Raw genomic sequence first — 59,941 nt, 5'->3', positions numbered from 1 at the left:
TTGGCAGGTTGTTTCAATTGAATGTTTCCTTATGTACTTATATCATCAGCTCCTAGAGAATCCGTATTTTGGCCGATCTAAATTATTTATTCAGTCAGATCAGTCATAATTTCTCTTTTTCATTTTACTTTCATTCCCTTTACATGAAAATTCTACCAGGATTATACTTTTGTGCTTATTCTCGCTTATTTACTCAACTTTTTAAATAAAAGTCTCACTCTTTAACTGTTAACGGCAAAAGTGTATGGGACACTTTTCAGTTCACAATTTTCAGCCAGTTTTCCTATGTCATTGTCTTAGTTGATAAAGGAGTATAATGTTTACTTCTAAATTCAATGCCGTATACCGTTACTAATTCTTTCGCATCTTGGTTCGTTATATTTTTATCCTCAGCTCAACAATCTGTTAAATTTCGAATCCGCTTGATTGATCAAATTTGATCTCAACAATTATCTACAACACGCCACTAAGGTACTGGACAGTAAAGGCCGACAGCAGGACCGCCACCACCGGCTTAGGACCTATAACATAATGATCCAGAGGCTGGACAATGCCACCGAAAGAACCTTCGGAGAATTCCAGCATTACCTGGATCAAAGCATGAAGTTCATGTTCATGCAAACCCGAAGGAAAAGGTTCCATAACTGGACACAGACTTACGAACCTGATTTGGAGCTTGGTCTCCAAACACAAGACGAAGAAAGCCAGACTGATCTGGAAAGGAAGAACAGCTTGCCTCCTCTCATGGTGCGACCGGCTCTTTCTGGCGACGTTGTACTGCCCATCAGTAGTGGCTGAGTGGATCGTGGACTTTGGACAACCATCACAATTTACACCAAGGATGGGGATTTTAAACCACTTTCGACGATCTCCATTATATTAAGGAACGTCACTACCACATCCCTTCGATTTTACACCACTAAGGACGATTTTAGACGATCTCCCTTACATTATGATTAAGGGGGTCACAGTGGGAGGAGTAGTTGACTCCTTGTGCCAGCCCCATGACTCTAGTCATGTCCGGGGAAGCAGGTCGAGATTGGTAAAATAGTGAGCGACCTCTTTCTCTGGAACAGACACATATTTTCTCAAGTGGAGCTATGTGTCTGGGGGTCCCACTGCCGCGGATCTGATCTGGCTGATGGTCCTGGAGTGCGGTCAACTCTAAACTCTTGAGAGGAGTTACGATACAATTTTTGGGTACTACTCAAATATATAATATGCTCTCTTGGACTAAAATTCGACAGGTTTGACTGGCCAATAACCAATCAGTTAATTACACTGTAGTTGGCACAAGAAGCAATTGAGGTACTGGATTCTAAATTAACGAAGAAAAATTTGATAAACGGAAAATCATCAGAATTGAAGGGACATTTTGGAAGATTTTAAAATACTTAGTAGAACAAAAACGAATTAGACAAATTTCTAAATCGGAACATCTGAATTCTCAATATAATCTGCAATAAATATGTTACGATCACATTATGAAGGTAGCAAAGTGTTACTGTTTTGGTTGCACTACAACCATGAACCACACATTTCAAACACATACAATACTTATACAGCTGAATGGAAAATGAAGTAATGAACTTACTATTTATAGAAAACTCATCAATTCTTGGAACACACCAATTGTTGGTGAAAAAACACAGCCCCAGGTACTAAATACAGTGTACTCAACGTCCGGATTTAAAATATGTGTAAGAATCGCCGGAATATTGCGGTGAGAATTTCTGTTTGAATATATTAGCGACAAGAGAAACGCCATTGTCGGACGTTAGGACTCCTCAAACTACATTAAATACATTCCTTCTGTAACATCCTTAATAAATGTAATAGATTTTCAGTGTTGTAATTAGTTTAATACGGGATAGACGTATGTTGTGTGGGAACTGAATACTGAATAGTCGAATGGTTTTAAAATCGCATAAAAAACAGGCCCGTAAAATTGGGTTTTACTTCATTGTACCTTCATTACTTGACCGTTTAATAAATTTATTTATACGGCCCTGAATATTCTGATTGAGTGCTAGATTGAGGCAGTCCAATAGATTGCTGATATTCTGGTGCTGGTGACTCCTCTGCCTCCTCGATTGGTGTCTCCAGAGAGCCTTCTTTAAGAACTGATTTTCGAGGGACATGAGCTTTCGGTTTCCCGTTCATTATTTGGGATGAGTTGTAACTATTCAAGTAACCACTGATGGCCATTTCACGCAGCTTTCGGGTCATTTCCTTGTTGGCGATCAGTTTCTTGATGGTGAAGGAGTCTTGGAACTTGGAGATGATGATGGTCATGGGGAATGCGAGGACCACGATTCCAAACAGTACAACAAAACTTCCCGTCAACTTGCCTAATGAAGACCTGAAAGGGAGGATATCAAAATGGAAGTCTCTGAAAAGAATGGGACCCCAGAATTGATGAGGTCAGTAAACATATTTGTAACACATTGTAACACTGTAAAAGAATTGAAATCTCTGAAGAGATTGGGATATTTTCAGAGAATATGGGTCTGTGAAAAAACATCCAAGCTAATTGTGGTGATTCAATACGAATTGATCAGGTATTTCATTTACTTCGGAAAAAGGTCTCCATAACCGACTGTTGTTATGGTAACGATGGCCCACCAGCAACCGTGTAGAATAGATTTAAAATCAACGTTTTCGTCGCCTTCCTGAGGATAAATAATTCATGAACTATTTTTCTTAGCTTAGTTTGCTAAGGATAAGTGTTATGTTTTCCTTTAAATAATCGTGTAACAACGATTTTATTTTCAAAGAAAATTGACGGAACTGTACATGGCACATGTGCAATATTAACAGGCATAATCACTTCAAACAAGCGCTATTTCCAATTAGGAACAAAAGAAACAGATAAGAAGGAAGAAACACAGAAACTGCTGATAAACTGCTATAATATAGCATACATCAGGGATTTGGAACTCCACAAAGTACATAATGGTGCCCACAAGGAGGATAACAACCCCCACCACTCCGATCAGGACTATGAACTCTTGTTTTGCTGACGATACCACCTGAAGTAGCTGTGAAAGGGACATATAATAAGGCGATTTTTAAAATTTTTAAAATGTTTTATAATTTACAGAGTACACAATATATGTGCGATAAAATGCAGCTTTTATTAGTGTTTCTCAACCTGCTCAAATTGAGGAGAGTTCAATTAACCCATTAGGGACGATAGGGTCGTTTACGACTCACCTTTTCTAGAGGCTATAGAGGACAAACCAAAATACTAAACGCCACGAATCTTTCGCACATATGCTCAAAATTTATTGGGCTACATTATTGACTTTCCAGTCGAGACCCAATTAATCACTAACAATTAAATAATTAGACTAATTAGTCGTCATAATTGGAAAATATTTCACTTAACTTCTTGCCTTGATTGGGACATTTAAACTTTATGTAGGCTTATTTTTTGAGAACAAAATAGTTGCGGGCAACGATTTCCTTGAGACAAATGAAAAGCCCGTGATAATCAAATGTTCACAAACAGATCTAGACGCTGTTTACTAACTGCGGTCGCATACGACCCACTCGTCCGGGTCGCAAACGACCCATCACGGTTTTTCGGCTTTAACTTCTGAAACAAAGACGTTAGGATAAAATAAAAACTGTAGCATAAGTTAAAAACATATATGACCAATACTGTGTGACTCTAACTTTTTAGAAATAAAGAATTTGGGTCATTAACGACCCACTCGGCTCACTTGCTTATTACTGCATATGTCCATGTAACTTCTTGAATTCAGCCTAAAACATGACATCATAAGTGCAAACTCGCCTCTCAGCAAGTGATTATCATCATAAACTGCAAAAAATCGGTTAAATGGGTCATTAGCGACCCACTAGGACCACAAAATTGATAAATTAAATACAATGTTGTGAAACTTTTACGAATACTAGTTTAAAAACATGCTATATCTTGGTCATTACTCCTGTACGTTGATTTAACTTCTTAAATCGATCAACTGGGTCAATAACGACACACTCGGAAGTTGAACCACGTCATTAATTATCATGCTATTCCACCATCAAGAAAGACACTCGTAGGTCTTAATTCCACACAAACCACGGTGGCTGACAACTAGCCCTCCTGAGATCCATGGCCAACTGAAGGGCCGTCATCACTCATCAAAAAGCTGCGAGAATAACAAGACTGCATATGCCTGGAGTTGCGTCCTGACTATGGTGCGTGGGCCGTGGAAATCTGTACCGAAAGGACCGTGGCCGTGTCGCAAAAGAAAAGGAGATCGGCCCTCGTTCCTAACTTGCTAGGTAATAGCCATACTGTTGTTGTTGCTTTTTAAATTCTGTCACTTTTTTCGTCAATTTCGAATCTTGGTAAACGACCTGCTACAACCGCTTGAGACCCAGGGTCCCACGGTGATCAGATCATGTCACTCAAGAAAAATACCCTGAACGAAGTATACGAGATATCCTGTAACCTCGGGTAAATATTGAAAGAAGAGCGGTCAAATTACATATTATTCTAATCCAACATGCCAATCTGTTTGACATTCCTAGAAAGTACGAGAATAACTAAACAACTGCTGCATTCAGATGGCTACATCTACAGCTCTGTGAAGAAGGACAAGGAAAAAGCACCCCCCCCCCCCATCTGGCTGGCGGTGCTGCAACCTGCAATCTCTCAGACAACTACTCCGTTTTGGGTAACAACCCCGCAACAACGAGGCAGCTTTCAAAACGAAACCAAGTATTACGTAATCGGCCGAGAGGGAGAGGGATTTCCAAATGATTACGCTAGTGTAATTTTGACATAATAGCTATGTAGTGGGGTGGGCCGGGGGGTAAAAATTGTCCAATAAGTGATTACGTAATATGTGAACGGCCTCTAAGAAGTAAAGAAAGGAGGCTGCGAAATGAGTAGAAGCAGCCATCTGAAATCTGAATCCAGCAGTTGTATATAGTTCTTCTTGGACTTTTTAGGAATCGGGAAAAGATAGGCACGTTGTTTGTCGTCTCACGACATTACGGTCGTGTACTAACAGCTGATAAACTCACCTACCTATCAATCCAATTCTGCTCATTATTCGTCAGTGATTGGGTGACGTGATCTGCAGATCACCTTGAGACTCCAGATCTCATGAGGGCTAGTGGTCATCCACCCGTGGTTTGCGTGGAGTTAAGACCTACGAGTGTCTTTCTTGATGGTGGAACGGCATGATACTGATAATTAATGACGTGGTTCAACTTCCGAGTGTGTCGTTATTGACCCAGTTGATCGATTTAAGAAGTTAAATCAACGTACAGGAGTAATGACCAAGATATAACATGTTTTTATACTAATATTTATAAAAGTTTGACAACATTATATTTAATTAATCAATTTTGTGATCCTAGTGGGTCGCTAATGACCCATTTAACCGATTTTTCGCAGTTTATTATGATAATCACTTGCTGAGAGGCAAGTTTGCACTTATGATGTCATGTTTTAGGCTGAATTCAAGAAGTTACATGGACATATGTAGTGATAAGCAAGTGAGCCGAGTGGGTCGTTAATGACCCGAATTCTCTATTTTTTAAAAGTTAGAGTCACACAGTATTGACCTTATATTTTTAACTTATGCTACAGTTTTTATTCTATCCTAACGTCTTTGTTTCAGAAGTTAAAGCCGAAAAACAGTGATGAGTCGTTTGCGACCCGGACGAGTGGGTCGTATGCGACCATAGCTGTATCTTTTAAAGTAAACGAGATACAGATTAGCTTTTTTGGATATCTCATTTTTGCTGTAAAGTGACCTAGTGTGTTAAACGGCATCAAAATCGGCAAACTTTAAAACTCGTCGTCCCTAATGGGTTAAGCTAAAAATCAATTACCTTTATGCCGATAAATTGGTTAGATATCAATATGAAACCAGCTTTATTTAGGTCTAAACTACAAGATCTAAAAGTGACTTGATTCTAAACCTTATGGCTTTGCATTTTTCAGTGTCTTTGCATTTTTTCAGAATCAACGTAACAAAAAATTAGCGAACAAATTCTAAATTTTGCTATATACCTCAAGTACTTCCGTCAACTGTCTACTGTGTCTAACCAGCTTCAATACTCGGACGACTCTAACTATCCTACACACCTGACAAAAAGAGGGTTAGAATGAACACTTGGTATCTTAGTATCTTGTGTCTTGATGTTTACAAAGATCACATTGATTACATTTTACAATGATTACAATTATTACAATGATTACAATGATTACAATGATTACAATGATTACAATGATTACAATGATTACGTATAAAATATTAATAATCACCTTGAGCGCAAAAAAATGCGGAGAAGGTTCCCCTCCAGTAGCGATGAAGACGAGGAGCTCGAGGTAGAACGGGGATACTGCCAGGATATCCATTACATTGACTGTGTTCAAGAAGAACCTCTTCCTGTTCTTCGAGGATAAAAACCTTGGCGACGAGATTTTGTGGTTTATGACTTTATAGGGCAAAGGTATGATCAGAAATATCCTACAAAAGTAAATAATGTATGCAAGTGTGCGATAATGCAAACAAAACATTAAATAACTTGACTAAATATCCTACAAAAGTAAATAATGTATGCAAGTGTGCGATAATGCAAACTAAACATTAAATAACTTGACTAAATTGGGTCGACTGTGGAGAAGTAAACTCTAACTAACTTAATGATAAGATCAACCGTGAAGAACAAGTTGATAACCACATCCAACATGTAGGTGGCCATCTTGTACGGCTGGATCTGTCCCGTTATCTCATCTTTAGCAAAGGGTTTCTTAAAGTGATCATGGAACGCTGGGATTGTCTCTATAACCAACAAGGATATGGTCATTATGATGCACGCCAGATCCATGAAGCCCCATACCATTCCAGCTTTGTTATAGCTCGGATCTGTAATCTGCGGGATATAGTAATATAAGTGAAATTTCCTGCGTTTTGGATACATTCATCTAGGATATATTTATCATTTTGAATACATTAATCAGTTTGTCATTTCATAAGCCTGATTTATTGCTGAATTACAGATAGTCCGACGGAATCTGATTTTAGAGCTCAACACGGGATTTCTATCCAATCACATGAATTTAAATATAATTTAGATATTCTTCTTAAATTTACAGTAAAAAACTAAAAAGTAGATATTCATCTATTCATAGCTGAGTCCTACCGTTTTGTTTATAGTCTCTTTTAGAGTTGGAGGAAGTTCGGGGTGAAGTTCTAAATAAATTCTGTCGTATTCTTTTATCATGAGGTCCAGATCTATACCAAAGAAATCTAATTCTTCTTCAACAACTACAGGATCCATCATCTCTGGGGGACTATTGTATTTTTGTTATATACAACAAAATATATAACAAATTATATATATATAATTTGTTATATATAATTTTTGTTATATCTCAACTACAACCTCAAGTTGGCACTTGGAAGCATTCTAGAATAGTTGATTGTTGCCACTGTGGATTCTCAATATTCATCGTAACTTGAGAGACAATGACACAGGTTAATATGTGAAAGTAGTACAGGTTAATATGTAAAAAGAGTAAAAAAATAATGTTAGTTTACCGGAAGGTTCCGGGTGACTGATAAAAGTAGAGGATTGCATTAAACAGATCCTGATTTCTGTCAAAGTAGTACATGCTTGTCTTTGCATCATAAAAAGCAGCTCGTCTCTGAAATTTGAGATGTATAATAATATAATTAACTTGTCGTGAATTATTTGATAAAAAATAAAGATTAAAGAAAAAGTTAAGTAAGTTTTGGATATTCATTTTAGGATCTGGGTCAAAGCAACAGTTGAATCCAGGTTAGAAACTAGAGTCTTACGTCAGGGTCTCCTAACAAGGTATTGGGATATCGAGACAAAGATTGTTCAGTTGTGATAAACATCTCTCCTCCGCAGTCAATCTTGACTAGTTTAGCGTTCTTGCAGTCAAGTCGAACTTCTATTGGCACTCGCTCAGGTATATCCCTTCCTAAGAGTACCTGAAATATTGGAGCTGGGTAATTTTGGAGGGGATCAATATTTATTGCTCAAATTTAACGAAACCAGTTTGATTATTGATGTTTAGATATAACGCGGGTCGTTATAAGATTGAACAAATTACACTTTTTTATTTTATGAGGGGGATGTTCTAGAAAGGAATGCACGAAAAAGCAGTATTATATTATTATAACTCTATGATGATAGAGCTAGAAATGCAGCTAGAAAAATAATTCCGTTTAGGTAGGAAGTCTCAACATTTCAATGTGTCGTGCAGTATCATATTTATTTTCTCAAAGTATTTGTTATTTAGTTAAAACTTAAAAGTTGGCAAAGCTGGTAGTGCTAAGTGCCAGTGGTATAAATATGATACAAAATAATAAAATCTTATAAAGATTGATTATACAAAACCTCGTATACTAATTCCTTAAGCATGAATATGCAGGAATAAGCAGGAATAAGCAGAATAAGCAGGACTAAGTGCAGAAATTGCAAGAACTAAGCAGGGCTGAGTTCAATTCGTCGAGACGTAGGAAAGTATCAAGCGATTGAAAGCGCTACGATTAAATAAGGATTAAATAAGGAAAACATGTCTCAAAGTAAGTGCCGCAAGAGAGCAAAGGTAAGAAGTAAGAAGTAACGAAATTATAGGAGGTATTGCTCTCCCTTTATTCTTATTGCCTTTACATTCTTATTGGTTTAGAAATAAGCCTGAAAAGTGATCATTCAAATTGCAATTATTCCAGAAAGGTTTCAATGACAACTTAGCGAGGGGAAGAAACGGAAATGTTAACTTTTGGGGCGACACAAATTTAATCTTGAACGCAATTTCTGTGGATGATGATATCAACTTCGATTCTAATTTAAAGTCATACTCGGATAAATTACTAAATTAAGTTTAGCCTGAACGACCAAATGTAATCAAAATTTCATTAACACTTCATCAACTTGGACGAGTGACAGTGTTGGAGCACTAACTATTACTTTTCTCAAAAATGTCGAGTACTTGGCCCAGTCGTGTGTTAAATCTAAACCGTGACACGGGCTTGCTTTTATGTAAAATACATATAGTTCGAGGTACACCCTCGGATCTATCCAAACTCTAACCGAACTCTAACGAAGTTGAATGTGTTATAAGATTTGAAAATTTGAAGTTCACATAATATATGTATGTTTGTAGATATGTATGTTTGTAGTTTTGTTACGTGTTGAAAAACAGAGCTCCCTTATCTCTGTTTAATCGGAAATTTTAACTGCCACTGCACTGCTACTGCACGGTGTTTGTACTTTACCTTTGTACATCTATACAAGTACAAATACACAATTGCAATGGAAAAGTCTGCTCATAACTCTGCAAAGAATCTTCTCGTCAACGGTTTATGTAAAGCTTGTTCGAATGATGAGGTTGTCAAAAGTACCGACATTGTACAGTGTTTTTGGTGTAAGGACAGTTTTCATGCTATCAACTGTGATGAAACTTGCAATGTCAGTGCGCCCACGGTTTTTACTGCTCACCTGTCTCATGCTGTGAACAACACTTCATCTTATGCTAAACGATTTGGTCGCTTTCTATTTATCTGTAATGATTGTAGTACTGCTGAGGAGGAAAAGAGGGCTGCTACTACCGTAGATCGGGTAGGATTGTTAGATAATAAAATAGATGCCATAAATTTGGAGTTCAGGGAAGAGATGTCTGAACTTAAAACCTTGCTGAAGGAACAACTGTCCCAGAAACCTGAGAGAGCTCAAGAGCGATCCTCAGATCAGGTTGATTTTATGAAACAATTTGCTGAACAGTTTTCATCTTTAAAAGAAGACCTCACGAAAAATATCAATGATGTTATTGACAATAAAGTAAACACTGTTGTAACAAAATCTGGTACTGTTTCTCATACAAAGGACGTTCTCTATTCCAGCTTGTTTACCGACTCAAACAGTTCCACACCATCTGCTCAACCACCACATGTTCCAATCGCTCCAACACGTACACAACCTTCATCACCCGAGATTCTAATTCTGTCCCCGAAAGAAGAACAATCGGTAAATGCTGCAACAATGACAAATGTGAAAAAATTTGCTACTGATAAATTAAAGAGCAGTCAAGTAGTATTTCTCAGATGTAATGAAAACAATAAGAAAGTTTCAATTGGCTTCCCTAATGCTGAAATTCGTGATAAGGCTACTTCACTTCTCAATGATGGAAATACCTTAGATTCGTATGGATATCAGTCTAAGAATGGCAACAAAATGCTGCCAAAAGTTACTATTTATGGTGTTTCTTCTGAAGTTCTTGACGATATAGACACTACAGCTGTAGGGAATGATGCCGATAAACTTAGGGATCTTGAAAAGAACCACTTAGTCGCCCAAATTGTGAAGAAAAACTCGTCCATCAAAGATTTGTATGAAGCAGGGCACACTATCAGTATTGTCTATCTCAATAAGATAAAACGTTTCACCAACGATAAGCAGGAACGCATAGAGCTCACTATTGGAATCAAACTATCACCATCTGTCTATAGAGTCCTCTTTAACCAACAACAAGGATCTCTCTATTTAGGTAGTCGCAGATACAAAGTAACTGATCGCTTCTACATCAAACAGTGTTATCATTGTCAAATGATTGGACACACTTCTGTTGACTGTAATGAAGTCAAAACAAATAAACATCCTACCTGCATGTACTGTATGGGAAGTCACCGGTCTTCAGCATGCCAATTTAAGCAGAAGAAGGACAAACATGCCTGTGCTCGATGTTTGGCTTCAACACACACTAATGATGCCGAGAATTCAAGAACACATAATGCGGCAGCTTACGATTGTCCTGTGTTGGTAAGAGAAACTAAACGTATTGCTGCTAACACTGACTTTATGTGTCTGATCTCCCTGTATCTACTGCTACTGGTGAATCACGGATCAACACCCCTAAGCCCAGAGACAAATATCCAAACTTGGTCCCTGCCCCTGTCTACGATCCTATAACACCGGGGCCAATGAATATATCTGTAACTTGTTCCCCATCACCAGTGAAACCAGTTACCCTACTAGATGATGGTCCATTCTCTAAATTTTCACTTGATCTATTAATGGAAGAACTTGAGTTCAGTCACGGTTTTAAAAACAGGAAATCGGTTTATTTTGGTGACTTTCCCTATGAGTATTCAGGTGCAACACATGACCCAAAAAGTGTACACAATGATTCCTACCTTGCTAAACTCAGCTCCTACATTAATGTGATATTACCCAATTTCAGACACAATAGTATTCTCGTCAATCTATATGAAACTGGAGCAGAGTTCATGCCAGCTCATAGCGATTCTGAATCATGTATTGTAGAACACTCTGATATTGTAACCATTTCACTTGGTGCGACGAGAACACTGCAAATTAGATCAAACGGCAGCAATGAAGTTGTGGGCTCTGTGCAACTTCAGCATGGAGATGTCTTCATCATGTCCAAATTGTCTCAGGCTGACTTTCAACATGAGATACTGCCAGACGAAATGTGTGATGAACCCCGGATCAGCATCACCCTAAGACTGATGAAGCCCCCTAGGATCACTCAGTCAACTGAGTTTGGTCTGCGTTCACCGCCCCCATCCATCCCTCATTCAGGACACAAACTGACAGACTCTTCTTCACCTGCACTCTCAGTTTGCAAACAGCCAGCCAAAGCTTCACAAAAGTCTGTCCTATTCATAAGCAGCTCTATGTTCAGGTTTCTTGATGCGGACAAGTTATCATCGTCCACTGTTAGTGCTAGTAAACTGTTTTATCCTGGGGCTGATGCCAAAGTAATGTTAAATAAACTAAAAACTGACCTACACTCCGTTCCATCCCCATCTATTATTTATATTATGACAGGAACTAATAATGTGAACACAGTCTATTTTGGCTCAAAGTCACTGAAGGATGCAGCGGGTGACATTAGTAATCTCTTAAATTATCTCAAGTCAGTGTATCCGAATGCAACAATTAATGTTCTCAATATTCTTCCCAGGAGTACAAAAGGCCGCAATGATGTTGTGGCAGAGCTGAATAAGGTTATTAAGGATATGTGTAGCAAAGATTCTTGTTTTAATTACATTAGCACCCATAATTTATTTAACTATAATAGAAGTGGATTCAGGAAAGAATTTTATTTTGCCAGACCATCTGCAAAAATATCTGATAACTGTCACCTCAATACAAGCGGTGTTATTCGACTTGCTAAATTTCTGAAGTATTGGGCCCATAAGCAAGTTTGAATTTTCAGAAAGATTGTTAACATTTATTTCATCTAGATTCTAGATATGATAAGGGATAATTACACATTGTTCCTCATGTTTATTGAAGTTTTAGAAAGTTTTGTTATTATCTCATACAAATTTGCCAGTTCTGCAATTTATCTTATTCTGACAAGTTTATAGCAGCATAAATTATAAAAATTTTCATGCTCTCACAGCAGTTCTTGCATTAACCCGTGCATTAGTAAAATCACAGTTTCATACCATGCCAAAAAGCTTGCAGTGGGACATTGCAACATGCAGGGAGGACTAACAGGTATGCCAAAATGTCTTGAAATCCAAGATCTAATCTGGAAAGAGAAATTAGATGTTTTATGCCTGAATGAAACAAATCTTAAGTCGGATATTGACTCAGCCAGTCTAAACCTACCCAAGAATTTTACTTTTATCCGCAAAGACCGTCATAACGACAATGGTCATGGGGGATGTGGCATTCTCATCAGTGAGCACATAAAGTTTAAAATGATTCAACTAAACTTAGTTTTGCAATATGACCAAATCGAGGCTATTTGGATCCATCTTACAGATTGCAATATTTTCATCTGCTGTTTCTACAGATCTGAGTTGTTTAGTCCTCTTGACAAATTTTTAGATTATATGACAGACTGCATGATGAGTATAGGAAGTAAGAATGTTATTTGGCTGGGTGATGTAAATGTAGACCAAAACAACATCAGCAGTATGAACTATAAGAAATTAGACATTACAATGAAAATGTTTGGAATGGTACAGGTAGTTCAGGATATTACCCGCATTGCTAAACTAGGAAACAGAATCACAAAGACCACAATCGATGTTGTCATAACAAACACTTACTCCAAGTTTCTTGACTGCAAAGTCCTTGATGATTGTATAGGAGATCATCAGGTCGTAAAGTTCATTGTCGATTTCAATGTGCATAAGGCCTCAAAATTCAAGAAGTTACTAATAAGAGATCACAGCAAAATGAATGTTACTGCTCTTAAAGAATTTTTGGAAACCTGTGATTATAGACCAATAATAGATTCAACTAGTCTGAATGATGCAGTTGATGGTTTAAACGAACATATTGATCACTACTATGATCACTTCTGTCCAATTAAACAAATTAAGTGCCATAGTGATTACATCCATAAGCCATCTCCAGAATTTTTAGAAAGTAAGAAATTGAAAGGGAAACTTTACCGTAAATTTTTAACACACAACAAGAACAGACGTATACATCCAAATGGTCTTATACACTGTAATAAATGTGACTCATTATGGATGGCATATAAACGGCAGAGAAACTATTCAACCTATTTGTCTAGAATTAATAGGAAGACTAACTTAGCAACAGAACTGAAAGCCAAGTGTGCCATGAATGATCTAAAGGGTGTATGGAAAACGATAAAGACAGCATCAAATCTGCCTGTTAAAGCTAACAATATCAATAACAATCTTGATGCTGAAACCACCAATAAATATTTTGCTGAAATAGGTCCAAAGATCCAAGCAGAAGTGCAGCTGGAAAATGAAAATGAATTTCTATCTTATCTACAAAATGAGCAGATTGACAACGAGACCAGCTTGAATAGCTTTACTGAAATAACTGAGTCCAATATCTTAGACTATGTGGCAAGTATCCCTTGTAGCAAATCCACTAATGATCATATACCATTGAGAGTGTTTAGACAAATTTTACCTGCATTTATTGCTCCATTAACACATCTTGTAAATTTGAGTTTATCCAGTGGCATCATGCCAAACAGCTGCAAGGTTGCAAAAGTCACCCCAATCCATAAGGATGGTGATACTGAGAATCCTAGTAATTATCGACCAATCTCAATTTTACCGATTCTTGGAAAGTGCATCGAATTTTGTGTGAACTCCCAACTGACTCAATATCTTGATGAAAAGGGAATACTTTCAGAGCATCAATATGGTTTCCGTAAAGATCACTCTACAACTTATCTCATGTTAGATCTGTTTGATCGTATATTTACTGCTAAGAACAGTGCCAAGCATCCTGCAATTATCTTCCTGGACATCAGAAAGGCATTTGATACTGTTAACCATGATATTCTCATTCAAAAGCTGAAGCATTATGGAATAAAAGATACTGCATTGAGCTGGTTTAGGAGCTTCCTCACAGATAGATTACAGCAAACTAGAGTTGGGAGTAGGATAAGCAATTTACATTCATTGAACTCTGGAGTGCCTCAAGGAAGTATATTAGGACCAATTCTATTCAGCATTTTTATCAATGACCTGCCTAATGCATGCCTATTTTCTAAACCTTATCTATTTGCTGATGACGGTGCATTATATTTTGACAATATATCTAGAGGAAACTATGGTAACATCAAACAAGAGTTGAAATTAGTTATCAGATGGCTTCAGGCTAATAAACTATCCCTGAATAATGAAAAAACAAAACTAATGATCCTTGACTCTAAGCCTAACCTTGATGCTATCCTTGTTGAAATTTGTGATGACCTTACTTTGGTAATCTGTGAAACTAAATCCCATAAGTACCTTGGACTTATAGTTGACAGCAGATTGACATTTAATGAACATATTGATAACATTAAGAAAAAGATATCCAAAAGAATTGGTGCTATGTATAGATCAAAAAAACTTCTCCCTCTTAAGTTCAGGAAGATGTTTGCTAATGCACTTATGTTGCCACATTTTGACTACTTAGACACCATCTGGTCAAGAACATATAAAAAACGACTAGGAGAGTTAGATATCATGTACAAAAAGGTTGCTAAAATAGCCCTAGATGTAAACATCAGAGAGAGGTCGGTTAATGTATACAAAAATATGGGATGGCTTCCTCTCCATTTGAGACGACAGGTTCATCTTAGCTCATATATGTACCGTATAATCAATGAAACATGTCCAAAGCATTTTATCGGGAAATTCTCGTATATTTCTGGTGGATCACGTGAGGCAGAAAACTGCAATCTTTATACTCCTAAATCAAGATCTCACAAGGAGTTTAACTATCTAGGAACTAAGGCCTGGAACATATTACCAAAGTCCCTTAGAGAGTGTGACGACGTTAAGAAATTTTCTAAGTTATACAAAGAAACTCTTATGAATATGTTGCTAACTGATGAGAATTACCAAGGGGATAACTCTTACGATAAATTCATGATCCCACCCAACACTAGCCAATGTATCTAGGCAGTTATGTTATTTCGGATAAGTTATCTCAGTACATAAGTGAATCCAATCTATCCCCTGCAATCAAAGTATTTCCATGCCTATTAAGCTATTACAGGAAATTAGGAACATCAGTGGAAAGGTGCACTGTCAATCATTATTGCTCCATACCTCCAGTCCTCCTGTTATGTGCAATTCTCACTGTATGCTCCTCATTTGTATCAATTATATTGATGCTACATTGTTATTGAATATGAAATAATTTTCAACCGTATTAATTTATTAACTTATTGTAAATAGCAAGTTTGACAAAGGGATTACGTTTATTTTACCCGGAGTTCGTTTAAGTTTAGTATTGTAAATAGTTAATTTGACGAAGGGAATACGTCTATTTTACCCTGAGTTATGTTTTAGTTCAATCTTGACACAATTTTAAAATTATAATTTAATTATTTTATATATATGTATTGTCCATAACTAGGGTGGCCTGCTAACAGAACCATGATCTGCCTTGATTCATCCTTCAGCACAGAGAAAAGCTCCTTTTTTTATACATTATGATTACAGAGGATCTGATATTTAGATATATATTGCTGTGCTGTAAAAATTGACTTTATTTATTTATTTATTTTATTTATTTTTTATTTCAAAAAACGTAATGTGAAATTAGGTGCTAATCGACAGAAATCACAGCTTTCTATTGGTTGTTTCAACGCAAGGTCTCTATGCAACAAAACTTGTGGCGTACTAGAAATGCTTAAAGATAACTCGATTTCTATCTGTTGTATCACGGAAACTTGGCTAAAAACTAATGATCGGGCAAAGTTTGCCGAAATCCGTGATTTTGGGTTCGATATTATCAGTGCCCCTCGAAGAGGTAGGGGAGGTGGTGTTGGTTTTCTCTTCAACCCCAAAATGATATCGCCTGTACGCAATGATGTTACTGAATATTCATCTTTTGAAGTACTTGAATGTGTCATTAAAACTGCTGGTGAGATTATCAGGCTATGTGTAGTTTATCGCAGCACTCAGGCCAAAGCGAAATATGATGAAACAAAAATATCTAAGTTTATGGATGACTTTGATGGATACCTGGACAATCTTCTGCTTAAAACTGGATCTCCAATTATTTGTGGTGACTTTAATTTCCATGTTGAAGACCTGAACAATAATGTTGCCCAGAACTTTATTGCTCTTTGTGAGAGCAAAGGCTTCCTTCAGCATGTCGACTCTCCTACTCACATCTCCGGCGGGACACTGGACTTGTTATTTACTCTAGGCTGTGTAAGTGACTCATTGTCTGTAACAGATATGATGGTAGAGACAAGCACTGGAACCAGCTCTGATCACTATCTAGTAAGTTTTCAGGTCCCAGTCACATTCGATCTTCATAAAGCTCGTACATATGAAGAAAAAGATGTCAGAGAGCTAAGCAAAATTGACATCGATAAGTTCAGGGAAGATCTGTTTTGTTCAGAGCTTAACCTTTCTGAATATCAATCCTTAGACGAGACTGTGAACCTTTATCAAAATGTCCTTGAACAGGTGCTAGACAAACATGCCCCACTTATTACGAAACGATTTACTGCTGAAAAGTCTGATTTTTGGGATAATAAATGTCAAATTGCTGTCAGAGAGAGGAGAAGGGCAAAACGAAAAGCCAAAAAGTATCCAGAGAATGATGAGTTTAAAACTACTCATTTTGAAAAATGTGTTGACGCAGAAATCACTATCAATCGAGCTAGGGATGGCTACTATGATAAACAGCTCAGTTCTTGCAAAGGAGACTCGAAAGGGACCTATAAAGTCATAAATAAACTTTTAGATAAGGAATATGGCTCCAACAAATTGCCAAATGGTGAAGATATCGAAGTGGCTGCCAAACTCAAGACTTTCTTCGATCAAAAAGTAAAGACCATTTACTCTAATATTGAGAAGGAAATTCAAAACACTTCCCTAAACGGTCAAGGTACCAAGGACTCTACTTCGATAGATAATGCAAAGTGTAGACTTAATCAGTTTAAGGAAGTCTCATTATCAGACCTTGAAACCTTAATTAAGAGTCTTCCCAATAAATCAAGCGTACTCGATGTCATACCAATGTGGCTCTTCAAGAACTGCTTACCCGAGCTTCTCCCAATCATCCATTACATCGTGAATGAATCACTAAGAGTCGGAAAGTTTCCATCTGCCCTAAAAGAAGCATCTATTAGGCCTGGACTCAAGAAACCTACCTTAGATGTTGATGAGCTGAAAAACTATCGACCGATTAGCAATCTAACTTATCTGTCCAAAATACTAGAAAAAGTAGTTCATTGCCAATTAAATGAATATGCTGATGTCAACAACCTGTTTTCCCCATATCAATCAGGCTATAGAAAATTCCATAGTTGTGAAACTGCAGTTACCAAAATACATAATGATATTCTAATGATGATTGACAGCAAATCGAATGTTGTGCTTCTACTCTTAGATCTATCAGCTGCTTTCGACACCATAAACCATAACCTCCTTCTTACGAAACTCAAGAATGCGTATGGTATTACAGAACTAGCACTCAGCTGGTTACAATGTTACCTTAATAATCGCACATTCAAGGTTAAAGTAAAAAAAGCCACATCTTCTGAAGGCTATCTGGATATTGGTGTACCTCAAGGATCCATTTTAGGACCACTACTGTTCATATTGTATACCAGAGATCTTGAAGAAATTGTCACAAAATATGGTTTCTCGATACATTTGTATGCAGATGACACACAGGTGTACTTTACTTTTGATGTTCACAGTTCTAATCCTGATTTAACAGCTGTGAAAAATTGCTTTCTGGAGATAAAGCAATGGATGACAGTTAACTTCCTAAAACTGAATGATGAAAAAACAGAGTTCATTGATATAGGACCATATGTCAGCCCAATCCAGACAATGGATTTAGGAGACCTCTCAATCTGCCCTGTTAGCAAGGCCAAGAACCTGGGATTCCTTTTCGATCACCAAATGAATCTGGACTCTCAAATAAATGCTGTCTCCAAAGTATGTTATTTGAATCAAAGGGACTTAGCAAGAATCGGTTCGAAGCTTTCCCATGACCTAAAAGTTCAGCTAGTTCACTCCAATATCCTCTGTTTCATAGACTACTGCAACTCAGTCTATTATGGAGTAACAGAAAAGAATCTTCATAAGCTACAAAAGATACAGAACAATGCTGCTAGATTTATCTTTGGTCTTTACGGAAAAAAGATACGTGAACCTATCATGCCTTACCTCAAAAAGCTCCACTTTCTGCCTGTTCGGTTCAGAATTAAGTTCAAAATATCACTTCTGGTCTTCAAGTGTCTAAATAACATAGCCCCTCAGTACTTACAAGGACACATCAATCTAAGGGAAGTACGAAGACAAAGTTCCAGACTAGATGATGACTTTTATTTGTTGAAAGTTCCTCCTGCTCCTCATTTCAGACGAACAGATGCTGCATTTATGTTTTGTGGACCAAAAATTTGGAATGAACTACCCTACTCAGTGAGATCATTATCATCTGTAGAATGTTTTAAAAATGCCCTAAAGACGTTTTATTTCCAACTAGCTTTTGATAATATTTCTAATATTTGTCCATAATGTCTGAACTGATATGAAAGTGCATAATTTTGGTAACTTCATACAAATATTTGTTCATAAAATCTGAACTGTTTAAAAAGTCCATAATCTTGCTATTTCAACACTAAGTCTCGCTTGAATGACTTTAATGTACATCTTTGTTGGGTATATTTTAATGTCGAAGCGTGTAATAAATGTTAGAATTTATTTATTATTTATTATATTACGGAATCATTTGTCGGTCAATTTATACCCCCTTCTCCGTAATCAGTTTTACACATAGCTATAGTTTACAATTACACTGTAATAAATTAAAAGCCCCATGTAGCTGTAAAGATATGATAGAGATATGGGAAGAGAGACGTTCTAAATATTCAGCAACACCATGATCTTATATTTATCCACCCCACGAAAACTGGTCGAATTTAAGCGATTTAAGAATATTTAGAACACTGATCGTCTCACTGTTTCCACAATATTCGAACGTTCTAGAAGGTATAGCTACCACATCTTTACAGTTTAGTGTTTACTACTAACCCCTCCCTCCCCCTCAGTGATTACGTAATACGTATTAGCTAGTATGTAGTTTACTACTATAAACCCCTCCCTCCCCCTCAGTGATTTCGTAATACGTAGCCTAACATGACCCCTTATAAACGGTAGGGTAATAAATTAACGAGATTTCAGATTGTTTATAATAATCAAAAGTAAAAGTCAGGAAGTAATAAAATAGTTGATAATAAATGAGATTTGAAATCGTTAATAATAATCGATTGCATCACAAAGTAACTCCAATTATGATTAGACGAAGTTATATGGTCAAGGAATGAACAATAATTGATCAATGGGCCCTATACTGACCACTCATATTTTGCTGAAGCAAATCTGTGAGGCGTGGCAATTGGCATAAGTTATAGTATATAAATTAGCTGTTTATGTAGGGTGAGTCCTTATCAAAGTTGTACATAATTTACCGCCTCTTACTTATTACCCCAGCGCGGGGGAGGTATAGTACTGGAGGCCTGGTCACAGGGTCACTGTTCGAAGCGAAGAATTTCACAGGAGCTTGCTTTATCAGCCCTTATTGTCATAGTCATTATATAAATATAAGATTATAGTTCGTGGTAGTTTTTGTGCAGAGTCTGCCGATTGTACATATTCAGAATCTGCCATGAAGTGTACTTCAGAGTCTGCCGAGTTTACATCAGAGTCTGCCGAGTGTACATCAGAGTCTGCCGAGTGTACATCAGAGTCTGCCGAGTGAACATTAGAGTCTGCCGAGTGTACTTCAGAGTCTGCCGAGTGTACATCAGGTTGTGCTGAGTGTACATCAGGTTCTGCCGAGTGTACATCAGGTTGTGCCGATTGAACATCAGAGTCTGCCGAGTGAACATCATAGTATGCCGAGTGTACATCAGACTCTGCCGAGTGTACATCAGAGTCTGCCGAGTGTACATCATAGTCTGCCGAGTGTACATCAGAGTCTGCCGAGTGTGCATCAGAGTCTGCCGAGTGTACATCAGAGTCTGCCGAGTGTACATCAGAGTCTGCCGAGTGTACATCAGAGCAGTGGCGTAACGAAAGGCCCTGCTGACCCCGCTGTGCAGGGGGGCGCCGTCTTAGGGGGGCGCCAAATCGTCGTTTGAATGTGGGACAATTTCGAAAACTTAACTAAAGTACTAGCAAAACTGCGCGTTTTGCTCTAGATACACACTTTTTTAGAGATTTTACCGGTGTATTCTTTAAAATCACCTAATTTGTTCAATTTTAGGGAGGGGCACCAAAAGGGGAGGGGCGCCAACAGGGGGGCGCTTTTTTCGGCAGGGGGGCGCCAACAGGCAACGTTACGCCACTGCATCAGAGTCTGCCGAGTGAACATCATAGTCTGCCGAGTGTACATCAGACTCTGCCGAGTGTACATCAGAGTCTGCCGAGTGTACATCAGAGTCTGCCGAGTGTACATTAGATTTTGCTGAGTGTGCTTCATATTCTGCCGAGTGTACATCAGAGTCTGCCGAGTGTACATGATCAGAGTCTGCCGAGTGTACATCAGAGTCTGCCGAGTGTACATGATCAGAGTCTGCCGAGTGTACATCAGACTCTGCCGAGTGTACATTAGAGTCTGCCGAGTGTTCATCAGAGTCTGCCGAGTGTACATTAGATTTTGCTGAGTGTGCTTCATATTCTGCCGAGTGTACATCAGAGTCTGCCGAGTGTACATGATCAGAGTCTGCCGAGTGTACATCAGACTCTGCCGAGTGTACATCAGACTCTGCCGAGTGTACATTATAGTCTGCCGAGTGTACATCAGAGTCTGCCGAGTGTACATCACAGTCTGCCGAGTGTACATCATAGTCTGCTGCGAGTGTACATCAGAGTCTGCCGAGTGTACTTCAGAGTCTGCCGAGTGTACATCAGGTTGTGCTGAGTGTACATCAGGTTCTGCCGAGTGTACATCAGGTTGTGCCGATTGAACATCAGAGTCTGCCGAGTGAACATCATAGTATGCCGAGTGTACATCAGACTCTGCCGAGTGTACATCAGAGTCTGCCGAGTGTACATCATAGTCTGCCGAGTGTACATCAGAGTCTGCCGAGTGTGCATCAGAGTCTGCCGAGTGTACATCAGAGTCTGCCGAGTGTACATCAGAGTCTGCCGAGTGTACATCAGAGCAGTGGCGTAACGAAAGGCCCTGCTGACCCCGCTGTGCAGGGGGGCGCCGTCTTAGGGGGGCGCCAAATCGTCGTTTGAATGTGGGACAATTTCGAAAACTTAACTAAAGTACTAGCAAAACTGCGCGTTTTGCTCTAGATACACACTTTTTTAGAGATTTTACCGGTGTATTCTTTAAAATCACCTAATTTGTTCAATTTTAGGGAGGGGCACCAAAAGGGGAGGGGCGCCAACAGGGGGGCGCTTTTTTCGGCAGGGGGGCGCCAACAGGCAACGTTACGCCACTGCATCAGAGTCTGCCGAGTGAACATCATAGTCTGCCGAGTGTACATCAGACTCTGCCGAGTGTACATCAGAGTCTGCCGAGTGTACATCAGAGTCTGCCGAGTGTACATTAGATTTTGCTGAGTGTGCTTCATATTCTGCCGAGTGTACATCAGAGTCTGCCGAGTGTACATGATCAGAGTCTGCCGAGTGTACATCAGAGTCTGCCGAGTGTACATGATCAGAGTCTGCCGAGTGTACATCAGACTCTGCCGAGTGTACATTAGAGTCTGCCGAGTGTTCATCAGAGTCTGCCGAGTGTACATTAGATTTTGCTGAGTGTGCTTCATATTCTGCCGAGTGTACATCAGAGTCTGCCGAGTGTACATCAGACTCTGCCGAGTGTACATCAGACTCTGCCGAGTGTACATTATAGTCTGCCGAGTGTACATCAGAGTCTGCCGAGTGTACATCACAGTCTGCCGAGTGTACATCATAGTCTGCTGCGAGTGTACATCAGAGTCTGCCGAGTGTCCACAATATAAATGACCGATATCCACCAAGGACCGATATCCACCAAGTTTTTCCAAAAGTTTCTAAAGTCCAATTAGAAGGTCCTTCTAATTGGACTCGTTAACCGAAAATATGACGGAGTAATACGACGAAAATCAAAGAATTTCGTCAAATTACGCGACTTTTAGTTTTACAGTTAAACTTAAAAGTAATACTGAAACACCAAAAGCCGCGCGTCATTAAATCATTCCAAAAAGGTATGACAAATTTGGCAATGCGAAAAAGCTCACATTCTCAAAAAAAACAAAGGTGCAAAAATTTCAAAAATCCGAGCAAGTTTAATTTTATCGTGCACCTCCTAACAATGATCTGCAGCAGAGCTAGGAGAGTATGCTTTCAAGATTGTAAAATATTGGAATATTGCCAATAGTACCTTAGACTTAGATTTAGAGGTCTTCTCCCAGCTCCTTTCAGAACCCCCTGGAATGTGCCAAATTTGTTGACCCGAATACTTCATGGTCCGGATACTGAAAATGCAAACAGACGATATCTAACTATGACCGTCCTGAACAAGATCATCAAGTACAGCAGATGGACAAATGAAAATGTATATTGGCTGGGATATTATTGAAGTGGACTATTTTTAGTGATCGCATCTCGATCATTATCGATGAGAAAATAAATTAAGGATGGATTTGTGTGCTTTGTTGATTAACCTATTATCCCAAAAAACTGTCACAACTGTAATCATTTACCAAAACGTACAAAGCCGACTACTTATTGAGATATTGACGAACAAAAGGGAACAGACCTTCTCCGGAAAGATTTGTGCTTCATTCAACAGGGGTACAGTCCCTTGTATACATTGATCGAAATATAGCAATCAAGTGACTTTTATCGCGACCAAAAGGACCGTTACCTGGGGACCCCAGGCTATAATGTTCATAAACATAAACATAGAGATTCGGCGGAATGACAGGCTGAACGCCGCCCAGTAAAAGGACCGCTGCTAAGAGATTGCACGGCAGTGTCCTTCCTGCCATCATTTTCGGAGAAGCCGCGGTTCTGTGATTCATCAAGATCAATGAAGATGATCAGCACCTCGAGATCATTAGCTTTTTTGACAAAGGATCGAGCTAGTGGCGGATCTTTAAATTGAAATAAACCAACTACTCAAAGGATACAGTAACTGTAAGTGTAAGCGGCAGATTCGTCGTGTGATTGTGTCTGCTGTTCAGACCAGAACAGTTAGAGAGAGAGAGAGAGAGAGAGGGAGAGAGAGAGAGAGAGAGAGAGAGAGAGAGAGAGAGAGAGAGAGAGAGAGAGAGAGAGAGAGAGAGAGAGAGAGAGAGAGAGAGAGAGAGAGAGAGAGAGAGAGAGAGAGAGAGAGAGGGAGGGAGAGAGAGAGAGAGAGAGAGAGAGAGAGAGAGAGAGAGAGAGAGAGAGAGAGAGAGAGAGAGAGAGAGAGAGAGAGAGAGAGAGAGAGAGAGAGAGAGAGAGAGGAGAGGGAGGGAGGGAGGGAGGGAGGGAGGGAGGGAGGGAGGGAGGGAGGGAGGGAGGGAGGGAGGGAGGGAGGGAGGGAGGGAGGGAGGGAGGGAGGGAGGGAGGGAGGGAGGGAGGGAGGGAGGGAGGGAGGGAGGGAGGGAGGGAGGGAGGGAGGGAGGGAGGGAGGGAGGGAGGGAGGGAGGGAGGGAGGGAGGGAGGGAGGGAGGGAGGGAGGGAGGGAGGGAGGGAGGGAGGGAGGGAGGGAGGGAGGGAGGGAGCTAGTCAACACTCACAACACACAGCTCACTACAGACAGTTTACTATTAAACGATACGCTGCTTTAATTGGCGAGTAGTAACTGTAATTGCAATACATTGAACTGATAAACGTCTTGATTGAACCATTTGTTATTGAAACTTCTCAAGTAACCTAAACTGTTATAGTTGGAAAAACAAGTAGAGGTACTGAGATTTCGTGATTTTGTCAATTTAGGCGCTTTACGTAAAAGGAACGTTATTACAAAACACATTTAGTAGTCCATTTGGAACACATGCAATTGTCACAAATCATCAAATTCATAAACCGTAATACGCAAAGTATAAGCCCTGAGCCCATACTTTAGCTGAAATATACTTCTATTTCTCAACTGGGTCACAAATCCAATTCTGAGCAGAGTTGCAACAATTTAATATAACACGGCCATATGAAATTAAAAATTACAAATTACAAATTTTAGAAATTAGAAATTAGAAATTAGAAATTAGAAATTAGAAATTAGAAATTAGAAATTAGAAATTAGAAATTAGAAATTAGAAATTAGAAATTAGAAATTAGAAATTAGAAATTAGAAATTAGAAATTAGAAATTTTAGAAATTAGAAATTAGAAATTAGAAATTAGAAATTAGAAATTAGAAATTAGAAATTAGAAATTAGAAATTAGAAATTAGAAATTAGAAATTAGAAATTAGAAATTAGAAATTAGATATTAGAAATTAGATATTTTAGAAATTAGAAATCAGAAATTAAAAAGATCATTACAAAATTACATGTGTCAGATCCAAATCAATTAAATGACAATTATTCAACCAAACAAAAAACATAATATCATAAATAAAGAAATGGTTTCAAAGTGTGCACGGAATATGGATATTAAGTCACCTAGCTTACTTTTAGGAAATCTTTCACGAAATAAATTATAAACAAAATTTCTAGTCTCAAGAATGTAATTCTCATTAAATAATTTATTGAATTGACTATTTGTGAGCATGTTGTGAAGTTCTGTGCTGTTTCTTTGTCTGATCTCCTTGTAGACTGGACATTATTTAAGCAAATGGACTTCGTCTTCTTTAATGATGTCACTCAAAGTTAAAGGGAGCTTGTTCAGGAGGTCTAAGGTGATTCTGCCTGAGGTGCAGCAGAAGGTGCAAGCTCTGTAGAAGATGCTTGAATTTTCCAGCCATATCGCCCCGTCTCGATATTAAGTTTGTGGGAGCTTGTCCTCAGCCATGTGGTACATCGGGTTTTCTTGTGATTGGGTAGAGATAAGTACGGTTCTAATTTAAAGCTGCTTTTGATTTCGTTGTATAATGCAAGCTTTTTGTTTTCAATTCGAGCTTTTTCCCACTTTTGTTGAAACCAATCCCTTAGTCTACTCTGAACGAGTTGGCTGTTCGGCATAGGAACATTCTTCGAGACAATTGTGCGCTTAATTGCTCCTGGGTCAAATGCGTCGGTCAGCACTCAGCGCTCTCGATGTTCGGAACCAGGTCAGCTCTAGGTTTCTTTGCTCTACGAATGCATGGCGAACAATCTGTGGTGAGTTTTTTCTGTCAAGGAGGACTAGCCTGTTGTGGAAATCAAGAAAGAGCTAACTCAGCTGTATTCCAAGGGGATATCGTCCTGTGTCTCCCCATATCGGGATATTTGAAGTTCTCTTGTTGACCCCGGTCGTCCATTTTAGCACCGAGAGATGCAGGCGCTCGATGCTGTCATTTGCTAATTGTGTGAGTGTGTCTATGTCGGACTGTGTTTTCTTCTGACAGATGTTGCTGAGAATGTTGGTATAGGGCAGCCACACCTGACTACCATATGATGTAAATTATAAGCCCTGAGCTTTGCTTGAATTTGGTCGTCACTACACACGGTCTTATTACGCCGCTTTTTTCCCCGTAGCTTTCAAAAATGCGAAGTAAAAGATAAGCTCCAAAGAAACTGATAATGTAAACACGAGGTTGCCATAACAACATAATAATATGCATAATATGTCGTGATGTCAGACTTATAGATGGCACGTCAATGGACTTGAAATTTAAGATTCTATCGATTATTTCAACTAGTTTAGATCTACATTTATACCATTACAAATATTTGGTGAAACTCTTTAGTTACCTGAGATATCTTGTATCCTTTATTTTTAACTGTTTCCCCAAACTAAATAAAAATAAAAACAATAAATAATAACACATTACCTCGACCATGCTTCCCCGCCACAGCAGGCTCTTCTTCCGCAAATTGACTTTTTCATTTTCTTCGCGGGCATTGTCTCCTTTCGTTTTGATCTTAGTAATAGTCTTGGACTTAATCCGAGCTCCCAGGTTTATGTGTCCTAAACTATTCCGACCTCTGTCAACCCCAACGTTCATCGGCATTTCTCTTACTTTCTTTACAATTACAGATTTTTTACAATTAGTTTCATTTCTTCCTTGGGAATGGGACAAACAACTCTCAAAAATTATGATTCTTGGCTTCAAATAAAATGATCACTTCGTAATATCCTATACTCGTCACTTCATATGATGATTTATAATTGTACCCCGGTTGTTCGGCCATTGGAATACCCAACAACAACTCGCTTTTGAACATGGAGCTATTTCGTAGAGACTGTCGGATAGAAAAAGCCAAAAGGTGTAGCATGACTGCATTCTAGATATTCATATACCCTGCTAATGTAGGCTATTCTGGGTGATGAATAATCACTGTACACTTGACTGTCACTTGACTTTTCCAACCCGTTCTCTAGCTGGCCCTGAACGACTATTTGAAACCCGACTATTTCAACTGTAGGGGGCCTTTTTTTTAATCTCGAAGATCGAGTGTAGAGTGATTTAGCACGCTCAGGCTATTCCTCTTATAATAAAATATATAAATTGTTTCACCGTTTAGACCTTACTTAAAGGATATTACCAGTTTTTCTCCTTAAGTTACTTACTTTATGCAAAAGATTTAAGGTAAGCCGTTACGTTTACCACAAATATACTCATAGAACATAGAACAAAAGCAAATGACATAAAACCAGCACTGCCCGGTAATAACGAGTGCAGGAGTGCTCTTTATTTCAATACTATAATAAGGCAGTGTCTCGTGGATCAGCCACTACAATGGAAAGCTTTATTCAAGACGTAAAGGCAATATAAAATGCTGTTTTATCAAACCGCCTCCTGCAGTAGTAACGCCGTCTCTGCACTGATCAGTTGAACAATAGAAGAACATCGTTCTTTAGGGAAAATGTGAAAGTAAGATGTGACAAATTATGAATTATTTGTATCGTACACTGTGGACTCAGGACTGGCTACCAAATGTAAAGTAGAGCATGACAGGCACTAGTCGTGTCTCACACAACACATCAGCCTTCAGTCTAGCTGTGCAATATTCATGGTCAAATTATCTGAAACAATAGAATTAACTTGAAAAGAAATAACATTGATTCCGTAGAGAACACATTTAATAATTCCTGAACAATTTATAATAATTCCTGATCAATGGAACAACATTTAATAATTCCTGAACAATGGAACAACTGACAATATCAATGTTAGAGTCAACACTCTGTATTAGTCGAGACAGTTTCTTTAATCCGTCGCTAATTCAGCGAAAAAACAATATTACTCCCAAGTCTCATCAACGAGAATTATACACACACACTTTTATTTATACTTTTACAGAAAATGAAAACACTATGATGCCATATAACGTCACATGATGATATTAATACAGATAGCTATCATTTCTAATATGATCAGTGATGCATCCTAAATCAATATCAATATCAATATCATGGTACAATGCTGAAAGTAACAGCCCTCTCATTTGCTTGAATTTGAAAAATGGCATGCTGGAGGCCAGTCTTATAGGTTCTAATCGGATGTATCGGAGCTACTTCAGCTAGTGAGTTATGCCTAATTGAAGGTTAAGACTGGATCTGGAGGAGTCAATTTACGGCCTGCGAAATTTTTTTTCACCGGTATTTTGTCAAGCTGAATATCTTGCACCCTTTGAACGTCCCCAATTTGCTTGAATCTGAAAAATTTTGTAGAAATTTGTGTGTTATATGCTCCTGCAAGGAAGGAATAGATGGGGACGAATGTTACGATCTGAAAAGGAGTAGATGATAAATTTTCACGCTCCGACTTCACTCACATGTCAATAAACAGTCTGGAGAGCACAACTTCACATAGCAGCAAATGGTTGCAGTGTTCAAGAAGACCATCGAGTCCTTCACCTTCTCCTAAACCACGGGAGTTAGTGTTAAGGTAGGGCTCTCATTTGAAGTTGAGATCTCTGAATTATTGAAACTGACGGCTTCACTCGACCACATCTGCTTTTTTTACCTCCGGGACAACTAAAACAGAGCCAGTGATAAAAGGGCTGAGTTCAATTGTGTTGCCTCACCCGATAAGAGAGTAACCTGTAGAGATCACCTCCTCTCCAACGAAACCCGTGCACTCTTACCTGGCAACCGTGCACTCTTACCTGGCAACACAAAAAGTACGGGTGTACCTTTGAGACACAAGGAATGTTTGAAGCAGTAACAGCCTCAGGCTTGGAAGTAGATATTATCAAGATGTTTGGGAGTATTTAGCTATTTGTAGGGAAATCGAGAGATATCGGGGATTTTAGAAACATCTAGCCATTTATAATTATATGGATAGAATAACATGATTCTTTTGGGAAAACGTACCACATATAAATATATAAAAATACATATTAACTGTAAAGCTCATCAGTAATTTTCTTAATTTCACGCAATAGTTGTATTATCTTGAGTCACAACAGTCGGACGGGTTATTTGCCACATTAGAAAAACAAAGTGCCGTGTCCATTGTCTGGCTGATCTGAGGAATCAACACATTGGTTGGTTGTGCCGGTTTGGGGTTGCTTCCTTTGACCCTGTCAGCGGACTACATATCACTCAACGAGCATCGCAAACATGTTTAGTACGGCCATGTAAAATTATCTGACATCCGACACCCAGCTGTTATTCGATCCAATATCCGTTCTGACTCTCCTATCACCTTTTAATGCTCTGCTAAGTGCCGCAAACCGTACCGTTCGAAAACTCGTCCCGCAAAACCTTTATCTGATCTTATCAGCGCCCAACAATTCCCCAGAGATTAGTTCCCGCTTGCAAGCATTTCCCCGGAAAGCAGCTATACTTTGTTATATAGGATGTGTTTTCCAAGTAATATTAGATAATCGGAGCGTGGTATTTGGGGGATAAAGTTACGGGCTGTCAACGGGATGGTCACGTGGGCTAGCCAGTAGTTAGCGCACTTCCAAATGTTCGCTCCTTGTTCTCAACTTGAGCAACTAGTTTTTGTTTTTATTCCTCTCCGAATCTCTAACCTATGTGGTTACTCTCCGTGTGCCGTGATCACGTTGAATCGTTATTTTAAATTCTTGTTTTTACTTTAAAATGATGGGAGTTACAGGGGCCAATTGTTGACAAGAAGATACAGGATATGTGCTGTGCATACCAACTTTGTGTTTACCGTATAAGTAGACAATTGAAGCTTGGTATAGTAATTCGATATTCTCCATGAGCCCTTATAGTATTACAAAACACACTTTCCTAGGCTTAAGTTACTTTTTTATTACAAATTATTTTGATCGCCATTCAAAATTATTACAGGCCTGATAAGTTGCGGCCGTTTGGATTATTTATTATTTCTTGTGGATAAGTTTGACGCTTCAACGACCATTGTCATATTGAATTTTGATTTGAGATCTTAGTTGAGTGTGACTATACTCTATAGCTCATATTGCTATTTTCTGATGAATTCACTTATCAATGGTATTATACGAAATGTCGACATGGACACAGTTTTCATAAAATCTTTGTTCAGATTTTTTCATCGATGTTGAAATTTAAGATTTGGAATGAAATCACCGGTGTTTTTATTTGATCGCGCTGGTCATAAGAATAATTTTGTAATATATCTGTGATCCGATCCACAATACTCAAATGGTCCGAAAGTGAAACTAGGATAATATTAACAAAAAATCTGTGACAGAAGTTTATGTCAAATGTGCAAATATTTCCTGGACGAGTTGTCAAAAAGAGATTCCAATCATCGCCTTAATACTAATAGTTAATATGTTGCCCAAAATAAATATGATGCATAATATATTATATTATATTTATATAAAGGGTTTGCTTTCATTAAAAACGCTGATGATACGGCAATCACCTGAAGTGCCTCGGAAACCGCTAGATTATGAGCAATACGTTTCAATATTATTACCAGAATGTCTTAGTGTTACAAGTATTTTATAAAGTCAAGGAGAATGATGGTTCACGCCTCTATAAATAACGAATACTACTTATATCTCACTGATCATGCACCGACAGAATCAGTTATAGGACGGTATGAAGTATGAACCGAGGAAAGATAGTGGAACAGTCGTTGAAACCCGTGTTGACCTCGTTAGATTAGTTCAATAGTGAATGACAAGCTCAGTGCTCACTGCTCACTTAACCCTGCAACTCCCGTCATCTAATCGCGGCTTTGAAATTGTAGCCTATTCATAATCATCGTATGTGATAATTAATTCTGCGGAGTACTAGTGGATAATACGAAAGAGTTGTAGTATGTAATAGTAATAGTAATTATTACTTCTCAGATGAATTATATTGCCCTTGATGAACAATGAGTAGATAGGGAGGTTGGGTTCACTTATTTCACATAACACTAATAATTTTTAAAAATTTTAAACTCCACAATCGTTCCAATTCTATTTACTAATAATCTCGATATTTTTTTCTAAATTTCACGCTTAATCTCGCTTGAATTCGAAATGACAGTCCTGAGTCATGGCTCCGATTACCATACGTTTACTAATGCGGTTAATCTAGTGCAGTGGTAGATTTGAGAGAAAGTACCAGTGGTCTGCTGGGAGGGTACCAGGTAAGGCCGGTGTCCCATTACCCGACCAGAGTGGCCCGAGTAAACCATCTGTTGAGCTGTAACTAGAGGTGTCCTAGCGGCGGTGGTGTGAGAGCGCTCCACGCGGCTCCCACCTGCACCACAACCTCCTCCACCCCCGATCATGAACCGGCTCAGCGATCATCCGACATTTGAGACGGCTCTAGAAGGACCTGCTCTGAGGCTGTTAGAGTATCAGGTTATCCTCCTCCCCCTTTGGGGGCAATGACGAGCGCTAAAGAAACGCCAAGTGTGTACATTTGATACTCCGTTTAGTCCGCCGCAACGCTCTCAGGGATAAAGTTAACCGAGGGAGGTATAAATTAAATTGATGTAGCAATAAAATCTGATATCCAGTACCGAGTTAAGTTCTGGGTTGAGGGAACCAGATTCACACTTCTCCTCCTGCTCTCCACCTCTCGCCTCGTGGAGGAGAAGAAGGAGGGTTTCAGCTCAAAACTGTCGTCATCGGATCCTCACGATCTGGCGACATTGCAGATCGCTAGCGGCCCAAACAAATGGTGATTTACAATTAAATTTCGCTAGCTTGTTAGAGTTGTAGCTGCCCGCTCCGGGCCCGGTAATGTGATATGTTTTTATCTTTGGGGGCCGATCATTTTCTATACACCTGACGAGTAGAGTGACTACCAGATCTTTGACTTTTAGAATCTTGTCCTTTATATTCTCTTGGTCGCGTTTTCAGCCGGCTAACAAAGCGGCCAGTTTGTAGCCACATTCGTGTGTTTGTTGATAGCGGTTGCAGGAATAAACGTTCCTCTCCACAAGAAAGGCAAATGTGGGGGATCAGCAAGTCTTGAGTTTAAACAAATGTTTAACTGTCCGTGTTGGGGCACATGAGCATATAAACGCTTTTGTAGCCTGCTATAAACTGTTCAATCTCAGTACCTCTTTGAGCTATTCTATTTCCACCGTCAAAGCAGATTATTATTTTTATATTTGGACTGCCAAATGACATTCTTAAACTGCTGGTCTTTTTGGTAAAATATCGCAGGTGCAGTTTATTTTTTTGCGTATTACTATTGATGAGGTTTTTTGCTGTAAAGAACACGTTTGTTTTAAAATCATGGTCGAACGAACAAACGATCTCTTTTTTCAGTTTGTTAAAATCGCTCCACTTTTCTACACGAACAAAATATCTGAGTGTCGTCGTTGCGACTGGATGCTCGTATCATTTTAGTCTGAGCGATTTCAAGCAGGAAATAGGTCCGACTCTCATTAATCTGCTCATATAGGACCTATAAAGTAGCACCTAACCAACTGGTCCAAATCTCCAGGGTTGGAAGTTAACGCCCCGGTATACCGGGAAGCGCGTCAGAAGGTTTCAATTACTTTTGTCTGTAGCAATACCCGGTGTAAATTGGCCGATTGAGTTTCACTATGTTCTTGTTACTGGCCCCAGATATTTGAATTTCCACTTGTACCATATGTTGCATCTCGTGATATCCACCTGTACTTTGATTTTATTGATCACGACTTTTTCTTAAACGTATCACGTCAAAACCACTGCATTTGTCACTAGAAATAGGACTGATCTGAGTTGTGAACAGGAGATGTCGTAACACTTCAATAGCCTCTAGTTGGAAACATGGAGATAAACCGATAACAGAGATTAGGATAGAGAATTTACAATGATCGGATTTCACAGTGCGGTAGCTGATGTGACTGCGTACTTGGAGATAAGACTGGGTAATATTAATATTAGAGGGTAAGGTTTCCTGGACAGAGGTGATGACCCAATATATGTTGAGATTTAGGATCTACCTCACAATTCATCACAGCTAAACTCTGAGGTGATGACCCAATATATGTTGAGATTTAGGATCTACCTCACATCACAGCTAAACTCTGAGGTGATGACCCAATATATGTTGAGATTTAGGATCTACCTCACATCACAGCTAAACTCTGAGGTGATGACCCAATATATGTTGAGATTTAGGATCTACCTCACATCACAGCTAAACTCTGAGGTGATGACCTAATATATGTTGAGATTTAGGATCTACCTCACATCACAGCTAAACTCTGAGGTGATGACCCAATATATGTTGAGATTTAGGATCTACCTCACATCACAGCTAAACTCTGAGGTGATGACCCAATATATGTTGAAAATTTAGGATCTACCTCACATCACAGCTAAACTCTGAGGTGATGACCCAATATATGTTGAGATTTAGGATCTACCTCACATCACAGCTAAACTCTGAGGTGATGACCCAATATATGTTGAGATTTAGGATCTACCTCACATCACAGCTTAACTCTGAGGTGATGACCCAATATATGTTGAGATTTAGGATCTACCCCACATCACAGCTAAACTCTGAGGTGATGACCCAATATATGTTGAGATTTAGGATCTACCTCACATCACAGCTAAACTCTGAGGTGATGACCCAATATATGTTGACATTTAGGATCTACCTCACATCACAGCTAAACTCTGAGGTGATGACCCAATATATGTTGAGATTTAGGATCTACCTCACATCACAGCTAAACTCTGAGGTGATGACCCAATATATGTTGAGATTTAGGATCTACCTCACATCACAGCTTAACTCTGAGGTGATGACCCAATATATGTTGAGATTTAGGATCTACCTCACATCACAGCTAAACTCTGAGGTGATGACCCAATATATGTTGAAAATTTAGGATCTACCTCACATCACAGCTAAACTCTGAGGTGATGACCCAATATATGTTGAGATTTAGGATCTACCTCACATCACAGCTAAACTCTGAGGTGATGACCCAATATATGTTGAGATTTAGGATCTAACTCACATCACAACTAAACTCTGAGGTGATGACACAATATATGTTGAGATTTAGGATCTACCTCACATCACAGCTTAACTCTGAGGTGATGACCCAATATATGTTGAGATTTAGGATCTACCTCACATCACAGCTAAACTCTGAGGTGATGACCCAATATATGTTGAGATTTAGGATCTACCTCACAGTTCATCACAGCTTAACTCTGAGGTGATGACCCAATATATGTTGAGATTTAGGATCTACCCCACATCACAGCTAAACTCTGAGGTGATGACCCAATATATGTTGAGATTTAGGATCTACCTCACATCACAGCTAAACTCTGAGGTGATGACCCAATATATGTTGACATTTAGGATCTACCTCACATCACAGCTAAACTCTGAGGTGATGACCCAATATATGTTGAGATTTAGGATCTACCTCACATCACAGCTAAACTCTGAGGTGATGACCTAATATATGTTGAGATTTAGGATCTACCTCACATCACAGCTAAACTCTGAGGTGATGACCCAATATATGTTGAGATTTAGGATCTACCTCACATCACAGCTAAACTCTGAGGTGATGACCCAATATATGTTGAAAATTTAGGATCTACCTCACATCACAGCTAAACTCTGAGGTGATGACCCAATATATGTTGAGATTTAGGATCTACCTCACATCACAGCTAAACTCTGAGGTGATGACCCAATATATGTTGAGATTTAGGATCTACCTCACATCACAGCTTAACTCTGAGGTGATGACCCAATATATGTTGAGATTTAGGATCTACCCACATCACAGCTAAACTCTGAGGTGATGACCCAATATATGTTGAGATTTAGGATCTACCTCACATCACAGCTAAACTCTGAGGTGATGACCCAATATATGTTGAGATTTAGGATCTACCTCACATCACAGCTAAACTCTGAGGTGATGACCCAATATATGTTGAGATTTAGGATCTACCTCACAATTCATCACAGCTAAACTCTAGGATCCACCTCACAGATCATAGATCTGCGGTTCACGACCCTCCCAAGTAAATAATTTCTACTTTTTCTGAGAATCTAGCTTTATCAAAAAGTACTCTGAGATTCTTGTATTATATATGTCTACTCTATAATCAAGCTCTTTGGATTCCTGCTCAAAGACCCGCTGTCTTGCCCGTGAGAGTCTTATATATAACAATATCCGCGGCCCTAATTTGGTCAACTTCAGCTCCTGTGGCCACTCGTCATGCTTAGGGCCTGACAGATTTCCTGGCCAGTCAAATTTTGGGCCGTAAAAGTTAAGGCTGATACATAGGGTATATAAAGTATTACTCTTAGAAGTCTGACCTTGAAGTTGAGAGTCATCCTCTAAAGATTCTAAGAGTGCTGCTCAAATAGTATAACTTCACGAGTATATCTCTTAGTCTTAGTAGAGGACTCCTTCCTGAAGTGAGTGTATCACGTGCTACGTCTAGGTATGCTGATTTACTACAAACGTTATACCTTTAATGTCTAATACTCATTAGATAAGCATTAAGTTGCTGAGCAGCAAGATTCTCAGAAGTTATGAGCTTCAAGGAAAACTTCGGATAACCTTGTATTTAATTTCTTGGCTCGACACGTTTCACTGTTATGTTAGATTTGTGTCCAATATTTTGATGGGATGTTATACACAGATTTTGAGTTCTGCTAATATCAAAATAGTTGAACAGACAAATAGTTAATGAAAACATGTATGTCATTAAAACAAAAAACTCGCCCCTTTAGTCCTTACGTCTTCCATTTATCTACTCATTGAACTTTAAGTAAGGTATTATTCTCAGTTCAATAAAGTAACATTAGCTATCTTTTGAAATTGTCAGTTTCTTCTTCAATGAGGAATTAACAATAGATAAACTATGTTTTACTAAACTAGAGGACCAACGACTTTTCTATACAATATTAATTCTCTGTTTTCTTACATTGGATATTAAACTGTAAGAACACACATGATCAAATGTCTAGACTACAGAGTTCAGAAGCTCAGTATTGATCCGCTGATCTGTCAGTAAGATTTGTTTGTATTGAATTCTGATATCTAAGCGTTTTACGGTCGGGCAATTACTCAACGTAATGCTTTATTTTATTAATTACTTTTGAAATTAATCCTAATATTTACTGTCATTGCCTAGATTTACAGACAACATTTTTTAAACTTTAAAGTCAACGTTGGTGTATCATTATGGTTGATGAATGGTCACTATTTGGTTTAAAAAGCGACGTGTTATAGTCTTGTAATCGAGGTGAAGTGCTAGAGATTTGTTGAGTTGAAATATAAGGGACAGAATGAACTTGTTTCCTTTTACACTTACTGAAGTAGCTAAGTAAGAGAAAAAAAGCTCTTTAAGCGTTTTGAACACGCTTAATTTTGGTTCCTAAACTCCTTTCATAAACGACAAACATTATCAGATTTTATCTCAAAACGACCCTTCCTGGATTTGAGAATTTTGTAAGACAACGACCGTTTAATATTTTTCATTTAAGGTGACTTTACTGATTGATTTGAGTATAAAATTACACTCATCACATGTTTAGGCTGTACAAAACCAAAAGTTGACAATTGATTTCTGTATTCCTCCGCCCGGTAGCTCCTGTGTAACAGTTGTTAAACTTTTCGTCCACATTTTATTACAAGTTCATAGTACGAGACCTTTGGTTGCGTGGTATTTTTACATTTTGTAAAATATTTATTCCAGTCACAGAACGAAATTCGTAATTTGGTCACGCAGTTATATCTCCACCTCTGACGTTATCCACGGCATACGCGAACTGTTACTGACTGTGGCCAATTTGGATTCCTTTGAGCTGCAAGCCCTACAAGCGGTTCAGAGTAGAAATAGGAAAATGTAGAGGTTCTTGCCTACACTTGTTGACAAAAATTCAGCAATTCCGTCAAGCTGCGTGTCGGGTTACTAACGTCTTTAGTTGCCGCTCTCTCTGATAGCTGCTGTGATAGCCAATGTGATAGCTGCATTGCTATAACACACCTTTAGTAGTAGCTGACTTAACCTAGTTTTACGAAACTGTGTGTTCAGTAAAAAGCAAGTCTCACAATCTCCCACAGGTGGATCACGTGAGACACGTTCATCAGTCTATCCTATTCCTGATAAGTCCCCCCCCCCCCCCCTGAGCGGGGAAGGGAGACAAGGGTGGTGGTCCCCCAGTGGTGTGACCTCCTCTCTGTCATCAGCCTGTTAGGTGGCCATCTCTCTTTAACACCTGTTAGAGGCATCCCTCGATCACCAACCCCTCAGCCAGCAACCCAATACGAATGATTTTTATCAGATCCTAGAGCCATAACCACGTGACTCCCTATCCTCCAATCCTGACTCTGAGCTCAGTAGTTGAGTGATATTTGAGCTGGCTGCCCGAGCATTGCGGGCTCAGTTTACAGTGTCGTATATCATATCATATATTTTACTCGAATTAGTTTCATAGCATTTCAAGAGCCTCCGTTCGTCAATATTTTCCTGAATAACCCGCTCCCCTTCTCCTCGGCAGGGTGGTATCCACCATCTCGCTTTTAATAACCCGCGCTACTTTGGAGGACTTTATACTTTTAGAACCCGTCGTAATCTCAGTAGAGCAACCAGCAGGGACTTGTTAAAGTTTTATGAGACAAAATTTAAAGGAAATTGAATTTTAGGAAACAGCTGCAGCCTCATTCTGACACACCTCCTTATTCTAACATAAGGTCTCAGTTTCTTTGTTTAGCAGTGATTCTTCCGGAGGAGGTATAATCCGATATGATCATATCAAGTTGCGACAGATAGTGGTCGTGGTGCGAGTAATTGGTGGGCCGTGAACCCAATAGGATTCGCCAAAATCACATTTAACGGTTAATTTGCGGATAGAGTTTCCGATAGCACCAATTTGTTGTTTGAACTTCAAATCTTACTGTAAATTTTATCGCAGAAGTGGTTCAAGATCAAACTTACAATTATTGAGGCAAATGGTACCAAATGGTTCCCGTGTAATTTTGCACCGAGGCTAATTTTTACCATTCGAGACCTTGTAAATCTTGGGAGGTTCCTCCAATTACGAAACGACAATACACCTTTTGAATTTTCCTGTATTTTAGTTTTGACGTTTTGATCATTGCAAGATCATAAATCATTGGTATTTTGAACCCCGAACTTGTAATGTATACACTTAACTGCATAAATTAAAGGGATTATAGCATAGTTGGACGATCATATTGATCCGAATTTTGTAAATGTTGAGCCTAAAACCAAATGTTTCTAACAGCACCTCTGTACCAACAAGTAAGGGTAAGACGTAATTTTCAACTGTTGCAACAGATAAGACTCATATTATATGGCTTGTGATATCTCCACTGGTTCTAGCAATCTTAATACTCGTAGCCGTGTCCTATAACTGTAATACAAGTGTTGAAATAGTAGTATATTTCCTGACTTAAGTGCGATAATAAATGTGGACTTCGAAGCGCTTTTTTTCTACATTTATTTGTCAACAGACCTTTACTTGGCACGAAACGGAAAAGATTCTAACTTTCAGACGAATAAATAGAAATGCAGCTCATAAAACAACTTACTAAATAAGATCACTATGTATTATCCGGATAGGAACATTATTTATGAGTCGCATTGTTGTAATGTTTAGAGTTCACAATTTTTGATTATTTTTTTATGAACTCTAAACATAAAATCGCCATAACAACTAAATAAAACAAGTGACAACTAATATTCTAGCTAACTTAAACCACTATTTTAACTAACCAAAAAACCACTATTTTAGGCGATATGGGCTCGAGTTCGAGCATCATGCAAGCTACACTGAACGCGGGAGGAGACGTACAAAACTCCACAATCACATTCCACTGCCAAGAACTGAGGGAAGCAGGAGAAACAGAGATAATAGCCGCCCCTCCCAGTAGCCTGAACCTAAGTTCTCCTGATAGCGGAGTAACATCTATGACGTCATCCGGAGACAACATGACGTCACCCCCTAACTTACCAAACAAGACCTTATCTCCACAAGACGAGCAGGCAGCGGTAACGCGATATTTCCCGATAATACAGCCCCAAATCTCCAGTTTCATTCCTAGGATAGAGATAATAGAACACAACATGCTTCCCAACTTCCTGGATGCCAAGAGCGGTGACTCCAAGGACAGGCACACTAAAGAGAACTACTACTATTCCTGTGATATCTGCTCCAAGGGCTTCATGTTCAAAGGTTCACTCAACCGTCACCTGGCGAGACACGTGCAGAATGGACGAGACGGAGACGAGGTCAGAACCACTCCCCGACAGTTCCCCATCACGAACAAAGGCGGAATTGGGACCTCAGAGGTGCGGTACCAGTTAAAAGATCCCCGACTATACGAACAACAAGGCAAACTCCAGATCCAGCAGCAAGAGAAGCGAATCAGCAAATCAGCCAGCACAACTCACGGAACCAAAAGCTACTCCACCGCCAACAGGAAGGCACGTGACAAGTGCTCCCTCTGCGGAACAGCCGGACACACCCCTTCCAACTGTAAAACATTCCCTAGAAACCTGGTCCTGGGCCAGAAAGTGCTCGCTATCTGCAGCTGTCTCAAGTGTAACCGATCCTTTGATGATGTGGACAAGTTAAAGGATCACATCTCAAAGTGTCAGGGGTTTGACAGACCTAAGCAGATAGTGCAGAGCGAGTGCAATGTCAGATGAGAGGATGTTGCACAGCATCTGACCTGCTTCCCATGGACGCTTGCCACCTCTCTCTCGCTACTTCTTCATTACAGCTGTTGCTTCGAGTTTCAAAGATCAATCTGGGAAGAGGACTGTACATGTGATTCTTTAACAATCAAAACTTGACAAGACAGAGCTTGTGATTTATAGCAGCCAATGACACCGTCATGGTAACGGTTACTATTATAGTAACTGTTGCTATGACAACTGTAATCATGGCAATGCCATTGAGTGATCTATTTGATGAACTGGATTGAGATTAAATTATGTTTTATTTATTTTTGCCTTCGAAGGGTATTTTACAAAAGCTCTGGAAAGTGACCGTCGTCTTTATTTCCGAACGGCCTGTGGAATTCGTCTTCAACTTTAAAACAGGAACCAAACTTATGGCCATAAAATATTTAGCTGCCTTGTAAATATAAGGTTCATTTTTCAGAGCTTTCCTCAATTTTGCATTTCTTCTTGTAGAACTGCAAAAAAATTGCATGATTTTATTAGTGATTTGATTAATAATTTAATAATTTAAGTTTAAAGTAGGATTGAATCTTCATTACGACATTTTTTTCTATAACCTCCGATCCCAATGGACCTTCATTTAGTCATTTCAATAAGCATTGATTTCGAGATTGCTCAAGATATATAATATGAAAGATTAGGCAATGGCTCAATACCGATTAGTATAACTTAACTATATTTGTTGCCATTAGATAACGGTAACTGAGGTGGGGTGACCACTGACCACAGAAAACTCCCTACAAAACTGAAATAACTCTTTAAATGTTCGCACATAAGATAAAATGAGCATTTACAACATTTGTTGCTTCATAAATAAGGCTACTCTGAATATTTTCCAAACTTTCCATTTCTTTACACCTCTCTCTCTCTCGCTCTCTCGCTCTCTCTCTCCCCCCCCCCCCCCCCCCCCCCCCCCCCCCCCCCCCCCCCCCATTTCTTTACACTTCTCCTAGCCCAACTGCAGATCAACTCCACACGGCTACCGTTATCTATTAGGCGATGTTTTCACAGCAAATTTAGAGAATCCTTAATCTATTGATTTTTCTGTTCTGATTCAGATAAGTTGATAGTTGGTCGAAGCAAACATCATAACATTAACTGCACCAATAATTATTACCTACCACAGTTAAAAAGGTATTACTTGAGCTCATTGCATTTCACTTTCACTTCTTTTGGGGTTATCACTATTTGTTATTTAAGTCGATGATGTTTCTTAAATATGCTAGTTTTAATCCGTGTAACAACAAAGAAAAACAGCTTGTCTGATAATAAAATAAACTTAAAAACAAATAAAATTGAATCTTATAAAATATCACTGTATTTACATTTTACAAAAAGCAGAATCTATAAAACTTAATTTATGGACAAATACTGATTACGGGAACTCGCGGAAAAGAATAATCAATATTATTTAAATTTCAAAGCATTATTTTACTCATTTATAATTTGTTAATTACGGAGCAAATTTGACGTTAATTATGATTGAAAAACAGCAAAACAGTTGCCCAGCTATAACTAAATCAGCATTGTTGATTGCAAATGATTTTATCATTTCATTTGAAGACAAAATTATGGAAGGTCAGCTGGAATTATTCCAACATGAAAATTTTAAAGATTCGATCAAATCTGGAGAAACGTGAACTTTTTGGCCCCAATCAACAATTCGGTTATTATTTTTCATGCGAAGCAATATCGTATGATCTCCTGTTATCGGCTTCCTCCAGACGAATTACTATTTCCGTCCATAATAGCATGTTAGTCTTCAAAACTAATTCATCGTCTGTTTTCTGATTCGAGGTGGCAAACAGTCACACTTTTAAAAGTAGACAATCGTATAAATAGAGCTTCTTTTTCAACAACAGGAAATTGTTGACAGGTTTCTTTGCCTTTATCTTTCTAATCAATAACTGTGGAATTCGTGTCTACAATTCAACAGCAGACATATTTGAAGTTAGGCAATTCAGCTCAGTTTGTCCGCATGCTAGTCTGCGGCAAAAGAGATCGACGATACGAGAGTTATCATTGAGACTCACGAATGTCCTTCAATTTGCAGGTTACAAGCAACATCTCTTGTCAAACTGTGAGCATCAGCTAAGAAACACGGCAAATCATCGAGTGAAGTAGTTGCTATAGTTGCTATAACATAGAGTGCAGTTGCTATAACGGCGATTGTAGTTGCTGTAACACCTTAAATTACTATGACACCTCTTCTTTCAGATGGATCGACTCCTCCACATTTCCCTTCAATCTAGCCATCTCCACTAAGTGCTGGTTTCGTTCTGTCACCAATCTAGGAATAGATAAGAGTTAGATAAGGTATATTAAATCTGACAATAGATATAAAACCTAAAGGATAGAGATAACCAAGTTATAACAGCAACGGTAAAAGTGAATTCTGAAGAATGGTCTAAAGTAACAGTTTGGAGAAAATAAAATGCAATCAGACATGATAAAAAGGTCTGGGGACCTCTGCGACACGGTCGACTAGGTCACACCATTTAAAAAATCACCACTTGACACAACACATGCGGTAAATCAGTGTTTTGCACGTGCAGAATTTCTGTAGAAATTAAACAAGCTATGCTAGTGTTTACTGTTTATAGGTTGAACAGCTACTTTACCTCTCTATCAGTTTGGTCTGGGAAAGATTCTGAGATTTCATCTGTTCCAACTGAGAACGTAGATCTGTTATCATTGCCATCGTTTCTTGCAGACCTGGTAAAACAAAGCTGTCATTACAAAAATCTTGAGGCAACCTATCTCCATTATATCCGGTGTATAATTTCATTCAACAAAGCAGCTGCTAAAAGAAATATTTAACTTTCAACACTTTACAAAAATCTTTGGGCAAAACGTATTACAACTGAAAACATAGTTCTTCATTATCTCAGCACTCTAATTCAAACTTTACAGATTTTAAAAACATTGATAATGGACCCATCTGCGCGGCTCAGCAAAACACCATCAACTAACTCTTACTCCTTCATAAACCAAGCACCCACCTGAAGAGTCCTGTCTCTTTACAGGAACGTTATGGAAGCCCCTTATCTGCGTCATCAGATCCTTGATGACTTTGTCCTGTTTCCTCTTCTCGTTGGCTCCGTCACAACGGAACTGTTTGATTGTAGTCTCCAACTCTGTCTTCTCTTTCTTTAGATTCTTGATCTGGTCTAGTAGCTCGCGCTTACTGTAGTCGCTTATATCCTGGTGGAAGGGTGCATGATTAAAATGATTACAACATTATTGCATGTAAATATCAGTTAAGTATAATCTTACGATAATGAGAGTTTGAGCTATCAGAGCGAATTTAAAGTAGCTAAAACTTGGAATATCTTAACTCTAGATTTACATTATTGTGTGTACCTAAACTTGGAATATCTTAACTCTAGATTTACAATACTGTGGGGGTACCTAAACTTGGAATACCTTAACTCTAGATTTACAATACTGTGGGGGTACCTAAACTTGGAATATCTTAACTCTAGATTTACATTACTGTGGGTACCTAAACTTGGACTACCTTAACTCTAGATTTACAATACTGGGTACCTAAACTTGGATTCCCTAATGTTTGGCACAATACAGTTAGACACTAATTGGGCCACAAAAGGAAGCTATAAAAGTGTCTAACTGCACCTAGTGAGATAAGAAATTAGCAGACACACAACAGTTTCCGTCACACGTCCATTAGTTCATTATATCCGCGGATTACTCCAATATTTTTGACAAGTCCGCGCACTAGGTACGAACCCTAATAACGTCCGGGCTGCCATATTACGTGAGCTCTAAAGATACACACACACTGGCGACCTCCCAACTACGGCCCTGTCATCGTCCTACTGCTACTTTGCAGTGTTCTACAACAAAACACTAGTCTTAAAGACACATGTTAACTGCAGTGGAGTGAAATATGAGCCCGGTAAAGAGTAGTCCGCCTCTTAGCTGCAGCTCTCTCTCTGTTATATGATACTCCACTTATTAATTACACTAGTACTGCTACCTAACCAATTGTATTTTACTGCAATTTGCAGCGCTGTCGCTCAAGGATCTGCGCGGAATTAACTCGCGACTAACGAAGTATCCATTTTCAGCCTCAGGCACCCGAGCTCTTACTTATGTAAGGGGTGGTGACGACGGCGAATTTTGTAAAAACTTTTCACTTAAAATTAAGGAAACAAGACCAGCAACCACCTGCGACCAGATTAACCCAGACTATACCTGTCTTACAAGGTTGTAATCTTCTCAATGCTCACTTAGGAGTGACGACAGAAGGGCGTGGAGATATCTCAATCTCTCAGATTTCTATCTTATAGTGAGATTAAGATTACACTTTGCATTCCGTATAAATAAGCCCGAGTTGATCAGATTTCACAACTCCTGTCACGAAGTCTTTCGTTGAGTTGCTCTGCATATATCTTATTGGCAGCAAGCCAAGTTTTGAACAAAATAAATAGGACGTATGTATGGAAACATCAGACCTGCAGCATAACTTACCAGGAATTTAAAATGCGACAGTGAGTACTCGAATCTAAAATTGACTAAGGAGGGTGATAGCCGATACATATACAGACTCCAGCTCTGACAGTACAATAAAACAAAATATTTCCTAGTGTTTGACAATACACAAAACAATAAATCACCTGGTTAAGCATGAGTCCGTTTTCTGAGTACACACTCATCCCGGACAAGGATATGAGATCGTCCATTTGTCTGACCTTCCCTCTCTCTTGTATCAGCTTGGCGTGGAGCGACCTCTTCTGATCCTCAAGTTCATCGTACTGATCCTCGTCTGCTACCTTCATGCTTAGTTTAACCATCTGACAGTCAACCTGAACAACATGTCCACGTTATAAACTTGTTAGATTACTGACGTCATTAGTAACAATACAAATGTGGCAGCAAAACACTTCTCTGAGTTCCTTAACTATAATCACTTTTTAAGAGTTGTCGTCACGTGTTTTCAAGTGTCGTCAATAGTTTAATAAGTGTTGGCGTGTTGCCAAATCAAACTGACCTCTGAACTCTATCCTCACTCAAACATTTTACTAAGAAAACAAGCTAGTGTGGAACAGGTACCAACTTTACTTAACAGGACTTTAGTAAGGGTCACTAATAGTAAGGGTCACTAAGAGTAAGGGTCACTAAGAATCACTAAGGGTCACTAATAGTCACTAATAGTCACTAGAGTAAGGGTCTGACTCACAGTAACAATCTCCTCCTCCAGTATCTTGATAGTGTCCTGCATCTCCACCTGCTGTTTCTCCTGCTCTGTCTTAATCCTCTCCAACTCTTCCTTCTCCTGTCTCTCCTGCTCCAGGTTGTCCACCAGTCTCTCCTGCTCCATCAACAGAGCCTCCATCTCCTCGAAATCATCTGGTGGAGCGAATTTTAGTAATCTACAAAAGTAACATCATGTTTAGAGTCAGAGAATCGGTAAAATTGTTCGGATTTATTTTATAACAATCCTGAACTTTTTTGGAAAATTGGATCTGTTTATCGTTGATAAATGATAATCGATGATTTTTTGAGGCCACCTCAATAAATAATGTCAATATAACATTTATTTAAAGCCTAGAATTCAGATAACTAAAGAAATATACTTACTGTAGATAACTTTAGAGTCACATCTCTTAATGAAATGTGCGACCTCCTCCTCTTCCTCCTCATCTTCTCTCCTATCCGGTATTTGCTCATTAACTAGGTTTATATCATTCTCCTTCTCATTTTCCACATTAAAGTTGGGCTTCATTATTAATGGAAGCTCTTCTTTCTTTTCAGGTTCTCTCTCTAATAATTCTTGTTTCTTTGCTAAAAGTGCTTCTAGTCTGACACGTTCCTCTTTCTTTGCGGGCTCCTTTTCTTTCAAATTCTCAATAGATTCTGAAGTCTGCTTTTTAAGAGCCTCATCTTTTTTCAAATTCTCAATAGATTCTGATTTCTGCTTTTTAAGAGTCCCGTCTTTTTTCAGATTCTCCAAAGATGCTGATTTCAACTTTTTAGGAGTTAGTTTCTTCAATTTTGCTAAAGTTTCTGATTTCGTTTTCTTAGGAGTTCCATCTTTCTTTAAATTCTCTAAAGATTCTGCTTTCTTCTTCTTTGGTGTTTCCTCTTTTTGTACCCTGCGAGTTAAACAGGTTAGCGACAAAAATAACGATTCGTCAATATTTCATCCAAAATAACCCCCACTAATTAACTGAGTAGTATCCGACCATATTTCAACATATTTTCCCGACACATTACCAAACCGCCGAAATCATTATGAAAACAAAATATGCTTACTTTTTCTTCTTCTTAAGAGTACCGTTTCTCTTAAGGGTACCACGAGGAGAAGGTGGCGCATCTATTGAGCTCTTTCTGTCATGCTTATCACCGCTGATAAGGGAGAAGTTTCGTTAGCATTTCTAGAATTGAAATCCCCGGTCTAAACTGGAAAATGGTTAGACTCCCTATATAAATACTTCGAGGAAGATAATAATTTGCTGAATTCTTTTGGATTAATTTACAAGAGACTCACTTAGGAACATTTATAATAGGAACAGGATTAGTTGAAGTTTCCATAATAGAGTTAGGTCTACTTTGTCGGCTCTGTTTGCCAGGTCTCTCCAAAGTTCTGGTCTTGGAGTCTGAAGAAGAGGTTCTTGATGAAGAGGTTCTAGAAACAGTCCTTGGAGGAGCGGTTGGCATCTCGGAAGTACTCCGGAGAACCTTAGGCTGCTCAACTTTCATATTGTCGGGCATCCTCCGGGGCAGGGTCCGGGACTTGAACTCCTCAGAGTTCCGGCTAGATCCGGAGTTGGTTCTAGTTTTACAGGGAGTTATCAGTTCGTCACTCCTTGAGAGGGAGTTGTGTCTGCTACCTGGGGGTGTGTCACCAGGACTACTGTTCAGATGGTCTCTCCGCGGGGTCATTACTGTCAGATCCTCGCTGTTCTTGCGGTTCTTCCGCTTTTTCATGCTCGCTCGTTGGAGTTTGGAGAATGGGGACTCGGATTGGTCAGTGGGTTGCTCAATCCTCTGAGGCTTCATAACCTCGGGGGTGTTTTTATTCTTGTTCTTCATTTTAAGTTTCATGTTTTCAGTAGTTTCCCAATCCAGAGCTGGTTTATGCTGGGTATGCAAATTAGTGGGAGTAGTTGGATCTAGATCACTGGGGTTCTTTAGGAACAGGGAACTGTTATCACTTGACGCGCTAATGATACTAATCTCGCTGATTGACTCCTTCCTTGGGATCAGAGAGTCGTAGATACTCTCACTACGGTCACTGGAACACCGTGTATCCCAAGCTTGGGTACGAGGGGTTGTGGGGGTGGGTGGGAGTGAGGGACTGTAGGGGCCCTCTGAGATGTAGGATACTCCGGAGCGGAGAGTGTCTGTGTTAGCAGTGCTGCGGCTACACGAGCTCAGAGCATCGCTGAAATCCTGCTCTCTGAAAATAGTTCATTGTTAATAATTTGGGTGTGAATATCTTGTAGGATATTATAATAGAACGTGGGTAAGTGTGTGTTTTGTACCCACATCCAGAAAGTTTTCAATTTCCTCGCAGATCAGTGTTTCCCCTCTTCTAAAAATAACCTTTTGGCACCAAATTTCTTCCTAAATCCACAATTTCATCGCAGATTATATCTGCCATCTCTCTGGGTGTGGGGTTTTGTATCTATGTTCAATGTTGTATGTTTGCTGCATATCCGAAGTGTGCAAGTTTCGAAGCAATAACTACAGAACATGAGGGACCGGCAACTGTCATCACTACAATTCTGTAATTAAACCTCGTGCTCTAACTTTTGACACCAGCCGAACGGAGCTAAATATTTTCTGACAAAGAAAATATAGTATATCTTCGGCCGCAGTAAAAGAAAACAGATAGAATTGCCTTAAAACTGCAAATTGGATGGTAAACTAAAGGTGCAAAAGTAACAACTTACGATTTGAAGTCATCAGTATCGCCCGAACTGAATATGAGAGAAACATTCAGCCTGAAAATGTTTGAATTTCCGTTACAGTGTTTTTATAAGGGTTTCAAGGGACACAAAGCCTCCAAAAATAACAAACGCTACACAAATATGTCAGAAAATGTTCACCTTACTATATATAAAGCGAGACGATATATATATACTTTTTTTAATACTTTCAACACTACTATATAACAAATAATTTGAGAATTGATGTAAATAAACGATGCAAAGACTTTCGAAGATCTAATCACAACCGCTTTCTTTTATTGTGTAGAAGTCCAGCCATGAAATATATATATATTTATCTGTGCCATTTTACTGACACCACGGCATCAACTTTAACGCGACTTTCTGCAAAACCCGTAAAAGATATACAACTGACACTTTTTTGACTGGGTCAAATGCTTTAATGGCCTTCAAATCAGCATGAACAAATAAAAAATTGGCCAAGAAATAATGATTTTAGAGCCCAAAATTTGGACCCCCAAGTGGTGTCAAAAATGCCAATTAAATAGGTAATAATTATTTTAGTCTCTTGAGTCTTGACACCGTTTAGGGTTATATTATACGGGTTCCTGCTAGTTATTTAAAACTGTACATGTTTGTACTTGTAGAGAAACAGCTATATAAATAGTTGACACCATCTCAACTTTAACAGAGCTCAGACTTTACCACACACGAAAATAAAACGGACTACAACATAACATTGAACCGTACAACAACAACAGTCAATACCACCGTGACAGTACCATGACATGTTTCTATTATAATATAATATGTCTAATACCATTAACAGTTAACAAGATGGTGTATTGTATTATTTGTACCGTGTTCCGAACAATGAGCTCACAGCTATAACACAACAACACAACGATCATTCCTGGCCTGTCAACTGTAGATTAGTGTTTGGTCACGTGATTCTAAGAGGCGTGAAAATACGTCAGGGAAATGGAATGGGCACCTGTGATATCTGAAACTTGCAGATGTAATTACTGTGAACTGCACATTAGATAATAATAACAGACGTAACAACTCTTATCTTTCACAATATAAACAACAGACAAACTGAATAGAAGTCAGAAGACAGACAAAAGATCCCAAAATATACAGCGACAAAGGACAGCGGACAAAAGGCACAAAGGCGGGACAACTTCAAGAATCCTTAGGCGAGCTCAAAGGTTAACTACTTGTTATACAAAACGTAAAATGTGGGTATGATATTAATACTCGTTGTTTAGCAATGCTATTTCTATGTTTACTTTTAGGCTTCGGGAAGACAGTGCCGCTTTCAGTTTAAATTTAACGAGTAACTCTAATTCTGAAAATGTCTACCGAAATGATCCTGCAGTTTTCACTCTTTATGACATTACACTCGAATAAAATGAAAGTCAGTCAAAACCAGACAGCATACAAAACAAAAGGGCTCCATTTATAATAAGCAGAGATAGTTTTAATGGCCCAATATCGTAGAGGACCGCGTAATACATCGTTATACAGCCTAATAATGATTAACGGAGGTAATTACACAAAGAACAGCAGCATATTACAAGACCTATGCTCATAATAAATGACATAATTGGAATTTGTGGACCACACTTTCTACGCTTACAGCGCCCAATTTGAAGACATTACGCGATTATGCGTTGTTTTGAGAGCCAGTCAATTTGGACCCGCGCGCGCACACTTTATTTATCGTACTGGATGCTTTTTTATAACTTTATATTTGTATTTTGATAACGCGCGCTACAAACAATCTTGTGGTCCGTTCCACTTTTTTATTGCTCTTCTATAATATTCTTTCTATTGTTCGTACACCAATTCTTTCCAGATTCATTCCTAAGTGTAACAGCAGAAGAAGCATCAATCGTAACAACTGTGAAAAATTATAACACATTTAGAACTACTTTATTCTGAGATGCATGTCCTAAATGAAGTGATCGTGTGAGGTTTAAGAGTGTCGTAAAATGGAAACGATTAATCAGAAAGGCACTGTTACGCAGAGCAGAAGTGTTGTCATATTTAGATGTCAACAATTCTTATTTGCGACCACACATTTCGGTTTTACCCCTGCCATATCCGATATTAAACCAACTTACAAATCTCCAGATCTGTCCTTCGTTGATTCAGCCACATATCCAGCCATGGACTAGAAAGTAGAAGGGGCTAAACTTAAGCTCATGTCATGATTAACTTCAAACTTGACTCAAGACGTTCTAATTTGGTACGGATAATGTAACTTAATTACTAACTACACTTACATCTCACAACTTTACAGATCCCTGAGGCGAGATAATGTGCTGCATATCCACATTTCAACATATCCACATTTCCACATATCCACATATCCACATATCCACATATATTATAATACTGGCCGGGTGCCTTAAACCACTAGTCACTACAGCTGCAAGCTCGGTTACATATAAATATACCAATACAATCACTTTCTTATTCTTGTACCCTCATATAGCAGATATCAGATCCCTTCAGCTTATTGAAGCATAGAGGCCCCATCTTCAGCGGTCAAATAATGGCGTGAATTTCTGATCGTGAACATTTTAACACATTTGAACAGTAGATTCTGTCAACAGTTGACTTATCTTGGAGCTGCAAATGTATAGTGTAGTGATAAGGGGGTATTGTCTGTACATTGTGCAAGTATTGACAAGTATGCTATACGCATGATGTTATCTTCCCATATTAATGTAATTATTTGATATTGTACTCAATACTGTGTTTGTATAGATTCATTATTAGTGTTATCTGTATACTATTAAATTCCATCTATACTTTATTATTTTATTCATTAATGGTAGAAAGCTTCTCATCAACTGTAGTTAACTGAATACAGAAACTAACTGCACTGGATATGAGCCAACCTTGTGAGGATTACTTAAACAACTAGACTGGACAGTGGACATGGGCCAAGTTTTGACGCATATTTATTTTCTATTGTGCGATTTATAATAACTAATCTCATGACATGCATTATCAGAGAAATTACGAGTTATTAAAAAGTTTTAGAATTACAAGAGTTTCCGCAACAATGGTGAGAATCGTTTCTGAATAGTCATTTGATTTTTACAAAACCAACAGTAACTATAACAGTAACAAGCAAGTTGGTGACTGGCCAGGCATACAGTTCAATCTAGGGAAACAAAACCAGATTATAAATTGCAAGTTGGAACTTTATCAAAGTTAGAACGTGCGTGGGTATGTGTATTTCATATCATGTTATAGGCGACAACAAAATACGAATAAATGTAAATGTAATCTCCTTAAATACCCCATAATAACCGTCATGTAATCTTATTAGAAAATCAAATTTTACGGAAAGTAATACAATCAATACAGCGTCTCATTTCTTATGGGTAAAATGACTGCTGTTTGATAAGCGGCAGCCAAAATGTCTGCCGAAATGTCTGCCGAACTTTATACACACTAAAAAGGACTTTAACAAGACAGGCGAACGAAACTAAGTTCAAAACACACGAAAAAACCACAAACAAACTGAAAACAAACGAACTGAAAACAAACGACAGGAAGACATCAAACAAAGTGACATAGCACTGAGACACGTAAATAGCTATAACAACCCAATCATACTAAGTTAGTAGTCGCACAGTGAGCCGAGTACGAGACAAGATGCACAAAATGCGTTATTTTTACACAACACATAACAGCATATCATTAACATAACAACATATTATTGCTTACTAAAATATTAACAGTTGGGAACAGCCCCCATAATAATCTCTACATGTTACATAACACAACAGATTAGCTACTACTTGCAGCACGTGCGTGACAACTCTTTAAATAGGTACAGGTGTAACTAAGGGTGCGGCTGAAAGTACCCTCCACACAGCTGTTAAGATTATTACACTAAAACCCGCGCAGACTGTTCGAGCAGGAACTTCTATTCAAAGGTATCCGTGATTTATCCAGGAAATTGTTCTCAGCGAAAAGTGAACAGTCGCAGAAAATATGCGGCGATGGAAATTTGACTGTGATAATGTGGTCAACTATATCCGTTTCATAAGGTCACTAGGTAAGGTTAAGGCGTCTAGAAACTGCGGCCATGTCAAATGAGGGAAAGTTCTCAGATTATCAACACCTGCAGCGCACATTCCTGGGTTCTCAGAAACCTTCAACATGAACACTTTCTTAAACATGAACACACATACAATATACTGCTTACTACAGACAAATCCAGGTATAATCTAGCTATAATATAGGTATAATTTAGCTGGTAACTTTAAAATATCTAGTAACTCACCTGTTTGAATGCTTTCTAGGCTTCATAACTGAGTTGCTATCTCTTTTTCGTGGCATGCTATAAAAATAAGAGAATTAGTCAAATAGGTTTAATAATTTGGTTAAAGTATCCTTTCTTTTTTAACACAATTGGTTATTTACAGATACAGTCTTTACCATAAAATCAGTAAGTGTATCAATAAGAATGTGAATCATGTTTCTGAGTAGATAATACTGAAAAACATGACTGTAATGCACTGAAAAGCTACGAGCAGTGAGCGTCAAATACCAAAATACCTAACTCTTAAGTAGCTGAAAATAACAAAGAGCATTACAAATTTACAAACACTTTACGAACCATTAGCAAGTTTTAGTAACACCCAATAAATACCACAAGTCACATAATAAAGTAGCTGGTAGCTATCATAAAGTAGCTGGTAGCTATATTTCAGCTATCAACAGATACCAGCAGTAAATACAACTGTTAATAACACACAGACAACTGTAAACAACAACAGCGTATGATAATTATATCTTACTTGGAGCTTGTAAAGTATCAAGCCCCCTTTGTAATGAGGACAGTAAGTAAAAATAGCGACGGAAAGCAGGTAGCAGATGCAGTAACGCATTATTGACAATGTCAAGATTTATGGGTTGTCATGGCAACAACGCTAGAACATACTGCCATGGCAACTACTTGTCAAAATGGTACCATGACAACAACAAATCTAGACAAAACTGAAAGGTTCCCACGCAAAGTTATAATGCTTTTAACAATAACCCCTCCTTATCAGTTTGTACATTGTACAAGGAGTAGCAGTACTGTACAGCATTACAGTGGATGATGCAACGAAACCAAGATTAGCGGGTAATACTTACAAGTGTAATATTAACTGAGTAACCCAACAAATACGACAGGTAAAAGTTATTATAGTGTTATGATTTAACCATCTTAAAAAACTAAACCCCAAAATGTCGACTTTAAAAATAATATATTTCGTCATGTCCCACTTCTCCCACTTCTCCTGCTCTAGCTTCTCTTATCTCCTCTACACCTCCTGATATACACGAGACATATCAAATCAAGTTAACAGCACGACAGCAAACTAAAGTACCAAATTTGCAGGTTTCTAAGAGCCAAAAGAGTAAAGAGTTGGTGCGATATGGAACTAAAGTTAGAGGGTATCCTCTGTCAACCTCGCCAGTCTCCCCGATATACACCCACACTGAGTAACATGTACCAGTTACTGGTACTGTACCAGTTATACAGGGTACTACAGACATAACGCCGTCACATGACACGTCATCTTGTATCCAGGAAACACATTCCTTGTTCATTTCACTGTTTAACAACAACGTGTGTTGTCATGACAACTGCAAAATGAAGGAAGTGAATGACGAACACATGGCGTGATGTTATTCTGCTGTTCATTTGGCAGGTTTCTCAACAGTTACAAGCTTCTACACTTGGTCACTACAAGTCAACATATCAGCTCTGAACTGATTTCTGTATAGTTGCACTAATTATCAGTACTATATCTGTGCTTATATGTCTGTAATTATATCTGTATTATGTCTGTACTTATATGTCTGTACGATAACAGATATCGGAACTAAATTTAACCTTACAAACGGTATTTGAGGTGAACCGTCTATGTTATCTGTAGTTGTAATATTATTATCAATAACAATCAGGACCTGATTAAAGGTCATATTATTTAACCATAATACCATAGAAGTTGTGCTTCATGGTACATGTCTACAAGTAGGTACTGGCGGCTCATTTGTTAATGAAAGTTTAAAGTAATACAGTAACCATTGTTATTTACAGAAACGTTTTAAATTAAACATTGTAGTTATTGATAAATAACTGTTACTTCCAACACAATCAATAGAAAACATAACAAAACATGCTGAATCTATGTTTTACTTTGGTTATGCAGTCATTTAAATTCTAATCGCTGTCCTTTGAAATGGTAAACTAAACGATTTGATAATAAACGGAAAGCAGATTCAACAAAGTACTGACGTACTACAGTAGTAATGTCTGAAATACTAACGAAATGTGTAATATACATGTCTGCATAGTCTTATGTCTGATAATGAAACAATCCTGTATTATTAGCTTAATAAACTCTGACGTCTGGAGCATGATGGGAATGTAAAAGGGATCATTTATCAAACTGCAAGCCCATCAGCTACACAGCTAAATGGGATTATAAATAAAGTAAAGTAGTAGTAAGTGAGGAACATAGTGATTCATCATGTCAGTAAGTGGCGCTAACATTCGTGCCACCAAAGTCTGTCTCAAGAGTCTAGCTATCATTCACAGTTTAAAACCTTTACTTTACAAACGATCAAATAGAGTATGCCGCAAAATAGGGAAGAAGCCACCTGAATTACTATGTTTGTCATGCTCATGGAACTTTAGGGCAAGTTGCCAAGAAACGTGATAATATTATGTTTATATCATGCCAATCGCACTAATCTTAAACAGGAAAATTTTAACCCCTGTTATAAAAGTACAGTTTCATGATTGTCATGTGCAGGGGACTCGTATATAGTACAGTAACAATTATAGAGCAAGTTTAGAATCATTGCGGCACAATGCCAACCTGTTGCAAGTGGCAGAAAGATGCAGAAAGTGCCTCACAAAACTAGTATAACTATATAGCTACATTACTATTAGCTGATTACTCTCTCTTCCAAGAAGTGCTGTAACTTTTGCAATAAGAAAAGCTCATAAAAGCTGGGGACGATATTGCAGAATCGTTAATTTGATTAAACTGGCGCACCAAGTAACAGTATTATAATAGAGCAACATTTTATGGTTCTTTTTGTCATCCCATTTTACGTACAATTTATTTCTTACACACTCAAAATTTGTAGTTTATTAATTTCGTACGAGGTGAAGCCAGACATTTGTACTTTACGATGCACAAAATGGCAGGCAAAGTGTCTTCCCTCTGCAGTGAGAGTACACAATGTCATACATATTGCAACATTGTAGTGCTGCAGTCCTATTTATACCAAAATTAGAGGGGGACTCCAACAATTGAAACACTGGTAAAGATAGCGCTGTTTAGAGGAGGACTCCAACAATTGAAACACTACTAAAGATAGCGCTGTTATTGTAGTTTCCTGATCACGTGACCAATCCAGACATTTCCTCGGACTGTTACAATCCAGACATTTCCTCGGACTGTTACAATCCAGACATTTCCTCGGACTGTTACAATCCAGACATTTCCTCGGACTGTTACAATCCAGACATTTCCTCGGACTGTTACAATCCAGACATTTCCTCGGACTGTTACAATCCAGACATTTCCTCGGACTGTTACAATCCAGACATTTCCTCGGACTGTTACAATCCAGACATTTCCTCGGACTGTTACAATCCAGACATTTCCTCGGACTGTTACAATCTCCCATATTACGCAATGTACGGATTTGAAATATGCGGTCAAAATCACGGTAAATCACGTCATATTATTATTTTGCGTGTGCATGTTTATTATTGGAAATATACTCAATCGTGGCCACCGACTATTGTACATATGTAGTAATATTATGGTCCAATTAATCTTACTGAATTTTATACCACACTTTAAACAAACACTGGGGTATTCAACTATGACAACACATGATATCCTAAAGTAAGTTATACAAAACAAAGTAGCCTAAAGAGAGTAATGTACCTACTCAAAGGTTTTGAGGCTACTAACGATCCCAAACTCAAAACATGCTATTTGAAGGGAGGCGACAAATGGCCCTACAATGAGCGTATACAATACAAATAGCGAAATAGTAGGGAAGGGTGTATGAGTGATTTTACCATCTCAAATTACATGCAGCTACAACTTGTCAACTCAAATCATGTGCCCCCAACGAAAGATAGGTGTTGTAACAATGTAAAGTGTTCTACAAATGGATTGGAATCTGAATCTAATCCGGGCGGCTGGGGACAACAAAATCAGTTTTCAGTTTTCAGTTATAAATAAGTTCTTAAATAGGCTTTTAAACATTGCTGTCAATAACATTACATTACTTTTAGGGGATTAGTTTCTGATTTTAGTTTAATAACAATACTAGGACTCAGAGATAGCTAAATTAGGGTATTAAATATTCTCAACTTGTTAATTGTATACCTGCGATTCTGGAGCTGTTGAATTTCCCCTCAGAAAAATGGACTCTAACTTCCTGTCGTGAATAAATCATTTCCCACAAGGAGGGTTTCGAAAATAAAAGTTCCGCATGGTTAAGGCTTCCTGAATATCAGGAGGTGACATATCACTACTCTGATCCTGAGTACGTTTCCCGACAAGGCGTGTAACCAGCTCAGCACTTCATGAGGCAGATTAAATTAATATGCACTTTGGAGTACCCACTCTGGAGTACTCAGTACCCATAATTCTTACTTACTATAACATAATCTGCAACGCCCCCTGGCTCACTGGGACATTCATTATTTAATTCAGATAGATCCTATGAGAATTGGAAATAGGCCATCTTAGTGGGGGCTGCGTATGTACTTCTAACTTTCTGACTTGGAGCAATGTATACCCATTACCGCGGTAACTGAGATAATGAGGTAACTGGCATTTATTGGCATGTACATTTAACATGTATCTAACTGAGGAAACCGACTCCTCCAGGAGAATAAGGACCTAATTAAAGTAATGTATAAAATATAATCTTATAACTTTATACAGCTGGATAGTAAATTAGTCTAGTACACTGAATGTCGGATGTTAAACGATTACTATTTTATAAAACCTATTTTGTGGTATCCTAACTGTAAACCTCTCAGTGCCTAGTCCGATTATAGACTAGTGTTTTTATGCGATTACAGTTTCTCAACCTCAGGGTTAAAATCCCGTACAAGTGAAAGAGCAACCAACATTAACCTGTCAAAGTAAAGCTGTCAAAAGTTGTAAAGGAGGGTTAGTCGTTTGAAACTACTAATCTGCCGTGTCCGAATAATGTGTCACTTTAAAAACAAGTACCTGGTAACGTGCATGTTGACCTGTTAAACAGAACCTGACATGATATAATATTATAACCTGGTCACTTTTGTGACGGGTTACATAGCAAACAGGGGCACACGAAACATACAGCTGGTAATGCACGATATTTGTTGAACAAAATAAGGAAATATATCCGGAGTGTTGTGTAATTGTAGAATATTTAACAACATAGGATTAATCCCATGATACTGAACAAGGAAACCCTCTTGTGTGTAATTCTATTCTATATTGTACACCCCACTGTCACACCTCACTGCAATGAATTAAACAGGAGCAACAGTGCAAATCGTAATAAGTTACAATTGAATCAAACCTTGATGTTAAGTTGGGAAACCATTAAACACTCGTTAGCTTATTGAGTCAATGAGTTTTGGTGTTAAAGTAAAGTGCATGGAGTGCAACAACTGAATCTGTGTCCATAACAACATGAGCGTGGTGTGTGTATACTAAATTAATAATGCACGTTAGTTGCACTCTTGACATATGGACTATGGAGGACTTCACCATGCAAATTACCCAAATAACAACAGATTAGCCCAGGAATTCCACTTACTTTTCCCTGCCCAATAACCACTTCCTGTTCGCATAATTGGGGTCCTTATTATTAAATAAATTACAGTACCCAAATGATTTAGTGTACTAAACATATATATATACTGTATACTACAGCTTTCAACTGAGCCCAGGTTATATCCTGAACATGGCTTCAATCCCTAACTCAGTGATCCCGTATGGTATGGCTTCGTTTACTTGCGGAAACTGTCATCTCACTTTAAACAATCAAATTGCAGCAGTCACACATCAAAACAGGAACAATAAAGATCCTGAATCTAAAACAAGAAGAACAAACAAATTAATTTAATAGTTGAGTGAGTTATTTCAAAGAGAGTGTACTTTTATATTGTCTAGCTGCTTGGAGACTCTGTTGGGAGTGTTGCAAATAATTGTCATTGAAGTGGTATATGTGAGCCAGAAGGCGGGAAGGGAAGTCAAAGCAAAAATTTAAATTTCATGCAATTTATTACAGCATAAACGAAGCTAGAATAAAAAGAATCCAATTTGATATTTAAAGGCAACCTAGCGGTTGCTTTAGGTTCTAAAAATATTGAATTGGAAAAAAATGAGCACATTTGTTACAATTTCACACTTAGACTTTGTGAAACATTTGAAATCTTAAATTAGTCTTTTTGTAAATTAAAAGGATGATGACGATTTTTGTATTCAAAATTTTTTTTACAGGTAAGGAATCAAGTAGCTGGACAATACAGTAGACTGCAGAAAGAGTATTGCCCAGTGATGAAACTAACTTATTGTCATCACAGTTGCATTTTGCAACCTTGATTTGTAGCCTTTAATTAAAATATTAGCAAGTGCATAATCAAATTGAACCCCACAAATTCTATTTAATTGGCGTAAATTATTTTCAAGTTTACACGTATTGTTTAATTTAACAAAAGTAGTTTCCATTTTGTATCCTTGTATCCTAAGGATCTTTATAAAGATGAGTCTGTCTTGGTACCACAGGGAGGACACAATTAAGGAAAATAAGGCTATAAAGATGGATTATGCATGTGTATCATGTAGCTTACAGGCATCATGGCAATCTTTGATCACAGCTCTTATTTGCTATTGCTCATCTATAAATAAAAATGTATTACCTCGACATGATTACAAAACTTTCAGATGCAGTATCTATAGCGAAACAAATTTTTTAGCGAAACAAATTTAAAATTTTATCCTTTATTTTACAATCATAATATAATAATATTTATAAGCCTCCGTTTTGAAAGTTTTAAATTTTAATACATTCACATTTCTATTTAAAATTCAATTTTATGTACAAGTCAATAACTGGCCGCCAAAGCCGCGCATTCTTGAAAACAGGATTAACTTGATTATAGTTATACGACTATGTAAATTTAAAACTATCCGTGGTTTTTTCTTTTAAATAAATAAATTATAATTTTACCTAAGTCCAAAGCCAGCTTTGAAAAATTTACTATTAAATCATAATATATCGTCAACTTTAAATATTTACAATGCAACAATTCATTAATCTGTAAACACGCGTACTCCAGCCCCTAAACGCATAACTTGTTATGCGGCGCGGCTCAAGCCGCGCACGCACGTATTATTTTATACTGTTTGCTTTCTAATAAATATCGTGCCAATGTGTACGTCTAAATTGTAAACGTTCATGTTTTGTGTAAAGTTAATCCAATTGGGACTAGTGACAATGATAAGGACCCAAGTGCCTGTACGGCTTTTTCGGACCCCTGTGGACCACTACTCTTGAAATCACTCAACAACATTGAACATTTATATCTACTACGTCATTTGGCAATTATTGTCATTAATCTAACTTTCTAATTAATTGCCGAGGGGGAAGAGTAAACGCTTCACATTAAAATTCAATTTACAAAATTCAAAACCATCAATACGGTATTAAATATTATGGACAAATCTTAATTCACGATGTCAATCCTTCGCATTTCGCCGATCTGCATACGTGGTTGCGAGAAGCATTATTGGATGCGCGCGCGCGACCCAGTAGTGCATCGCGCTACAAGGACAAATCTATAGATCTATTTCGTAGTCATATATTCACATGATTTGCTTTATATTATCTTAATACTGTAATGAAGTACAGTAGGATTTGTGTTTCGAGAAAGAAAGGTTGCGGTCAAATTATTAACAAAAGTAAACAAAAGTCCATCAGGGACTCCGTGGAGTCGAAATAGGTACACGGCTGCTGTCTGGTGCTGCTAGGCATTTATTGATCAAGATGTTTTATTGTATTGATTTATAATGATTCTATTGTTCGTGACTAATCAAGTTCTAAGTGGAGGTATAAAGTGCTGCTCAAGATACTTCGTCATCTAATGTCCAGTATAATGATTAAGATAGTATACAATGCAGTTTTAGTAGTTGACCCATACAGTTAAGTCCGTCATAACTCACAATCGTTAAGTCGTCGGTCAATTGTCAAAGTCGTTGTGTGTTTATTCGTTGAGA

At 38.3% G+C, this 59,941-nt stretch overlaps 2 protein-coding genes across 5 annotated transcripts; both read right to left on the bottom strand.

The window, feature by feature from the left end:
• Positions 1-1,377: 1,377 nt before the first annotated feature.
• LOC134813032 (shaker-related potassium channel tsha2-like) lies at positions 1,378-26,604 on the bottom strand. 4 transcript variants are annotated; one of them, XM_063820698.1, is made up of 11 exons: positions 23,263-23,456; positions 22,885-22,978; positions 7,836-7,994; positions 7,575-7,681; positions 7,177-7,327; positions 6,674-6,906; positions 6,296-6,440; positions 6,041-6,115; positions 2,925-3,041; positions 2,575-2,672; positions 1,378-2,362 (listed from the first exon to the last, which is right to left on the bottom strand). In XM_063820698.1, the coding sequence occupies exons 1-11, from the start codon at positions 23,286-23,288 to the stop codon at positions 1,996-1,998; spliced, it is 1,572 nt and encodes a 523-aa protein (XP_063676768.1). In that variant the 5' UTR covers positions 23,289-23,456; the 3' UTR covers positions 1,378-1,995. The 4 variants fall into 4 exon arrangements, with proteins under 4 accessions (XP_063676768.1, XP_063676766.1, XP_063676769.1 ...); XM_063820696.1 differs by lacking the exons at positions 22,885-22,978; positions 23,263-23,456 and adding an exon at positions 26,406-26,604; XM_063820699.1 differs by lacking the exons at positions 22,885-22,978; positions 23,263-23,456 and adding an exon at positions 8,404-9,050.
• A 14,344-nt stretch (positions 26,605-40,948) lies between these two features.
• LOC134813036 (inner centromere protein-like) lies at positions 40,949-51,976 on the bottom strand. Its single transcript, XM_063820704.1, has 10 exons — positions 51,919-51,976; positions 47,610-47,660; positions 46,202-47,113; positions 45,967-46,059; positions 45,292-45,806; positions 44,891-45,060; positions 44,328-44,516; positions 42,690-42,891; positions 42,309-42,402; positions 40,949-41,977 (listed from the first exon to the last, which is right to left on the bottom strand). Exons 1-10 carry the CDS (start codon positions 51,972-51,974, stop codon positions 41,884-41,886), a joined length of 2,376 nt encoding a protein of 791 aa, XP_063676774.1. The 5' UTR covers positions 51,975-51,976; the 3' UTR covers positions 40,949-41,883.
• Positions 51,977-59,941: the final 7,965 nt, after the last annotated feature.

The sequence above is a fragment of the Bolinopsis microptera genome, chromosome 3 (genome assembly GCF_026151205.1).
Source record: "Bolinopsis microptera isolate Bmic1 chromosome 3, MBARI_Bmic_1.0, whole genome shotgun sequence".
NCBI lineage: Eukaryota > Metazoa > Ctenophora > Tentaculata > Lobata > Bolinopsidae > Bolinopsis > Bolinopsis microptera.
Note: the sequence above shows the minus strand (reverse complement) of the source record. Positions and strands in the feature narration are given on the sequence as shown.

Bases quoted from the DNA above. Each gene is read 5' to 3' on its own strand.
- LOC134813032 (XM_063820696.1), bottom strand. From the start codon at position 26,585: ATGCCGATGAACGTTGGGGTTGACAGAGGTCGGAATAGTTTAGGACAC. The intron at 7,682-7,835 runs GTAAGACTCTAG...CTCAAATTTCAG, and splicing joins CCTTGTTAGGAGACCCTGAC to AGACGAGCTGCTTTTTATGA. The intron at 7,328-7,574 runs GTAAACTAACAT...AAAATACAATAG, and splicing joins CAGTCACCCGGAACCTTCCG to TCCCCCAGAGATGATGGATC.
- LOC134813036 (XM_063820704.1), bottom strand. From the start codon at position 51,974: ATGCCACGAAAAAGAGATAGCAACTCAGTTATGAAGCCTAGAAAGCAT. The intron at 46,060-46,201 runs GTGAGTCTCTTG...CTCCCTTATCAG, and splicing joins CCTATTATAAATGTTCCTAA to CGGTGATAAGCATGACAGAA. The intron at 41,978-42,308 runs GTAAAGTAGCTG...ATCTATTCCTAG, and splicing joins CAGACCAAACTGATAGAGAG to ATTGGTGACAGAACGAAACC.